The sequence below is a fragment of the Rhopalosiphum padi genome, chromosome 2 (genome assembly GCF_020882245.1).
Source record: "Rhopalosiphum padi isolate XX-2018 chromosome 2, ASM2088224v1, whole genome shotgun sequence".
Lineage (NCBI taxonomy): Eukaryota > Metazoa > Arthropoda > Insecta > Hemiptera > Aphididae > Rhopalosiphum > Rhopalosiphum padi.
In genome coordinates this window covers 38,087,186-38,159,274 of record NC_083598.1, presented here as the reverse complement: position 1 = coordinate 38,159,274, position 72,089 = coordinate 38,087,186, and the positions used below count along the sequence as shown (strand labels likewise).

General features: G+C 26.9%; 1 protein-coding gene across 1 annotated transcript; it reads right to left on the bottom strand.

The window, feature by feature from the left end:
• Positions 1–28,308: 28,308 nt before the first annotated feature.
• On the bottom strand, positions 28,309–40,759 carry LOC132920261 (uncharacterized). Its single transcript, XM_060982507.1, is given in 4 exon segments — positions 28,309–29,359; positions 29,361–29,627; positions 29,629–30,019; positions 40,510–40,759. Coding segments are annotated over 3 exon segments (1,131 nt in total). The 5' UTR covers positions 30,010–30,019; positions 40,510–40,759; the 3' UTR covers positions 28,309–28,876.
• Positions 40,760–72,089: the final 31,330 nt, after the last annotated feature.

Below are 72,089 nucleotides of genomic sequence, written 5' to 3'. Positions count from 1 at the left end.
CGTAAATAATATATATAATATAAACCAACCCCCCATTTTGTAGCGAAGTAAGTATAAAATGAAAATGCTTATAATTTGAAAGTGTAAACATATTCGGCATTGTTTTTGAGTAAATTTTTTCAAATATCCATAGGTATTTTGTACTAGCTAATTTATAATACCTATGTAACAAAATTAATAGAGAAAATATTCATTAATCAATTAAATATTATATGTAATGTAATTATCTATAAAAAAAAATATATAAAAATATAGATATAAGATAGTTATAAAGTCTTATCATTATTGTTTACTGCTTTACTAGTTTAAAATTCATGTATACATTAATATCCTAAACAATAATAAATATTTACTGTTATTTATTATAATTTGATCTGACATAATATAATGTTCAAAAAAAATTAATTTTACTCAATTGCTATTATTTTATTTCCAAACATATTTTTCAAGAATAACAACTTAATAATTTATTTATAATATTTTTAAAATTTCTAAGAAATTAAAAAGTGTTTAAGTTGAACTAACAATACAGGGTGTTACAGATGACTTTTGGAATAACTTTTGTTCTAATTAATAATTAATATATTCATTTTTTTTTTAAATAATCATTAAGAAACCCTTGCATTACATGTATAATCTAATTTTTTTATGTTTTTTTTTTTAATACTGAAAATAAAAAATTTTTATTTGATTTAAATTTTTTTAGACGAATTTAATTTGCCAATTTGTGAATCTGATTATAAGAACAATTTTGATGGTATAAAGATTTATCTAAGTCAAGTAGCTTATTTTTTATAATTTTTGTAAAATATTAATATTTTTTGATTAAATTAATTTTGAGCATAATAACTTTTTTTTAAATATGATTTTTGAGAATTTTCTGACATGAGTATATTGCTTAAATACAATATTAAAATGTTTTGTCATACGTTTAAGTAGCAAGTAGCAAGAAGCATACTTTTTTTTTGGTCAAGTCTATCTGTTATACCCTGTATAATTAGAATTTTAAAATCTAAAATATTTAACTTATCTACATTCAAAATCATTAAGAATTTAATTCAATTTATTCAATTTTAAGTAATCAAATATTGACAGTTCTGGTACTTATTTATTCAGTTTCTAAAGAAAACTGGGTATTTTTTACTATGTGAGTCTTCTTAGTAAGTACTTTTAAATAATAACTTTTACTGTAGATCAATTTCGCTTATTTGTAATCAATTTATAACCATTTTTAATTACAATTTCAGAGTTTTTAATTTAACTGGTTTTCTGAGAATTCAAATTGTAAAATATATACAAGTATAAGAACGACACGATTTTTCAAGTTTGTTGGTGCTACTCGACGACGCCGCTACCGCAACCTCATTTAAAATATAGTATTTTCTTAAAAGAACTGATGGATTGAAAACGGCAGCAGTGTTACAAATCAATTTTAAAAAAGTGTAATCGGTGTACACACGAAATTCTAATAACCGGGACCAGGATAACTTATACGCTATTATAACTGTATTCGCTATAGACAAATTATAAATTTAATTTTTAAATACTAAATTTATAATTTATATATTATATCATACATAAATAATATAATATAATAATAAATACTGAGAGAAATAATATTATATTTTTTTTTATATAATAATTTCGTATTTTTTCTGTGCCTACTTCTACTGTTTCCTTCATTGATAATAAAACAAGTACTATTTAAATAAATGAATACTTAAAATTTAAAATATATTTTTCCAATCTATTAAATCTTAGAAATTGTGTTAAAAATAAAAACTAAAACTTAACGATGGACCAGTATTTCTTAAATCTTTGGCATTTTTCTACTTGCATCTCTATCAGTATAAATATTGCTTAACGGTGTAGTAGACTGACATTTTGCGGGGTACTCTCGTTATACCGTTTTAATACTCCAAAACTACACTGTTGGCTTATTCAGTTATACATCTTTCACTTTTATATATACATCGCTTGTGTCCTGTTCAATTGTTTACTTAATACTGGTACAGTGTTTCTTATAAGTTGTATATTTGTATACAAGCTGCATTCATTATTTGGATACGGTCGACACCGCACGGTGTACAATAGAATAATATAATATATTATAATGCTTAATAATATAATATGTCAGTGGCAGCGGAAGTAGTGGGAATAAACAAAGAGAATAATGAATATAAATATTAAGTTTAAAAGTTTAAAACGACACATCATATTATTATTATACTATAATAATTACAATAATATTATTATCATTTTGGTTATAATTTATGGTTACCGTTATTTGTTTTCTTCGAAATTTGTCGTAGGTAAATTATAGCATGATATTGTATCCAATCGAATTACTGAACGAAATATGATTTTAATTTTAAAATTATACATTGGATTGGTGTGTAAGAATAGTGACAATATTCAAATTATCCTTTAAGAATTAATCATATAATCATATCTATTATTTCTCAAAACAATATTATCAGCCAATCCATTCGTTGACTGTTGAAATCGAAATAACAAAACATTTGTAAATGTGTACATCATAATACTATATAATATAAATATGTATATATATAATAAAATTAATAACAATATTCGTATGTGGGTATCTTAAATTAAAATGACAAACAATCGGTCAAACTTTTCTTGAAAATATTTCCGTTGACAAGAAAATAACATTCTGCCATTCTCTTTACTGAAACAGAACTTATAATTATATGAGTCTAATACAAAGACTATATTTAGACAAAGTTATATTCAACCAATCTGTAAAAGTCTAAGGATTATGCATGTTTCATAAACAAAGCATATATACCTACTGTATTTGCGTAAATTCACTTGTTAGTTGTACGCGACGACATAACGATTATTAGGTGTAATGATAAGTACTATAATATATTTCTAACTAAAGCTATAATCGGCGAGCAATCTCCAGTGTCGAACACTTTTACTTTCGTGTATTATAATATTTAAAAAGTGTAAAACTATTATTTTTACATATTACACAACTGACAATAATACTGTTTTAACTTAAACCACATTATTGTTATATATTTATATACATAGTATTGTATGAACATTGTTCGGTGAAGTTTCTGCAATGATTTTGACCTTAATTATAATTAGCGGACAATAATTTTAAAATTTATTTTGAAAAAATTAATTGAGTTCATAAAAAATGGATTTCAAATATGTATTTGAATACTAAAAAAATAAAAAAAATATTTCAAACATGATATTATCTTAATATTTTGAATAAATAGAATTATAGTTACTATAATAAAAATTATAGAAACACATAAACTTAAAGTATTATTTTATTAATGTACATTTTGTATCCATTTAATAATTTGTCATAAATGTTTTTTTTCTTTATTAGGATGATATTAACACATGATTTATTTTCTATCACTGACTCACGAGCAACAATATTAATTCCGCTGAACAGAAATTTACCATGCCATGCAAAAATAAAAATAAATATATAAATAATGCGCTAACTCGTCTTATTATAGATTTAAATATTCACACATTAACAAATGTGTATACCAAAATACCAAAGACATAACCACATAACTATTATTAAAAAATACAAATATTTTGAAACTCGATTTTTTTTTTTTTTGTTTCTCTATCAATTATATGATAATACAAAATACTAAGTATATAACATTTCTAAAACCTAGTGTCTTTGCTAAATAGTGAATAATTATTTATTATTTTTACCTATTCGATAAAAAGAAACAGTATAAACAAAAATATTAGTTTAACGTATCGAAGGTACTTTATATTTTATTATCGTCCTTATTAACTAACTTTGTCAACTAAAATTATTTAAAGTTTGTAATTTTTCTACGTATAGTAATTAGAAAATATTAGAATACAGTTAATTAAAACCATAATAAACGTTTACTATAAATTATATTAACACAAAATTAAGTTGTTGATTGAAAATGTGTATAAGATTCTAATCATTTCTAGAAAAAAAAAAAAAGAAAAAAATGATTGTAATAATACATACAGTGGATTTTCTATAAGATAACAATACTTTTGAAATTGTTTTAAATTGTATTCGGAATATTAAGTGGTTATTTCTACCATTTTGTTGGTAAAAAAAAAAAATAATCGTTTATCTAAAATAAATTGAACAACGAGTATCGCCCGAGCCTTTAAAAACTTAAGAAATTAGCTATTATTTTTTTATTAAACACTTTAAATTGTAAACGCACGGATTCAGTATATTATTATTCTTGTATTGTGTACTTATTGTTCGTGTAATACTATCATGTACGTTGCGAATATTACAATAGGGTTTAAAGTTTTACTCGTACGATACTTTTTTACTCGCCGAGACAAATGCTTAACGTGTATGTAATAAAAAAATGTATTATCCATTCTAACACGTAGAATATTATTTTGATTGTATAATTTCATGTATTTCTTATACTAAACATTATTTTGTAGATTGCAATAATTGTTTTATTAAGCTGTATACAAACAGTACTTAGATTCAGCACTTATGATTTGTGTGACATTGTGACACGTACCTTATATATATATATACACCATACTATAAGACTATATGAATAATGACTGTCCAGTGACCACTTATCATAACACTACCTTTGTTGTTCTGTATTTTAACCAAAATGAATAAGATCTATCTCATTTTATGCATTGAAAATACTGTAAAATTATATAATCCTTATAACCTAAATATGAATTATTAGTATTATAAAATTAACGATATAAAAGTATATATTTTTGTATGTTGTTTAATATATACCAGGTATATTTGTATCATTATATTTTATAATATATTCATATAATAAAGTATTATAATTATAGCAATATAGTAACTGAATAGTACAAGTATAATACAAGTGTTTGATTTGTGGCTATATTTTATAACATTAGTTGTTATATGGTTTAAAACAGTTTTAAAGAAAAATAATAACAATTTGATGTCACGCGATATTAGGCAGTAATTTGATGTGCTACAAACAGTACTAACATAAATGATGAGAATTTTCATGCGATACAAATGAACACAAAATATTGTTATGTAAAACGAATGGATCGAATGGAATATAATATCTAACAAGTCGTTTCAGGGTCAGTTACCCAGTTATTTGTATACGATTAAAATGATGTACGCCGATGTACCACCGCAACCGTGTAATTAACGCTAACTGTAGTACCTATATAAGTGGAAAACAGACGAGGGAGGAACGTGAGTTACTCTACTGGAATAATGATTTACACAGTATACCGCCGCAAATGTTCACATTGATTGACATGACATTTTGAAACATATCACGTCATGAACTATGCTCAAGGAAGCCCATTACTAGTTGGTGGTTAAATTGATTTTTAGACGTTTCATACAACTATTTTTTTGCATAAATTATCTTAAAATTCAGTAAATAATACAAAATATGAAATCATAACTGATATTTATTATTTTACATTCGATACGATATATTATTATAATCACGTATACCGTATACGTCTATTTCAGAATATACAAACCTTTCTATAAATTATCATGTACCCGAGCAATTATACAAACATGATAATAAATTACATTTTGAACGCCATTTATTCAAATGAGTATGTTCTGATCAACGTGTGATTTATTTCATTAATATTAATAATTATTTTTTCACGTTATAATATTCGATTTAAACATATGCAATTAATTTTGTGGGATTAGAAAAACAAAAACATAAATAATTATTTAACCTATAGATTTTCATCTTTTTTTCGCCGTGAACGTATACTATATGATCATATCGGTGGAATAGGTTTTACAAAAATTTACAGAAAATCACAGATGACCGTCTTATATCGAGTAACGATTGGAATTATTTAAATTTATGACGATACATCTGTAAAATATTCCAAATTCCTACAGCACAAGCCACGTGCGTTGCGCTCAGCAGTCATTTCTGTGTTTGTTTATCCAAATTAGTTACAATCATTTGAACAAATTTCCAAACGATGGTTAATAACATTTTAGATGGTATACTAAATTATTTTAAAATACCTAAGTAGTATTACAATAATGCAAACGTTTTTATTATATTATATTACGCATTGTATATAATATTATGTATAATATTTTTAAAAATAAGTTATTTTATTGGAATTAAAATAAGTTATAATATACAGGCAATAAAACGTGGTTAGACTATTTTTATTAATTTTGTAAAATGTATACATATACTACCTATAGGTTTTAGGTATCTATAAGATAGTAACTCGATGATGGAAGTTCGGAAAATGAAAAACTAATGTTTGGATGATTAACAATTATTTTTTTATCAATCGTTTTGTTATAATAAGCGCTAAATAATCATATTCTTGATTAAAAAATCAAAAATGATAAGTTTTTTATTCAACTATTGCTATACATTTAAAAGCGCACTTATTATTATTGTATCTATCGTTCGTCTTATTCTTCTTCTCTTTATTCACTTCAACAACGTACTTTGTACAGTCCAATTTCAAGGATGTTACAATTTGTAGCTCATAATATTATAGTTAGGTAAAGACGAAAATCTGTAAACTACAGTTATTACCTTTGTTGTTTCTTAGTAATTAAATACATTTATTATAGTATTCTACGTCATATTACATTATTAGCATTGCTTGTCGAAAAAATAAAATAAATTTGATTACCTAATAATATGATATACTAATTCATTTAATAAATTATTAAAATATATACAATTTCACATCGAACGTTTAGGATTTCATTTAAAAGTAACAACAATCGACAGACGATTATATTGATATGCAATAAAAAAAATTGTTAAAGCGTACAATTTATTATACAAATCAATATATTTTTATAACAGTGATTTGGCTGGAACAACCAACAAATTTAGATAATATTTTGTATGGATATTAATATGATTATATTATTATAGCTTTAGTATAATTATTAAACCATTAACTCAACCCAACATAACTTATCAGGGATCTTTATATGACATGTGTCTATTATATAACGATAACAGTTTTGGGTATTTTATTCTTTTTAATGAAAAAAAAAAAATACACAACCTTAAATTCCACGTTTATTAATACAGTGTCCTATTAAATTTGGGTCAGAGCTATCTAATATTACTTACAACGATTTTATTATTATTATTATTTAAAAAAGTTACAGGCTCCAAAGTTAAAGTTATTAGACAACACTTTTTTTTTAATTAGAATAAAGGTTTGAAACTATTTACAAATATTAAATTAAAATATAATTTACAATGTATTCTGGTTAAATTAGAGTTTGTTGATAATGTTACATTTAGTGATGAATTTGATGATTGATTTTCAGTACTGCCTTTATTAACTCTAATTATATATATTTACTACGTTAGAATTATTATAAAACAATTGATTAACGTAATGCTAATGCTTAGTGATGGTATCACGAAGAAAAAAAGTATTAAAAAATAATGAAAAATCTGTACAGGATACAGATATGGCGTTATAGTGTCGGGAACTCATCGTGGTTCGATTACCTAAACGTTAAAAATAGTTACATCGTGAGTACATTGTAAGTTGTGATACATTTAAAAATTAAAATCATGGAATACTATTGCATACGAAAGATAGAAAATGTTTAAAAAAAACGCCCACCATAATATTTTATCAGCATTTCTTCGACAGTTGTCGATGCAGTTTTTTTATGTACTTAGAAAAACTACACAGATAAAATTTAAAAATACTTCCTCGAACTACTTTTGCTAAACTTGATTTACATCGACTATGTTATGGGCCAAATTCAACTTTTTCACAATCATTTAAAAAAAAAAAAATATTTTTAAACATTATTATATTTGTAATTAGATAATAACATAATGATATTGAAATTATATAACTTATTAGTACTTAGTTTTTAAGTCTTAATAATAGACATTTTTTATTTAAAAATAAAGCTAATCAAACATTTACCAAAATTGTGTATTTGACCCAAAAGTTAAAATAATTTAAGTATATAGGCTGGCGTTTGATTCAACAAAATTGAATTAACCTACTACCTAATACAAATATGCATAATGTTATATTATTTTCCCCAAAAATACATATATTTTTTTTAATTCGCCTTCATTAAAAACTCATACAATTTATACGCAATTTAATCAAACAGCTGAAAACAGCTAATTTTATTTTTTTGTAAAAGTTGGTTATATTTTAGTTAAATTCAAATGCAATACGAGAGTACAATATTTACCTATTACGTTTGTATTTATAAAATACATTATTTCATGGTAACGACCTATAATAAATTACTGATGATTTAAATTTTCTAATTAGACTTATAGCTGATTATCATCATACTCGTACATCACGGTCCTGTAGGGTAAGATATATTTTTTAAATTAATAATTTAAAATACAGAGCCAACTGATATGTTCGCATTCTGCAGTAGTACTATATTCTACTGCACTCAACCACCCACAACGCCATCACTGTATAATATAGTATTATATAATATACCAGTTTTGCAATTTGTCTACTGTTAATAAGCTGTATGCATAATAAAATGGACCTGAGTTGGGTACAACAACTAGTTACGGTCACGTCTACCATTGAAAAGAGAAGCGTATCACGAAGACAGCCCGTGTGACGTGTGTCGTGCACAAAATAGTAACATATGTTGATTAAAATATATATTTTGGTTATGTACCTATACATAACCAAACCAATTCAAATACACCTCACAGCTACTTGTGATTTCAACAACATGTATTTTTCTATTTTTCACATTTGTATAAATTTTGAATTTTAGCTAGACAAGACAATTTTTTAAACGAACTTATTTTTCTTAACGATATAGAAACTTCTTAATGTGAATTTTACCGCCCAACCCAAATAATGAGTAATAAGCTTTATGTATTATAATATTTAGAAAAAGCCTCTATATGATAATAATATAATATTATAATATATTATACGTTAAATAGTATCTGCATATAGGAGCCCCTGCAGGCGTTTATTGCACTTGTATAATGTCTATAATCGCATATAATATTATTAATACAAACACGTTTCTTAATATTTTTCAATTATTAACTGTTTGTGATGAACACTATTATTATTTGTAAGACGATTTTTCAGCTATGGTATTAAATTTTATCAAAATTAAACTTTTAATGAAATACAAAAATGGTGTTCGTGTATTTTTATATTTTTAGAATGTATTAAGTTTAATTAACAAATAAACTTGTATTAAATATTAAATTGTCAAGTCTTGTCTATTATAATGTTAAAAATATTATGATTTATCAAATATAAAACTATTTGCAAATTTCTATGATTTTGATGAATTTTGTAAAAATGTAAAAATTATACTATATATTTTCTATGTTTTCTAATTTATATGAGATGAATACATTTATATGAAACCTTGAATTACGTTTTCAAGGCTCTTAACTTCTGAAAATTTTACCAACATAAATCAAAAATTAAAATCCGTCAGTAAGTAACCACTCTGATGTAAGCAGTTGTAGGTGTTGAGTATATCTACTATCTAGTATTACTCATCGAGTATACTATTATGAGCTGTAATAATGAATGTGTTACATTTGAATTCGATTATAAATCATTGTAGCTATACGATGAAAAACGATTCTAAGCGAAGACGGTTTAACTTTTTGGTAACTTATTAGGGCGTTATAGGTCTAATGCTTTAATGGTATATAGGCGCAAATATAGCTCATCCCCCCAAAACCAATGATGTTTTGTGATAATTTAAAAGCATTCTAATTCTAAAAGTATCCAGTATAGACCTGATCTACTATATATTATACAATTTTTGAAATATTTTAACACTTTTTAAGCTATTTACGTTTATGAGAAATTTTCGATTTTTTTTTTAATATCTGTTAATAAAAAAAATTTACTTGGTCAATTGATAATTTATTACATTATTTCTCATAAGTTTCTATAAAAAAAAAAAAAAAATTAAATAATAATAATAATAAAGATAAAAAATCACAGCTTTTTTGGGCATTTGAAGTTCAAATGTTGACAAAATTGATCAGTTATAAAAATGTGTACATTATTTTATAGTTAAAAATGTATATAATATTCAATTTTATAGCTAAAACTTCCAAATTATTCCAGCATTTCTTATAAGTAAATCATTAACCATAATAAAACAAAAGATCTAAAAATATAAAAAAAAAAATGTTTTTCATAAACATTTAAGTTAAAATTTGGACAAAATTTAACATTTAAACAAAAAATAGTAATTTTAGTTATATTGTCATAGTTAAGAAATATTATTTAGGTATGGAAACTTCAAATTTTTAACGTTTATTATTTTAATGACAATAAAAATATATCATAAAATATATTTGGTAATAGAAGATAAGTTTTCAGAATCGTTTTCCATATTCTTATCTTACCCACTGCTTTTGGTTCTTCCCAATTATTTAAAAAAAAAAAAAAAATTATAAACATTTTTACTTTTTTGACTTTCCAAAAGTACTAATTTTCTATAGTTACCTCTATTTGAGTTGATAATTGAAGAGTTTTTGTTACTAGAAAAATGCCTATACAAAAAAAAAAATTGATATAAACCACACACATCGTTGTAGAATCAATACATTTATCTCTCACTACAAACACTAAAATGTATCTGTATAATATTATTATGGAACATCATAAGTAAAAATGTAATGTTATATTGTTATGACATAGTGAAATTTAATATGACTATTATATTTTTATATAACACTATATACTACTATTGTCAGTATAGTCTATAACATTATACACTTGATTGTAGAAAATATTAAAATGTTCAATCAATTTTCAAAACTGTTCAGACAACTTAACATGCATTCAAGTAAGTTTAACAATTACACATTTTGTACAGAATATTATGGTTTTATGATACATGATTATATTAATTTTATAAATACTTTCTATTAGTATAAACAAATGTGTCACATAATAAATTACTGTTATAAAAATTAACATTTATTACCTTCAAAACAAGGCAATTTAATTAAGGAGGTTAGTGAATACTACTAGTGAATAAGAAGTTATATCTTATGAACATCGTAAGATCCAAAATTGGTGTAATCTAAAAACGTATATTAATGCAATATGCATTATTTTCACCAGATATAATCTAAACTTACTGAATGTAACTTAAAGTCATGAAATAAAAATAAGCATAATAACACAACTAAAAGTCTCTAAAACTGAAACGTAAATGGACAAAAAAAAAATACCATTAAAAGGACAATCATAATTCTTTTGAGAATTACAATTTTATTTTTCTTGAACTAATATTTTTTTTTTCATCAGATATTTAAATTTATTTTTATTTCACTTTGGACATTTCCTATTAAAATTATATTTTATTATTGATTAATATATTATTATATTATATAATAATATGTAGATAATTTAATTTGTTTTTATTTTGAATATAAAATATTCATTATGAAGAATTTAATGACCACTCTATTTTTATTATAATATTAATTTTATGAAGTTTTATTCAAAGTATTTTTAAATAATAGACATGCTTATTGAAGCTAAATTATCTTAAAATTAAAACATATTAATAAGAAATAAATCTATAACTTATTTGTACTTTGTAGTATTATGTTATAATTATATTGTGATAATTTATTAAATATTAATAATATTTAATTTTCCAGTGAAGTATTCAAATATTTAATTCAAATAAATAATAATTAAATCACTTAATATATCTTTATTTTATTTTATTTTATTTTAATTAAAATAAAAATATAAGCTAAACATTATTTAAATTTAAAATCTTAACAATATGAAATCAATTTATATCAAATTATCAAATCACATTTATTTTACTGACCATCCAAATTAATACTTATGTAAAATGTTCATCTAAAAACTTTAATTTTAAATGTTTCAAGTATACTTAGGAAATCTAATTGATTTTTACGTCATGGTAATTTTAAAATGGTAAAGTATTATAGGTACAATATTTGATAAGATTAAATTTATTAGTTGTTACCTATTATTTCATGTCATTATTATCCTGTACATTGTGACAACATTTAATAGTTTTCTTAATTTATTAGGTATTTACATTAATCATGATTTATAATAGGGTTGTAGTAAAACTGGTTATAAAAAAATTTCATTACAGTAAAAATATATTTTTGACTTATACTGGCCACATACTTATGGTGATGGCATAAGGTATTTGATTTTTGTCTTCGTTGCGAGATAAACGTTAAGGTTTGCCATAAAATATTAATATACGTTTGTATAACATTAACATCTTAAATCGTTTTATTTGAATGAACACGGGTTAATGTTAGTATTATTGTAAATGAAATATTATTTAATAAAAAAAAAATTATGTTAAATAATTAAAAATATTATAAAACGCTAATGACCCCGCATTAAAGTGGATTCATGAAACTTAATAAATACAAACAATATGGTTTAGTTTTAATACTATACTGTAATAACAGGGAAATATGTTCACCCATAATGGGACATCAAATTAAAAAAATTGTAAGAAACAGGAACTTCCTTTTTCAAAACATTTTTCCAAGTATAATACCAAATAATAAACAAGTAAAGTGTAATGGATACGACGTTATTAAGTTAAATTGTCTGCAACAATGAATATTATTTACACAGTACGAAGTACAAATCCTTCAGTGTAGTATACAGTTTCAACTAGGGATCAAAATGCCGGAAAAATTCGGGAAAATATCGGATAAAACGGGAGGTTTTTTCCCAGAGCTTAGGAAAATATGCAAAATTAAATAACATTAAAATAATATATTTCAGAAAAAAACAGAAGTTTTCGGAAAATTAAAAAATGTATTTTCGCTTAAAATAATTGAAGTATATATATATAAAAAAAAAAAAAAAAGAAACCTGTCATTGTCATTTGTCAATACCGCATTCGTACCATTGTTTTAACAATTTAAGTACTAACAATTAAATAAATTAATACAGATATTTCAATATTTGTTATAAAAAGTAAAAATAACGCTACTTATCAAAGGTTGTGTTGAGGACTGTGAAAAAGTGTATTTCTCAGAAAATAAATCACCCCTATTTTTAAATGTTATAACTGTTATATTTACATAATTAATACTTGTAAGTTGTAGTTAAATATACGAGTAGATAGTGTACAATTGACAATATTAGGAAAATCCAAAAATATATAACAAAATATCATATTTGGAAACGATAAAAGACGATAATATTATTATTTTTATTAATTATAATTATTTAAAATTAAAGTAAGTGTCCCTAAGATTCATTCACTTAACTGACTTTAAGAACGATAGTATATATAATAGTTGAATCGATGGTTGCAAAAACGACACGAGTTACATATTTTATGAAATTGAGATATTAGTAAAAATGTATACTAATCATGAGTTTCTATACGTTGAGTGTAAAAACACCTTTAGTTAAGTATACTTTTTTTATCTATAAAATTACAACCAAAATATCTGTTTGAGAATGAAAACGTCTGACTTGGGTCGTTTTTACACTCAATTACTCAACAATATCTTCTGATCCATAGACTCATAACTGATTTTATTTTTAAAACATACTTCCCTACCTATTTGTCTAAATACCCAATGTATATTATTAGCAATATTAAACTATCGAATTTCGAAAATAATGTAATAAAATCTGAATTTAGGTCGATTATTTTATAGATATATTTCAATTTACCAATAATTTAGTTGTTTGATGCATAGTGATACTTCAAATACATTTTAAGTAATTTCATTATGCAATTAATAATTAAAAAATATAGAATGAAATCATAATATTAATAGCTTTATTAAACATCATTTATTTTCTAAACCGTATTGAATATTTGAGTTACCAATAGACAATATTATAAAGGAAATATTGTTTTTTAATTTAATGATGTTATACTATTAAAATGTAATAATTTAATAGATGATTATAATGTTATACACTTATTATATTATAATGTAATAATAATGAACCTTTATCCCTAATAAAGTTATTTTATATGTGTTCAAACAATTTTTTGTTAATCATATTTTCATTGATTGGAAAAATGTCACGAGTCATAAAACTTTGAAAGTTAATAAATAATAATAAGCACAAATTCATTTTTTTTAAACAAAAATGATGTAGTTATAATTAGTATATGATATGTTTTAACAAGTATTCATTTTTAAACTAATTATTTTTTTTTTTTAAATTATTTAAATTATATAGTTTTTATAAATTATCTAAAAGTTTTAAATAATTGACTTATGACGTTTCTACAATCAACGTTTCAATTTATGTATTATGATTATCAACTGCCATTAGTTACCGAATTGTTTCCTTTACCATTTTACTTTTTAAATTTTTAAGCAAAAAACATTTTAATCCATTTTTCCATTTTTTCCGGAAATTTAAAACAAGACCCATTTTTCCGAAAAAAACTGAAAAAAAATATTTTTTTTTCGGAAATTTTGATTCCTAATTCAACTACTGCACTGTTAAACATTACATATTTGTGTTTTTTTTTTCAACTGAAACTTGGTTCTTACATAGTTAAAAATTGCGTAGTAAATAATGTATAATAATCATAGTCATTAATTCTTAGGATAAAACATAAGTGGTGTAGTACTAATATAAGCAATGTATCTCCAATTTAAATATACCCGTACTGTAAATAATTCTATGTATAATAAAGCAGGTATATACCTATTACATATTATTGTAATAATAATTGGATATTAACATTTTACTTGAATTCTGTTGACGTGCTGCCAATGCCAATATATGTCTGACCTTTATTTGCGACGACGACTAGTGCAGACTCAAATGTTATCATATTATGCATGGTCATCGCGCCAAAGCAATACTAATAATAATTAATTACGTAGGGAACACGGGATTATCGTACTGAAACATATTTTACTGCAATCACAACAGCTATTAAAATTATTAGTCGTAAGCCATATAATGTCGTACGAATACATAAATTGCATTCGTACGCAATTTCGTGAGAAACAAAACCTAAAGATCAACTTTACATTAATATTTTATATTATAATATTCAGTGAAATAGATCGAACTTAATTATTAATAGTAGAACAATTTTTAGACCTATTATAGCAATAGCCCATTTTTCTATCACCGAAAAAAAAGTTCTTACAATTTCCGTTCAAAATTCTGATTGAAAAAAAAAAGATCAACCAAGTTTTATTTTTTTTTATTTTAAATTTAAATAGGACTTAAGCTAAACTATAAACAATATAATCACGTCGAACCCAAATTTATACAGTTATGTTTTCTAGAGTTTATCATTCTTTTTAAAAATCTATAATATTGTGTGTTTTTTTTTCACATGTAGTATTTTAAGCTATTTAAAATGTATTTAAAATGTTTAAAATACATTTTAATTATTATTATAGCATTTACTGTAAATATTATTAAAATGTTATTTTTATTTTAAATTCCATATTTACATGACTAATCTTCGATGCCATACGAAATAACCCTTTCTGTGTTATTGTTATTATAATATTATTATCTTATTAAGTATTATTTTGACAAATTATAAAAAAGATTAAAGCGTGGATAACAATAGGCTACCGCTACTTTGAAAACAAATTTTGAAATTTCTACGTGACCATATACATAAACATCCATTCTAAGTATTCTAAGTAGGAATTACCCATCTGCGCTAAACAACAAAAATAATCCACATTGGGAACAGCTTATCTAGGAATAAAATTAAAAAAAAATACGTTTTTGTAGAAAACCCTTTCGGTTAATATACCTGCGTATATATTTTATAGTAATATTTGTTTTATAATTTAATATTTTGTGAAATATTTATTTTAACAATTTTAAAAATAAATAGTCTTTTTTTTTAAACATTTTTGCACTTCAAAATTATAAATTAAATAACACATTTTTTTTGTTTTTTGTTATTTTTGAGGGGTTGTACAAAACGACCATATTATGGGATATGGTACTGTATTGCAAACATTAAAAAAAATATGTAATACCCTTAATAAAATAAGGAAAATCTAAAAATCATAATATTATCAATTATATTATGATCATAGTTAATATAGTAAATTTTTAAATAAATTTAAATTATTGAAATTTATTTAAAAAATATAAATATATTTGTTATTGACTATTATTTGAAAAAAAATGTATATTATAACTAATCTATAAAATATATAAAAATAAATTATATAATATTTTAACTTGTAAAATTTAATTTCCTGATATATCAATTAGTTTTGTATAAATTAATTTAGTAATTCAGTCATTATTTCGAAGTATGTATTATATATTTATACGTAATACTTTTACATAATAATTGATAATATTATCAAACAATTATTACAATTATACAATTACAATTATATATAAAGTGTATAAAAAGGTAAATTTGGCAAAAATATGCTTTCAAATTTCAATAAATCATGACTTATTATATTGATATAAATTGGCTTTGGTTTCACAAATTACTAATATATTTACACTTACTTTAAAAAATTATATTTTTATTTCTTAGTAATGATGAATTGTAAGTTTACCCCGTGAACATACGAAATATACCACATATCATACTTATTCATAACCAAACAGTAATGAAAAAACGACAATGTCTATTATGCGTAAACAATTAAACTAAATCGTTCCCGAGGTTCAGAAAAATTAATTCTAATCAAAATACCCAATAGAACAATAAAATAGCTAGTGATTTTATTAAGATACATTATCGTTAGTTATTAAATACATTTTTGATTTAATATTTGTTTTTTTATACTCAATTGGCAAATGCCAGTGTCCTGTGTTTGAGAGGCCGTTTATTATTGTTTATGACACATAAATTCTGAATAAGTATATAATTTAATGTGTAAATGGACCGTCAACAGAATTAAAAGGACAAGAATAAATTATATTTTGTACTGTGTTCAATATAATTTATGACAGTTGTAAAACCATTACTATAAAATAAGCGGAACGATGATGTTTTATTTTATAGTGTGTATTGTACCTATATTATATAAATTCACAATTAATAATTTAAAATAATCCAATTATGTATATTTTTCAAATGTGAAAATTAAATAATACATATTGGAAATATGATTTGATATAAACTGTTGCGAAACGACAAACAAATATAAAAATGTAGGTTGTGGTGAAGTTTAAAACCGGGTAATAACAGTGATGTTTTAAATATAGTGGATTAAAATCCTTTTATTTATATTATTTTAACTATCTATTCTACCCTTACAGTCTTAACGAAAAATTGTCTTTAATAACAATACTATTTTTCAATCACAAATAGATTTTAAATAAGAAAAAAATGTTGAATATTTTACTCTGAGAATATCTTTTAGCAAGGCACAACTTGCATAGTAGCAACGACCGAGAATAATAATTTACTATACATTTTTAATTAAATATTTTAGATATTAGATTGTAGGTACTTATTTATTATTAATATTATTAGGTTAATGATAAATAATACTAAACTTATTATATTGAATTATATTTTAGAAAAATGATATATTTTATTCATGTTGAAATAATATTGATGAATATAATATATTATATTTCACGGTAATTATAACGAACAGGAGATAATAAAAATTGATAAAAATATTTTGTAACTTGAATTCACCAAAAATGATTACGTCTAAGCATTTATGATGGACCACTATTATGAATAATTATAACGGTCATAAATATTAGTAATGACGTATAAATCACTTTAATTTTGAAGAAAATATTATTATAATTATTTTAACATAATATTTTATTGTAAAGTGTGTTTTTTTTTTAAGTTAAAACACACACCAATGTCTCAAATAGCTTTTAATGAAAAATGTTCAGAATCTGTTGATTAAAAATATATTTCAATAATATAAATTAAAAATCACTAGGTAGTTAGGCATTGTTATGTTTTATATTTATTTTATTTTTATTTGTTTGGTCCATTTTATTACAAACAAACAACAATTACTAAAGTGTTTCATTTGTACATAATGTGTGTTTCATTTTTATTTATTAGCTATATTATATTACGTAAAATTACAAAAAACTTGCAATTACATTTATTAATTTATTAAGTATTAAGAACAGTTAAAAATACATTAAGCGGTATAAATATCATATTTTATACACTTTCCGTGGCACATTTATATTTAAGCTAAATATTACAAAATAACAAACATTGTTTGAAGCATATAAAGCTTTTAAATACGTTTTAAAGTCTTGGACTAAATTTTGAAAATTATTATGATTGCCTATATTTGCATTCCAATGCCATTTTGTATGGCTTAATATTATTATGATTTAACGTGTATTAAATCGTGATACCTACATTATATGAAATATTTTATATTCATCTACATATTTATTTAAATGAAAATTACATAGGTACCAAAACAATTTTTTAACACGTGTTATAATATGTTGTCATTTTTTAGATCTTAAAAATTCAAGTAGCATGTTGAATCAATATTTAAAAAAAATTTTTATCATAAGATAAATACTGCATAAAAAGAGTTATTGATTAACTAGTCCTTGGTCAAGAGAAAATGTCTGCTGTTTACCTTGTAATGCGAAATGAATTAAATTATTTTCAGCTGTGAATACGTATAGGTATGTATAAATTTACTCACAAATATGTTACTCGCGTTACATTTAAATAAACAATAATTATTTACTATGATTATATTAAGTGATTATTTGTATTTAACTGATTAGACTACAACAAATTGATTTTTGAATTTGAAAAGATGTAAAATATATTCACACCACCAACGTGACATTTAAATACGGTTTATTCATTATAGTGTTAAGTGGTAGATATAATATAGTAATTGTTAAAATGTTTTCTATCTTTGGTATGGTATATTAGTGACAGATTAATTTCGAACATAGGCAATATATGAGGAATTTGATGTTGATAATAATAATATAACAACTAACAAAACACTTTGTTATATTATCGAGTTTAATTTTACGTATATTGAATTACAATATTAGTATAATATTATGTTTTTATTTGATGATAACCTGGTAGCAATATATTTGGAGCTAACTAACAAGACCCATTCGGCACACAAATTTAAAAATATTAGGTAACCGAAGGATCATTATTATATATTTTGTTAACTCCGTGGTAATACAGAATATATATAACAGATGATACAATAAAAATAAATACCGTAATGCTAACAAAACAATATTATAATTTTAACTATGAACCACACAATATTATGAGTTTGTTTAATTAAAGAACAATACAAGAAACAACTTAATACGAATATGAGTCATTTTTATAGATTTTAAGCAGAGCGATCGATTTATTGGCTATAAACCAATGATATGTGTGTGTGTGTTTTTATTTTTGAAATAGTTGACTTATTGTTGAAAAAATGTATTACTTTTGTTCTATATATGTATTAAGGTTATAAAAATGTTATGCTTGTTAAAATATTTAACAATTTAAAACAATATTCCTCGTACCAAATTTATACCAATTTAAAAATATCAAATGTATATACGCTTATTTTTCTTTAAGCGTTTGAAATTCAAATTTTATAAGTTTCGTTGATTTTATGAAATTTCTTAAAATATTTTGTAATTAGAATTCATACATTTTTAATTTTAATAACAAAGGCTTAAAAGTGTATGAATTACAATAATATTCATTTTAGTACTTATATTTCCTTTCATTATAAAAACTATCAAAATTACTTATTCCTGACCTAAAGCAACCCATTCAAGAAACTCTTTCTTATACAAATTCTACCAATCATAGGTACCAATTATAGACAAAAAAAAAAAAATCAACATACTCATTTCTTTCAGCAACAATATAAATAAGTCATCAACTGCAATGGTAAATCGTGTATAAATAGATGTTGAACAATCCTTTGATAGAGTTTATCTATAATCTATTGTTCTATCTTCTATGAATAACAATAGAGATTGCTTTTCGAATTTAAAAAAAAAAACATATGATTACTATTTTGTATTTATTTCTCAAATGGTATCTAAATAAAAGGTTTATAGTAAGAAAAGTAATCGATATCATCATATCGTACGATCCAAATAGATGCAATGTTTTCAACAAACATTAACTCAACTTACCGTATTACCAATAGTAAAATAAATTACTTTGAGAACATTAAAAATACATCATAAAATATAGGATAATACCTTCTTCGTCCAAAATCGTTTTTTCATATGTAATAATTTATCATTGTTTCAAATTTAACACATCCATTACAGTAGCCAGTGACACTCAATTATAACGTTTACTCGACAACTATATTGTACAGCAAAGCGGTTACGTACTTTTCTCCTGTTTTATCTCGATTTTAACGGAGAAATGATTATCATTGTAATAAAGATATCAGTATTCTATATTTAATATTTTATAAGTTATGCAAGATCTAATATATTATTTATTAAATCAAAACTTTAATACATTTAATGTTGATTAGACATAATATAATACGATATATTTAGAATTATATAAAAGTTTTTAAACCGCAATTCGATAATTAAACTTGCTTACAACTTTCAACATCCATAGCCGATACAATTTTTTACACAATATTACTCTTAATTAATAGTATTATTGAAATTTTGTTTGAATGACTATATTTTGATTATAATTTCACCAAAGAAAAGTTTATTTCAATACGGTATCTGAACTTAAATTTTATTTTATAACTGGATATTAAAAAATGTTCGTATCAAAGGATGAACAAATGCCCGCAGTTTTATTAACTAAAGAGAGAATCAAATTAATGTATAGAAATGCAATTGACGATTACATAGAAAAACAGTTTTTCGTTTCAGTCGATAAATATACAAGTTACAAAAATGTAAAATCCGAAATACTGCAAATGAAATTTGTAAGCTTTAGATTAATTATAATATTACATTGGTCACGGACGTTACGGTTATAATTTCCACCAATGAAAAATACAATTACACAATATTATTAACTTTAATAGCGGTTAGTGTTTAAAATAAATACAATGGATTAAAATACTACGAATGGGACTTTTTACATATATTATATTATAATATAGTTTATAGTACCTAATATCTATTTCCTTTTAAATATACAGTAACATTTCACCATTGGCAACTTGGTTACAAATAAACACAATCCATAGTCTTTTGTAAGTCATTAATCTGCATATACTTATACTAGCTGTTACCTAGTAGCTATATTCTATACATTATAATATATTTTAAAGAATGCGAAAAACTCATCAAAAACTTCACGGGGGGGGGGGAGGTATGGATCCCCCATGGCCTTTACTTTGTAATAATAATTAGATATAAAATATTTTTAATATATTTTCATGTCCCCCCCCCCCCCACAATACAAAATTCTGAGAACGCCTCTGGAAAAACCTGAAAATAAATTGTTAGCATTCTTGTTCTAAGTTTAGCCATAATTTAGACAATATAGACTACCAATACCAATGGTATAGTTATTAATAATTATATTTAAAAACATAATTAGCTGTGATTTTGCAAATAATATTTTCAGAATAAATTATTTCCATATTCTAAGAATACATTTTTTTACTTCCATGATTTACTTAAATTAAAATTCATAGCTTAATAATGGTTAGGAGTATAATATAATAATTTAGTAACAATTGCACAATTCGTTTACTTGAGAGTATTCCAAAAGATACACTGAATAGCTAATAACAATATTGCATTTATACAAACAACTAAGAAGACCGTTATTACGTATACTACGTAATTAAGCTTATAAATATCAACTAAATGCTCACTCAAAACAGTAGACTATGATAATCCTTCATACTTAATTTATTTTTCAGCGTTAAAATGTAATTTTCATCGAAATACTGTATCATATAATGTAAGCTAGTTTTTATCTATTCATTATAATTATTATGTACACATAATAATGACCATTTTCTTTAAATATTTAAACAGTAATATTATGTGTTATGCGTCCACAAATGTCAAACCCATATATTGTGTTTTAAAATATTCGATTAGCGAGGACAGTATAGCATAGCAAGCACGTTTTAAAAAAAATATGCCACAGACGAAAAAAATAACAACATAAAACACTATTTACAGATCTAGTTAGGTATATTATTTTAGTATTTCCGCAAGCACTTAACTGACTAAACAATTACTGAATTACATGCATTTTCAAAATAAATATTAGTCTATTGTTGAATATAAAAAGAGAATGAAATTACATGGTACACATTACAATTTATTATATCATTAGAATAATTTAATTGTTTTGTTTATCATGAGTATATTTTAAAAATATCTATGCCTTGTATGACAATACACCAATAAGGTAAAAAAATGTAATCATATTAAATATCAATTTGATCATAAATTAGAGATTTTAATATTAAGAAACCCAGTGGCGTAGACAAGATTTTAAAATGGGGGGGGCCTAAAATACTAAAAAAAGATAATCAACAATTAATAATAACAGTTGATTTTTATATTAAGTTGATACAGCCGATGGGAGCATGACTCACTCCCCCCCACCATAGCTACACAACTGAAGAAACCTAAGGAACTTTAGGTTCATTAGCCTGGTACCTCATTGAGATGCAATTTTTGTAATAGCTTCAAGTAAGTATGATGGAAAAATTAAAACAAATTAAAAAAAAGGGATTTAATTATTTAAATACCATTTACTAAAAGCCAAAAATATCTCCAGTATTTAATCAGTAGTAATGTCACCTTAGATATTTTAACCAATTAATTAAAAATAATTTTGAATAAGGTTGACTAAAGACTGATGATATTGTAAATCATTTTGATTTATTGAGTTAATTTAAAGACTGGACAAAGTCTATTTTAACCAAATGAGAGACTAAAATTATTGTTATCGAAGGACAATATTTGACAATGCATATAATACAATCATGAAATAATTCCTTTAGTGATATACTCTATGAAACTTTTCCGTTGTTGGTTTAGTATCACGGTCGGAGTATTTGGTTATAGGGAAAAATCCACATCAAGCATTAGAATTGAAATTAATCTTAATAATCTAAAACACATAGTATGCAATAACGTCATAGTGACAATCAGAGTTGATAATTTTGTTGAAAAATTAATTAATTATTATAAAGGTGATCATTTTAGTTTACTCATTTTATTTTTAAAAATATGTTAATATTTATTTATTGTGATGCAACTTCAATAAAAACTATTTAATGATGTAATTCAAATCAATGTAGTTTAATGTGTTACCATAGACACACGTAGCGAAGAGGAATGTGCACAGACTAAAATAAGTTTTCTATGGAATAATAATATAATCAAACTATGTGAAAAAGAAATTGCAGTTGAAAACTGGAAAATCAAAGATTGAAATCAGAGTCTCATTCGTTAAAACCATTTCTTTGAAGAGCATCTAGGATTTAAGAATGTTAAATTTAATGAAAGAGGACCTATATATGATTTAGTGTTTCTAAAAAATGGTCATAGCTTCAATAATAAACATTTATTCGTACTAAGTCATGATAAAGTTTTATTAAGTAATATATGTTTTACAGACTTGTTATTATCTATATTAGTTGTTGCTGCGGTTAAAAGTAAGTACTATCATCAATTTTTATCCAACGTAATAAATAAAACTGCTAAATTTGTATTAAAAATAATTAGTAACAAACCATGTAAAGAGATCTACAGAAATATTATTTATTTGTTAGCTCTCCATTTCATAAATCAAACAAAATGATTGAAGATATTACGTTATTTACTATAGACGATACAGCAGCTACAATGTGTCCAAAATGTCTTGAATAATTGCCTTGATTTCAACAGTTTGATTGCAGTTAAAATAATTTATGTTTTAATCTGAAGGAACCATAATATTTTTCTGCCATTGATTGGCAGATTGACTTATAGCAAGAAATAGACATTTTTGTGTAGGTATATCTATGAATTGCGATCATGAAATAAAAGTAACACTAAAAACAAATAATCATATAATTATGAAATTATACCGCTATTAATCTAAGCTAATTAATATTCATATATATTAAATTTAATATTATACTAATTATTGTTGTAAAAACCATTTTAATGTTAAGTATTTAGTTAAAATATTTTTCCATATCTTATGACATAATCTAATTTAAACATTATTTCAGAAGTACATAAATTAAAATAGAATTATGCGGAAAAATTTACATGAACACTAAAAGATATACCAAAAAAAAAATTAAAATACACGGTGTAAATTTTGTATTAAAAGGTGTTAATTAAGAGGTTCTTTAGAAAAAAAATTTACGACAATCGTATGGTCATTATACTGTTTTTGGTCTCATATATTTTATATTTGAAAATGCTATAGTGATATAAAAGATCCAATTTCTAGGGAAAATAGAAACCGAAAAGTAAAATATGTAAAAATTCTTATTCATACAATTTGAAGATTTGAATTTATTTTTTTTTTTTTGTAGCCTTTTATAGTGTGAACATTATAATTAGTTAATAATAATTAGTATCCCAAAATTCTTCTCTATAATAACGACTTCCCCGTTAATTTTTCTCAATTTAAATGCATCAAAATAATATAATTTATCCTGAATTCCCCACAAAAAAAATGTTCGGTTAGTCTGTTACAAAATATTAGAAAACGATTTATGAAAATAAATTTTTATAGAAGTTATCGACTAATATTATTGGGAGACTATAATTGTATTATCAACAATGTGAATATTTCACACCCTAATCGGTACAATAATAAAATGTCGATTGTTGGTAATCATTATTGTGTGTATAATATAATATACAAATGTGTAAATAAACTATATACGGCTAGTGTCACAAGTGCACGACAACTACGCGTATTAATATGCTAACGATTCGCGGACCGTATTATAATAATAATAAATAATAATACGTTTAAGTGCAAACAAATAATGCAATTATAATGCTATTATAATATTATAATGCACAATATATACACATTATTATAATACACGTATGTGATGTTTAGCATGCTTCAACAATAACGTCTACAGACGATAATATTATAATGTTAGTGATGAACACGGGGATAATGATAATAATAATAACCGTCAGTCGCGACCGCGGTTTTCGAAAGGCACGTCGTTTATACCTGAGCACATTCTGGCTGAACACACATGCTTATTTTAAATTGTTCACGATGAACTTATATTATGTGGACGGTGACGTGAGCAAATTCAAAACCGCGCAAATGCGAACGCGATCTATGTGGAGACATCATAAAGGAAATCGATGCTCGCACCGTGTTCAATTTGGACGTAAATAAAATATGTGCCCGCAGCCGCAGCGATCTGGCCACTCTCGATCCTGCCTAGATAATATGTTTCTACAAAACCAAAATTCGTTTTTTATTTAGGAGACTTTTAAGTTTTGTTGTTAATTAATTTCACTACAAACTATCAATGATTGTGAACACCACTGCGTCCTATATTATTGTAGTTCGCGACCGGTCGAGCGCCGTTGCAACTGTCTGTCTTGCAAACAGAACGCGTCTCGCGACGAATACATCACCACAAACGAGAGCTCAAACTTCGCGTATTTGTACACATTACTATTATCATATTGTGTCATCCGTAACGCACATTTTTGTCACTGTAAAAGTTATGACTGACGACTTGCGGGCCATACCGCGCACGAGCCCTTTCGCGTCATATTGCATTTTTTATACGATAAAAATATATCGTAGTCATGACGATATTATGGTATGGTCACAAAGTCGGCCCGGTCACGGGACTCGTGTGTCGACAACCACACGGTTTGTTCAATATTCATACCACATCATCTACCTGGCGAACAGCACGAGTTCTCGTTGCAACAGTAGCCGTGAGCCACCTCGTTGCTTTACAGAAGCCTCTGAGATAGTTTTGCACTGGAATCTCAAAATTTTGTGATTGCGGCAGCGTGTTTAACACGATATCACTTTACTGCAGTTATTATCACATCGTCTACAAATTGTTTTATTAAAAATAAAATAAAAATAAAATGTATTCAATTATAAATATTGAACTTTTTAAAAAACTTTAAACTTAAAACATTAAGGTTGCAATGGAGTTTGGTTCACGTCCCAGTGCCAATCAAATTTGTTAAGTGATAATACGTCTTTTTTGTTTTCATATTTTTACGGGCTTACGGCATTCAATAGTGTTAGTAAATATTATAATAGTTTCTACTTTAATAATGATTAAGAGACTGGAAATCTTTAATTACTTTTGAAATAAGTACTTAAATACGTTGCATTGACAAAGTTACAGATGCATTTAAATCGAATGGAATACAATAATATTGATGTATAATAACTGATTTAAATTGAATAATTGTATAGCTACACCTTATAGTTTATTTGAAATACAATTATTCTAACGAAATTTTCTTTGAGGAAATAATATATAAAAAGGTTCATTAGTAACATATGACGACCACTTATAAACTACAAACAAGAATATTGTTAATGTAATTAAATATTGTCATTAAACAAGTAACGTTGTATGTAAAATAAATACATATACCCATATGTCCATACACAATTAAATTGTATTATACTAAATAATATTATAGTATATATAATAGAACTATGCCACTGAAAAAAGTAAACGATTTATTTTATTATAAAAAAATAAATACGAGACATTGTCTTGGTGGTGAAAACATAAAATTAATATGTATTTACAATACATATTAGTTGTACAGAGAAAACTTAAGTGACTACAATCTAATCAAAACGTTTTCGTAGCAAGGTTATAAAGTAGAGGCATATTCAATTTTAAAAAAGTTTACTATATACCTAGTAAATTTTAAAATTATACAATTAACTAATTTGGATATTTCAAAAAAATCTACACTTAAATATTATCTGATATAAATATTAAAATATCATATCAATTTGTATTTTTAGAAAATTATATTGCCACGATTTTTTTTTAATACGAAAAAACGTAAAACGTTAAATGTATACTAAAATGTTATAAATTAAAATATTGAACAATTTAAAAATTTCAATTTAATAATAAAGTATATTTTGTTAATATAACTCCATAAGAATGTATTGTTTTGATGATATAGGTATAGTGAACATATTATAATAATGCCTATGATGTTTAAAGGATAATTTTAAAAACATACTAATTTATGTCTTTACATAATAGAACCTAAGTTGATTTATAGATTTAATAATACAAACAAACGAAATCTATTATATCATAGTCCTAAACAACAAGCATTTTTACGTCACACACTAGATAGTATAGTACACTGTTATGTACACAAATCAGTATAACTACACACTTAAAGTTAAAATAAGGCGCGTTGCCCCAGGATATCTCTGAAATAGGTAGTTTAAATTCCCCAACTTTTCCACATAAATCTTTCTATAATTTATACTAAAATTTACTACTAATATTAACATTTGTACCCAACGCATACGTTTAAAATAAATGCACATTTTTTCTTTATTCTTTTTAGGTACATAAGCGTATTAAACAATTAACATCGCATATTTTTAATTACTTTATACGTACAGTTTTCATAAGAAGAAAACAAATAATCAAGCTAAATATGGTATAATATTTTTTTTTAAAGCTGACAGCAGAGTACATTTTGAATTATTTGTTACAAAACGAGTTTCACATACACCTATCACCACCATATTTACAATTGAAGAGAATATATTTATAGCTAAAAAAAATATTCTAACATGGTATTTTATTCTTTTACTTAGTAAAGTAAAATTGTAAATTTAGGTATAGATTATAGAATTTTCTTGGTTCTATTGACACTTTTTTCTAAAAATGTCCTCTTACTCGATGTCTAAATTTTTTTTAAATACTTATTTTTGCATGTTATTTTTAATGGCGTTGGTTCCCGATAATTGAAACTAATAAACTCAATATATTGTGGTGGAAGAAAGTATGTAAATTCGACTGAGCCGTTTTAAATTGTATTGCTTTATCGTGAATTGATTACATTGAGACTGTGATTATCATTATAAATTAAATTTATATTCAATTTAACTAAAGAATTTTTATTTTATTAGCAGCTCGACTATTATTATAGCTCACAGCTACATTAATTTAACTTTTTTAAATTTGTATGTTCAAAATATGATTATAGAAATTGAAGTATAATGTACACACAAAGTTTTTACAGGCTCGGAAGAGTGTATTAACACTAACACGGTGACACGAATGCAACATATAACGTATAGTTGTGTAGAAAAAAAATAAATCAATCTTAAAAAACTTGACTAAAGTATATTTTATAAAAGGAAATTAAAATAATGAACAAAAAAAAAAAAAATGAAACATTCAATTTACGCGATCAATACATTAAAATGGTAATAAATTTATACATAATTTAAAAAAAAAAAAAAAAAAACATCGAACAATATAATAATTTATATCAAATAGTATATTGTTCTACATAATTTTTATCATAAATCTAATGGTAACGATATAATATAATAAATTCTCGAATGTCTAAATTGCGGATGGGACGCATACTATATTATCCTACATGACAATATATATATATATATATTAATGATTCTAATACTAAAACTAATTTAATTACGATGCGTGAAATATAATATATTCTGATGTGATGACGGCGTCGTCGAATCGCCAATTGTCGAGGTTGACTAACACTAAGGAGGCGTCGTATAGGCAAACACAAACACACACACACACACGCGCGGGTACGCTTAGTGTGTCGTTATAATATTATGTCTTACGATATATTTTTTATTTTTTTTTTATTGATCTTTTTTTTCGGTGTTCCGCAAGCGGAAGGTTAGGACGTCCTAGACCTTGAGGATGACCAGGTCACCGTCTTCGGTACCGCTGGCCGACGACTTAGGCGATTCGGACTCGAACAGAGCGGTTCCCTGGGCAGAGAACGCGCCCGGGTATTCGAACGACGGGCTGCCCTTCGGGTAGTTGTAACCGTTGGACGGATACGCCAGAGGCTCGCTGGGTCGGTCGTACGAATAGCCGGCGGACGGGGCCGGGGCCGGGGCGGATACCACGCCGTAGTCGGTGGACGGCACGCCCACGGACTCGATGACCACGTTGTGTTGCTTGTGGCCGCAGTCGGCCGGGTGCTTGGCTTCCGGGACGATGGATATCTCGTTCTGGCGAGTCTCCACCAGTGTCTCCGTGCTGGGCTCAGGCGTGGTGGTGGTGGTGGTGGTGGTGGTGGTGCTGGTCACGTGCACGTGCTTGTCGCAGTTCTCGGCCGGTGCGGCGGACGGTGCTGGTGCGATGTACGGCCGGAGGAACTGCGGGTGGCGGCGTGGGCACGGCGAACCTGTGCACGGTCACGGGTTTCCGTTGTCCGACGAATATCTCGTTGTCGCTGATGGCCACCGGGACCTGGGGCTGGGCCGGGGCCACGAAACGGGGCACGAAGAACGTGGGCTGCGGCTGGAACGTGGGCTGCGGCTTGAACGTGGGCTGCGGCTGGAACTTGACTGTCGGGTACGGCGGCAGAAGTCCGGTGTCCACGACGTGTTGGTGTTCCGGGTGGTCGCACGTCGGTTTGGCCGGTTGCAAACACCGACACCGTGTTGATGGACTCGGCCGGGTAGTAATTGTTTTGCGGTACTGGTGGTATGTAAATCGGCGCGGACGTGGACGGTTTCTGTGTGGTGGTCGTGGTCGTGGTCGTGGTGGTCGGCACCGGCGGAAGGTACTGAGGGGCTTGGAGCACGGACGGCTTGACGTCCGACGCTTGGCCTTCCTGTGTGGGCGGACCCACCCGCTTGCCAAACATGTACGTGCCTTCCGGTACGTTTGGTCGGATCTGCTCGCCGGGCAAGTTGAACAGGTACCGGTAGAACGACAGCGAACAGGGCGTGCTGCTCGGCACTTGACCGTAAACTGTGCACACCGCCACCGCCAACAGTACCAACGACATTTGGCCTAATCTGCTCATGATGATTCACCTGGAAAACGTCGACAAACTCTGTGTTAGTGCGTTACATCTCGTATAAGTCGTTTAAATAACGAATAATCACGATTTAATGGAATACAAAGTCCAACAAATCTTATGTAGGACTCGTTTAAAATATGATCGTCGTACCTACTTAAATGTAAAATGCTGTTATCTATTTAAATTTTAGGTATAGATATACGTAGATACTCGATTCGCGACATTAATCACGACCGTTTTGTCGTGTTGGTAATAAAACGATCTAACCGATCGACTAGAAAAAATATTTAAATTATTAAATATTTTATGGTGGCGTGGGATTTAGTATTTTTTTTTTTTTAAGTGCAACACGCTCGTCCAGCTATAAAGGTATCGTGAAAAAGTGGCCCGAACGTGGTAATATTATATTAGCTTAAAAAAATAAAAGCTCAAAACCTTCGTCAGAACTATATAGTGACAGCGGAACCGTTTTACTCTGTGCGTGCCAACTCCCCCCGAGTGAGCGGGCACACACACACACACACACACACATACATATAATATTATGACCACCAATAATTCATCACGGATGTCCAACCGACACGACGAGTTTCGACGATTGCAAGTGCATCATACTAATAGTATAATGGACGACAAGCTGTGTACGCCAATACCGTGTTTTATAACCGAGGTGTTTTTTTTTTTTACTATATTACCTATATACCGCGGTCAGTGAGGCGTCGTGTCGTGACGCGAGAACAGCCGGACTTTTGGACCACGTCCAGTTAACGGATATACCATATATAAATATTATGCCAAATGGTGTTCACGGTTCTTCTTCTTATTATATTATAATATTATGTTTGTTTTGAGTTTCTACGAGTATGTGCACCGATGATAAATCCCGTATGTAAATTCGTAATCAAAACCGATAACTCATTGTGGCATATGCTTGCGCCAACTAGCTACCTACTTTGATTGAACATATATTACATCTAACTCGAGACACACGATGTTATGTAATAGACGAACGTTTTTTTTTTTTTTTTTTGTTTTCAACGGTGTGCAGTTATCGAAACCTCTATCGATTGTATCTGATACCGCTTTCGAGAATTTAAACACTTTAGTGAGCGCGTCATATTGCGCATGCGTGTATATATATTGTAATATCATATTACTGGGTGTTAGATTTATAGAACAGTGAAGAATATGATTGACCGTAGAGCTATGTAACGATTTTCGGTATAGTCTTAGATAATTTTATTACCTGACAGGTAAAAAGTAAACCCGGTCATCTCGGATGGCGGTGACTTTTTTTTTTATCGTCCCCGGATTTTGAAACGGGTTATTCGGGTTTTATTTTTGGCATAATATCGGGGAGAATAATATTGCATACGATCGTTTGATCAAAAAATGTGGAAACCAGTTGCAACAAATCCGAGGGAAGATTATTCATTTTTTTACTAAACTATTGATTTTTTTTTGTTTTTCACATTCCAAACACTCTGCCTATTTTTCGACTTTACGCAACGGTGTTGTGTAACTCTCTTGGAATTTGTCCGCATCCTTCCTTCGATGTGGTGATTTTGTCTACAGCGTGCAATTATCCAAGAACAACATTCGTCTGCACTTTGATTTGATAAGTACCCAGAAGTATTGACTCCGTCGGACCTTGGCCCAGTGATGATTTCACTGAATTTACGTCACTACGTTTTATAGTTGAAACTAGTTTTGTAGAACATGATGATCTTCCCAATTATTATGATTTTAAAATGAACACCGAAATATGTTAATTTGTTTTTCAATACTGTTCTGAACTAACAATCAGCATTTGACCCAAAACCGTCAATATAATTTATTAAACAGTATAATATATGTTGTTGAAAAATTACAAATTATTTTTAAGATTTCACGTATTTAAAACGACACAAAATTAATAACCACAATCGCATATTATGTTGTTTTCATCATACTTTTACGAACGTACAACAAAACAATTATGAGCTCAGTAGATCTAAATTTGTGTTGTTACTCCAGTCGTTTTAAATATTAGAGTGTATTGATATATTATTAAACTTAAAGTATTTTCTCAATTTTTGTTGGTTTTATTCGACATATCAATTTTAAATCGGAATATGAGTACATGTGAAAAAATACTTTTTCGCTCAGAACGCTATAACACAATTTCTGATTAATATGTCCTATTGTGTGTTGCATATTATTCGAAAATTATTGACAATTGATTTCAAACAAATATGTTACCATTAGCTGTCACAAAACTTATATACATTATTTAAAACACTACATTCAATCACGAGCGTAGTTTGAAAAGCGCACATTTTTAACAAAACGTATTTCAATACTTATAACTAATAAGTTTTAGTTTTTTCTCCCGACGGTTATTGCTTTATTGGTTGTATGCGTAAATGGATGGTTTTTTTTTTTTTTTTTTAGTTTCGAACTGAGAAATCCAGGTTAAGTATGGTTGAATGTGAACTCAGAGGGGTGTTTTTGATAAACGAAACTTCGGAATGACTGGGGCCACACCGATTTGAGAATATTTTATTGAAAATAATTGTATCACGCGTTTAACGTTTTCACAGCGAATAAAAACGTAACGATGTTAAAATATATAATAATTATATCATTATATCGTTAACCGTTTCGCGACTCATCCCGGTTGGAACTGCCAGCGCGCGTTTTCAAAACGGAAGTCGTGAACGCTTTGATAATATTTAACGTTATACCGGAAAACAAAAAAATGATTTTAAATAAATAGAAACAAAAAAATACGCACAATACACCACCAGCGTAAAAACGGAAAACGGTTAAGCCGCATTATAACAGCCATTTCGTCAACCGTTGTCGCGTGCCTTATTTAATCGCACATTCTGCAGATAAGTCGCTGCAATCATATTATGACGGTGTCAGTCACTAACCGCACAGTCTGTCGATGAATTTCCAGAGTCGCGCATATCTCGACGTTTGGACGGGACACGACAGACGGCGACGTAGCTGCAGCGAACCCGGCTAATTAATTTTTACGTCCGGACGACGTGACCAGATACCTGGTTCATTCGTCGGGGGACGATCTTTATTGGAGACGGACACGCGCGACGAGCGTTATACAACACACACACACGAACATAGCTGTAATTGGCGTTTCGACTAATCCGAAGAGAAAAACAAAATATTTTAACACGCGGTCATATTATTGCCGACGGCGAGCCGGGGCGGAGAGGCAATCGATCATTAATCGTTGCAGCTAGACGCGTCTCGCGCATACCTGTGCAATCGACGACCGCGACGGTGACGACGACAACAAGTGCTTGCTTAAAACGCGCGAACTCGTGTATAATGAGAAGTGACGCGGAAGTCGTCGAATCGATTAATATTAAAAAAAAAAAAAAAATGATAATAATAATTGCGTGCCGAATGTTTTTATTTTTCGACATCGGTACATTATATACGCCCAACACAAAATCACCTTTCGACCAGACGCCGCTCCCGTGACGCAACCCGCCTCTACTCGGTGGCCAAAACACCATTACGCGCGCGCGCAATATTATAACGACGGCCGAGTAGAAGTTAATAACGTTACGCGCTTTACTGTTAATAACCAATACACTGCCCATTAAACGCGCGTGTTACGACACACCCGTTCGCATATTATTATTACTATTATTATCGTACGATAAAATATATTATCATCAAAACAACGCGTCAACGACGTTACCGGACCAACGGACGGCGCGCGCTCCGGTCGACGCCGTTACGTAGTTTAGTCGTCAGATCGAATTCGCGTGTATCGCAATAATAATGTTATTGTCCTACAAGAGTTTCGAGACTCGCGTTAAGTGGCTCCGATCAAGTCATTTCAAGAAACGCATCGCGGCAATACAACGTCCTCAGAATCCTGTCCTTCCAGCCAGATCGAACGATGCTATATAGAATATCACGATAATAAGATAAAAATATATCATATCGTACACGATTTACTCGTACGCGGTTCACGCCATGCCCAATGATACAATCATAATATTATGCGATATCCCTACTCGTGGGAACATATTATTACATTGTGTGCGTATTACGCGTATCATTATTCGCGCGCGACTTATTTTCTCGGTTTTCTTTTTCAAACAACGTTTTGAGGTGCAAATTTTAAACTATTCACATTATTGTCACACAATAGATTTATGATATACCTATTATGTTGATAATATAGATTCACTTATAAAAAAATAAAAACAATCAACAAAAAAACACAAACGCTTTGAATACGAGTAGGTATAAGTATACTGTATTCACTGGTAAAAACAGGTAAAGACCACTATAATAAGAGTACTTGGTAGTAAGTACTTATATATTGTTTTGATTAGTTTTAAATTTAAATCTATCAGTTTTGAGTCCATAACACGTAATACTATGTACCATATTATTATGCATTATACACGTATAATATATTATGATATATTTTCTATTCAAAAACAAAAATCACGATATGTCATTTAAACCGTGTGATAATATTTTATGGATTTTTAACTTTATTAGTTTTTAAATTAAATTGTTTTGATATATTTTATATTTATTATATTATTATACGTATTAAAATACGCCTGCATATTTTTTTTTTGTGCAGGCCTTTGATAATAATAAATCAATTCGTTAACTTTTAAAAGATTTAGCTTACAGTGTAAGCCTTACACACTCATTACAAAAGCCAATTTTGAAGAAACTCTTTAAGTATTTAAAAATAATCTTTCAAAATGCCATGTCTCTAAACATCAAAAAACTGCAAAAGTTTTTAGGTCGACACCAGCAGTAACTGAAATGTAATGAATTTCGAAACTATAGCGTTATTTCTTTAATGCTAACAAATTTGTCCACAGTTTATTTATTTCCATAAAAATTAAAATCTACAAACCAGACAGAGAAATTATTATGAAAGTCAAAGTTTTATTTTTGAATGATGTCAAAGTCATAAATACGATAGTTGAGAAACATATATTACCTTATTATTGTTGCGCTATGATGTTATAGGCAAATCTATATTGGCGTTGATCATGTCCATCTGTTCGATCGTTTGCCATCGTACAAGTTTTTATTTACGATCATCAATAAAAAAAAAATCAACTCTTCACGATATAGTGGTCTTACCAATAAAGCAGTAGCGCAATAATAATTATGTATTCTATATACTGTTCCCAAATTGGTGAAGGCCCAATTATTATCTTAATGCGAAGCAAGTTTGTCATTTATTGCTTATTGATCATTTTAATTTATTTAATTTTATTCCAATCACATTGAATTGATACATATTAGCATCATAATTATATATTTTTTAAATACAATATATGTATTATTACACCAATATATTTCTATATATTTATTTATTTTCGTCTATAATTCAACTAGATATATTGTATTTCTAATCCATTGAAAATTATGAAATTTTCGAGTTTTTTATGTGTCACTTATCTGTAGCTAACTAAGTATCTAGTGAGCTAATTAATTAAATATGATTGTCTCCCATAATTCATTTTTACAAAATAGGGATATTTACTAGTAATAATAATGGCACTAATCTATGTAATCCCAAAAACTCCGGCGTTGTTTCCATTCCCCATTTTGATTTATAGTATAATTTAATATAATAACAGGTATTTCATATAACATATATTGGTGAATACATGTTACCAAAAAAACTAATCCATATAGTGATTTATGCAGTAAATAAAAAAAAATGTATAATTACGTGTATACTTGATAGGCACTGATTGTTATTTTGAAACTGATTAACTGTTAATCGATTGTTATTATAATACAACTAATCTATTCTTAATAATTTATAATTCATAGGGATTCTTGTTTACTTATCGTGAATGAACGTACAATTTCGGTAAATTATCTTTGAAAATATTATTCAAATTCAGTGATCTAAATAATGCGATGTCCTAAAAAAAGATACATTTTAAAATCTTTATGATAAAGTTAAATTAATAGGTACAGAATTGAAAAAAAATCTTATTCAAGCATATTTAAGGGTTTCAGTAAGAGAATATTATCTAATTAAAAAGGATTTAAAAAATGTGTAGTTTAAAAATAACCATTACCGGTATAATCAATCAAACGATAAGTGAGTGCCGATCAAAAGAAAATATTTAACACCATAATAGTGATGACGCAAAGAAAAGATTTTAATGAGTATTTTTTTTCTACTGTAATATTTTGGTCGGAGAAACGTATAGTGCATTATTCGTCAAATGTAGAAATTAAAAAAAAAAATCTTCAAAATTAATTACTGTTATCTAGGTTGTTATATAGGTACTCACATAACTCACATAAATATTATTTCGTCGAATTAAGTAAGTAAGTATTATTTTACTTGTTAATAATTTAATTTATAGAAACTATTTGTGGTAGTTTCAACTTTTATTTATTTATGTGATGTCCGTTGGTATGAAACATTTGTTTTCAAAACTCAATTTAATAGAAATATCTAATTACTTACTAGTAACTAGTATGTTATGTGATATGTTGTGTAAATGAGTACAAATATAAAAATAAAATATTATTAAAAATGAAGAATGCATTTAACATGAACATTAGATAGGTACGTATGCTGAGATTTGTCTATAAATTATTACTCCGAGTTAATGGTTATGACTTATAATTTATAGAGAATATTATTTATTTATTACTCCGGTACTTTAGCCTATGTTTCTACTTATATGTTTAGTTCAATAATATTATATTGAAACCTATGTAAATTAAAATAACTATTTATCGGTTTTTTTCTCCTGTAAATTGTCACATATTATGTAAGTTTAAAAAGAATACATCAATATACTATATTTAGTTTGCAATTCGTTTAATACATTAGTTTGATAAAATGATAAAATTCTTTTTTCGTGGTTGCCATTTTACATATTTTATGAACAGGGTAAGTTATGTTATTTTGTATTACAAACATATTTTATTACTAGCTATCAATGAAATATTAAACGTAAAACAAAAAAACGAATTTGGTAAGTAAAATAATAAATTCATATAAATGTTTAAATAATACTATGAATAGGAGAATGATAAATACAATAGGTATATGTTTTTGATGTCTTTTTTCATGCAGTAGCATGCTTAAGGATAGTAAACAGTAAGTGTATAAGTAGGGTAAAAAAAGCTTTTCTGATAAATGATAATACATTTATATATACATACATACGTATAATATACTGTTTTATTAATAATAAAACTGCTGTGGTTTTACGTTTTTATTCGTGTAAAGGAATGCGTTTCAAAAGTTTTGCATAGCCTCTTAAACGATTAAGTAAGACTTTAACACAGGTTGTACTTTATGATGGTAATTTTCGAAATATACATTATATGTCATGAAAAATAAAAATAAAAACGGGAAACCCTATCGTTAGTTATTATAATATGTAACCCTCTTTTTCATAGTCTTGTGCATAAATAATGACTTTTTTCTTCGCCAAAAGCCTACTTAAACGATAATGACATAGAAAGGAAAAAATACTCGTCAACATTGACAATGCTGATTTATATTCAATTCATAGACGATAAAACGGTCCAATTTATTAAAATAACCGATTTTTACAAAAAAAAAAAAAATAAAAATATTTTAGTATTGCGTAAACCACGATGAAATATTTTTGAATAATTTAACAACCGACCATAAAAAAAAAATTTAAATAAAAATGTTCGCAGATATTTTTTTGATACGCGCCTTCTATTTATACTAACTTTTATGATAACACTCAGATTTAATAAATTATGTTTTACCAGTTAATATTTCAAAGTATAGTAAATTGTAGTTTAAAATATGATTTCCGGTGTTTCAGATGTATTAAGTATATTTTTACAAATAAAAACAATTTCATGTATGTATTATGAGCCACTTATTTCCATTAAAGCATTAGCTGAGTAAATTTAAGCCAAACTAAAAAAAAAAACACTGATTTTTATTTTTATCCTTCCCTAGCTAATACTTTAATCCAAATATATAGAAATTGTACAACAAATATACCTTTGTATCATTATATAGATGATATATGCATAAAAAAGGTAGGAAACTATGCTACATTTTAAAATCGAAAAGAGTCAAAAGTTTTTTATTAATACCAGAAAACTGAGTCGGGGAGAAGATTTGTAGACGGCTCTTTAAAGTTAAATAAATAAAAAATAATGATAATAATTTTATATCATACTACCATGCAGTATACATACTTAGGAGTCGAGAAGATATATAAATCGGTGTAATATTTCCTGTAATTCATCAAAGTATTTTTACTACGAATTTTTAAGTCTTGGCAATTCACAACAACTTTTATATATTTCTACAATTTACTTGCAATAAATAATAATAATAATAATAAAAATTGATTTTTCTGATAGTCACTAACAGGTGAAGATAAAATAAAGATATAATATGATACGACGTGTATTCTACTAAGATTGAATTATTCGGAAGATATAATCAATCAAATCAGATAACCACAAAATTTTACACGGCATTAAATATTAAATAAGATTGTTCTAGTAATAAAATAGGATAAAAACATTTTCATTATCTATTCAACAACATATTAAGAAGAAAAAAATATTTTTGTTTTCATAATAAATTTAATCTAATTATAATATTATTACCCTTTTATTAGCCCGTTTCAAAGATCACTCTATTTTATTTTATGTATAACAAATAGATAAATAAATAATTCCAATTTTTGGGAATAAATGGATAAAAACTCGTTTTTAGAAGGATATATTTCTACCTGCCTTAATAAATAAAACCAGGAATATTTATTTCCGAGAAGCCAGCAATTTTAAAAACAATTTTTTTACGAGAATTTAAAAATACGAGAAAATATAGGTTTATGAAAATATTTATTTTAAAATATTTTTATAACGAGCAAAAATTGTACAGTTTTTCAAATACTGTGTGAGATGTATTAAAACAACGTCACGGGCTGTAACGACGATATTAAACGTTAACAACGGTTTAATAATATGAATCACCACTACCTGCAACTACACTAAATATATTTTTTTTGGTCAGTCAGGCGCATAGCAATAAAAAAAAAAAATAAGAACGTAGAGCATGCCACAGCCCTTTAATGTCTTCGATGACACAAGTAGGTTGTTATTTAAATAAGAAATATATCCAAACATTAATAATAAATAAATAAATAAAAGTGTCCGAGAATAGCATAAAACTATTTATTGTACCTAGAGTAATTGAATGTATACATTTATTGACGTATAAATAAATAGTAAATCAGATTTTAGTTTTTTATACAAATGTTTCTAGAGAACTGTCACACAGACATAACCAATAGAAGTGTTGCTATGGTTTTCTACCACGGTCCCACGAGATAAGAAGTTTTTTAAACTAATTTTCACATAGCTCAGTGTCGCAACCGATTTCTCCATTTTGTATATATATATATATAAATTGTTATAAATTCAACCAAAAATGAGAAATGTCTAACAAATATCGTAAAAACAAATGGTAGATAAATAAAAGAACAAATTGTAAAATAAACACGTGTTTCTCAAACTTTAAACTTTAAAAAATATGTAGATATAAAGATTAAAATATGTTTTAGATATATGCCTAAATTCTTAAATAAAATAATATAATATAATATCTAATACGTAACTATACAGCGAATTCAAAACATAACATAACCATAGTGAAATATAATTATTTAAAACTATCATTGATTGTATTTAAATAATTGCAAATACCTTACGGTTATGAATGAGATAAAATTATAGTAGGCAATATAAATTTCTTAAGTAATAACAGTTCACCATTATATATGATACTATTCACATGATTTTAAGATAAGACACTTTTAATTTTTTGGTTTAAGAATATATTTCTAATTTATTATCAACACAAATATAATTATAATTATAACTTGTTATAAATTATGCTTATAAGTTATAATTCGTGCGTAGAACACATGATTTAAAGTTTGTATGTGTGATATTTGATTATACTGAATGACTTCTTTACCATATAGTTTAAAATAATTTTATACTTATAATAACGCTTAACATAAAAATACATTTTATTAAACTTGTTAAATGTATAACTATTAACTCTACTTTTTAACCTTACCTATTTTTAATAAGAATTAATTGTAAACATAAGTAGTTCTAATAAAGTAATTTTTATTTAATTACATGTAAATTAATCAACACGATAGAACAATTTATAAAACGAACTTTTAAAGAATAAAATGATTCAAATAATTCAAATAATTAATATTAGTGCAATATACAAATCAGATTTCATTGATATAATTTTTTTTTTAAAGCTAACTATCATGAAAATATATACATATACGTATATAAGTATTTTATTTCTTAACTTAAAATTTGTTGAAACGTCTTATTGCATTGTGTATATTATAATATTCACCATACACAAATGTTATTCAAGTCATGTATTACAGTAGATATAAGTACGTATAATAACTATATCACGGTACTTACTTGTGGTTATTCTGGTATAGAGCAAATGTATGGATACACACTATCTTGTGACGAAAACGGTTTTCGGTAAAACCGATAAAAATCAATGTTCTGTCCAAAACAATGCCCGTAAATGACGATGTCGAAGTCGGACACAATGTACGATTTGTATATGGAATGGAGAGCGTATGTAGATGTATTTTCACTCAAGTCTTGTGACAAAAACGCATGTGTTGAATCGGTCGGTGGCCGCAGACCCAGGTATTTATACAGGCATTAAGAGGAGTAAGCTACGTAGGTGTAAAAGTGGTCAATGACATGTATGGAGGGAGCCGCGGATGATCGGTTATAAATTTCCTACCACTGCTCGATGGCAATACGTATAGGTATACACACTGTACAATGTGTTATATAAATTCCTATGAGTTTTTTTTAAACAATTTTTTACCAATAGTTTTTATTATTATTTATTTATTTATTTTATTTTATTTTATTTTTTTTGAGAACCAGCGGCCTTGGTTACATTATGATAACATGACCTAGTCATCGGAGTTTGTGCGTGTGTCTGTGTGTCTGTGTGTGTGTTTGCATGCTGTATGTGTGATTCATTCCCGGGAAGACACGAGAATGATTTTACATAGTTTTCGAAAGGTCGGGGACACAAAACTCTCGGCCATCATCATATCGGCGCCACTGCAGGTCGATTGTTAACATAGCTTGTGTGAATACCTTAAAACTATAAATAATTTCCACACAGATTCTTGTACGTATTTGTATCGGTATCCACATTCCATCATATACGATGTAGATAAAATATAATGATATAACACTATTCGATATACCAAATTATATACATATTCGTTTTTATGTCACACAAAAAGTCAAAACACATTTTATCGAATGCACATACCATTCGTTGTGAAAGACTAACTATTGCAGTTTAGTCTATTCCTACTATAATAGGTTTTAGCTTTTGATTATTAGAAATTGATAATTTAAATTATAAAAAATGAAAGTATCATTTTTTTCTATGTTTTACGATCTACTCGTATTTATTTTTCCATATCGCCAACATATCAACATATTACACAATCTATCTGGACATAATCTTAACTGTGTAATATCACTGTGTGGTAATAATGTTCATGCGATTTGGAGTAGATATTTATAAAAAATGAACACGGATATTGTATTGAGAAGATACAATTTAATTTAAATATGGACGTTGTTTACAGATTTCAGCTACTAATATAAATCACTAGCTGATTGTATAATATCTTAGTATATTATTTATTATAATTATACGTATTGCAGAAATACATCAAAAGATAAATAATAATATTTAATTTAAAGAGAATATTCATGGTTTTTAATACTTAGCTTTTCTGTTTTCTTCGTTATTAATGGTATTTTGTATTTGTATGCAATAATTTTTAGACCCTAAAATATTTAACTCTTATTTACGAAGGTCATATAGTTTAAAAATTTATGATATTCTTATGATCTTTTTGACTTATAAACTTAACCCCGATCTCGTTTATTAGACAATACAACAAGGTAATCTCTTGAGTGCCACAGGCCACACATCTCAACAATCCCAGTAAATCACAGCTCTGCACAATAACATCAATTTAATAAAATATATAATTATATAGGTTGGGTTCTTAACTACACACATATCAGATAGGAAAGCGAACAAATCTACATTCTAATAAAATAAAATAAAATTATGTTGGTTAGGTAAGCAATTTGTTCTAAGTTAAATATGTATAGATCACTCTAAAGAAAATTGTTGCAAGTGTCAAGTTAGATGCAACGATATAAGATTTAAAACTTATGATTTATGTTTACTAGTTAAAATTTTTCGAAATACACGAATGAACCATTGAAACGATTATTTATTGCGTTAACAAAGCAATAAAATGCCATTTACCCATGACATTCATTTTTATACCTTTTGTTATTATTATAAATAAATGCTAACATTATTTTACATTTTAAAAACCAATTAATAAAATAATTTTGTAACTCTTTAACACGCACGGGTCACTATAAAAAGAGTGTAATTTAAAATAAATCTATGAGCGAATATTTCTTCTAAATCCTTGATCATTGTTTTTTTTGCCCAGGCATATTGAAAGGTTAATTTTTAGTACTTTTTATTGTGCAATAATATTTCAATATATTAGACAATCTGAGTATTGATAATTTCTTCAGTAAATTTGAAAAGAAAAATTAACGATGGTTTATAAGTAAACTAAGTATAAACTTGTGTGAGTCCAGTTAAATTTATATTTTAATACTGAGCTAAAAAAGTAATATATACATAGATATAAATTGCCCATTATTTTTAATATTTTAATAAGTAGGTACAAGATGGAATTTATTTGCAAAATATTTTATTTAAATATTTATACGACAAAGAGTTTCTGGCGATCTTCGTAATTTAAATATTCAATGCTTTTATATTTTATACCTACGTGCATAAATTGTGACAATCGGAAAGTTGATCGCATAATAACATTATGTAATAGTAACATTTTTCAAGTATATGATCATTTGTGAATTTAAAAACAAATGATTTGTTAAAAACGGGATTTAAAAAATAAAAATTACTTTTGATGATCCACACATTTATTGTTGTTTCATATGTAATTGAATAATAATTTTAAATTTAAATTTAAATTTATTTTCGAAGTTATGATATATACAAATTTCTAGGCACGTAAATGTAAATTTTACGGTATATTTTTCAAACATTTAATTTTTCAGTTTTCAACTTCCATCGAAGGATTATTTTTTGAACGTAATTTTTTTATGATATAAACTGTGTACTATATAAATGCAATTGTGTTCGGAAATCAGTTTTCCATTTTTGCTCATGTTACATTTCAATTGTAATAATAATAACTCATTTACAAAGATTATATATTTACTTCAACAATTTTAGTTCAAGAATATTCATAAAAGTAGATCTATAAAATAGAGTGGGGTAAAATAATTATTTTTATATAAAATAAAGTTATAAGACATTTTTTATAGTTATATTTTTTTATACCACTGTTATTTTAAGAATATATTTTTTTAAATATCAAAGGAAAAAAGCGAGAAAATATTTAGTTAGTCTGCTGTTCTGATCATCGTGGACCAAAAATGATTCAAAATGTAGAGTGTTAAATATAGTCAATATTTATATTGCAGTCATAATAATATTTTATTTTCCTCTTAATATTACAAGGGGTTGAATTATTTTCGTATTTATTATGATATTATGAATTATAATAGTATATTATTAAATATTTTATATCATATCATATTATTGTTATTAACTTTTAAATCAATATTTCCTTACCGTTGAAAAATGTGAATAAATCGAGGTCTACATATAAAATAGCTTAAAATTAATCTAAGTAAATATTTAAAAAAATGTCATTATGTATGGTAAAGTATAATAAAAACATAATACACATAAGCTCATATAAACTTTTAATACGTAAAATATATAAGTTTCAAGCCCTATGAATAATATTTTTGAATGATAATAAAATAATTAAAAATGTTTCCCTTTGTTCAAATTTACTATAAATTTTAATTAATACACTTATTCTTATAAATAAAAAATCATGCCAATGAAACTTTTATATTTTTAAATTTTTATGAAATAACTAGAATCGTTATTAAGTTATCAAGCTTTGTAAGTAATCAAACCTAAATTTTTATCATAATTTATTGAAAAATGAAACTGATAATTTAAAATTCTTATAAATAGCTTAAAATTAGTCTAAACATTTTTAAATGTCATCAAATATAAAATTATAATTAAAAAATCAACGGATCATTTCAAGTTTTTACAGTTAATATTTTTTTAAATCGTTACAAAATAATTAAATGCTTTTGAGGGTAAATTATTTTTATACATTTGAATATCAAATATTGTCAAAATGAGAACATGAATTGCTCATGAAAAATAATTGTGAGTTTACCTTAACTTTTTATAACTTCCAGTAGTTCTGATAAATGATGTACCTATAACATCTTCACATCATAGACGATAGTTCAAAATATTAAGAATTTTAAAATACAAAATAGTTTACAAATTTTTGTGATTTTTATAGATTTTTTAAAAATGTAAAATATAAATACTTATAAAAAAAAATTGACTATAATATCTATTTTCGATAATTTTTATTTGTTGTAAGAATTACTTACAAGAAACCTTGTATTGAATATTCAAGGTTTTTTTCATCAACTTATAACAAATTTCTTATATTACAAAAATCGAAAAACAAAGTTGTAAATTTAAAATGCCTATAAATAGTACAAAAGGTCCAAAATATTTTAAAAATTATATCACGGCTATTAAATGATAATAATATAAATATTTTGCAAAAAAACAAGGTTTGTGTAAAAATTCCCATTTTTCTATAATTGTTCTCCAGGTGATATTTTCAGGGATACTAAAAATGTTTATGTTTAACCTCCCAAAATTTCAACTAGATCCAATTTTCTACCAGAAACTTCCCTGTAAGTTGAAGATCAAAGCATTTTTTTAATAGCAGGTATTTAACTTTTATACAAATACAAAAAAAATGAATCATTCTAATGATAATACAATTATTGCTCCGTTCAGAATCTAATATATTTCTAAGTACATTTTTTCCTTAAGCACCTTCGTACAACATATTACATAGCATAAACTTTAAGTTATTTAGCTGAGGGTGGTCTTAGATCTAATTAGGTATCTAAAGTTTAAATTTTAAATTAGTAATTCCCTAGAACTTTCACAACCTATTCTTATTTATGTAATCTTATCAGTTTTTACTTTTTTCACTGTTATAATAAGAATTTGGAAGATAAATTAAATTTACTAGATAAATATAACATACAGTTAAGCTAGCAGGTTTTCTGTTTTTAATACATTTTAGGACAAATATTATTAATTTAACAACCATTTAAATAAATTTTATTCATATACGTTGCACATTATATATATCAAGTTAATTATAAATATTAGTTTGAGTAACTTTACACAATAATGACAATAATAAGTTTTCTTGGATTGTCACTCATTAATTCCAGCTATGATATGTAGGTCATCCAAATGTTATGACCCATCTTCCCAATCATAACATATTATAATAATACACACAGGTTTAAAAATGTAAATCATGTAGGTCGAACAATCGGGGGTGGGCAGACGGGCAAAAATATTACTGTGTAAAGTATAGTGTTCGGCCTTGCAGTCGGCGCGGGGAATACCCATACTTGGGAACCGGTCGCGCGTGTAATTTCCTTCGTAATTTGTTTAAAAGAAAAGAGAAGTGCAAAAAAATAAACGTGTTTTGGATTATGTCCAGTCATTCTTATGCATTTAGGTGATGTTGTGCTAAAAATATCGAACAAAGTCAGAATACCATCATCCTCTCAAGCCCAACGATATTTATGTAATACGCATAACAAGAATGTAAATTTCTATTATGATAATACGACTTCAGGTTAAATATTAAAAACAAAATATTAACAGTTAAAACGAATTTCATCTGAGTAATTTTACACTGGAATCCATCATTATAATCATTTCGTACGTAGTATTTCGAACGAAAATGAAAAATATAATAATAATTTATGTAAAAAATATACTTCTCTCATTAATTGTATCATGAAAAAAAAACATAATAAAATCTTATTCATACAATTCTATGGCGTGAAAATTGAAGACAATCAATTTTTTAAGTAAAAAAATGTGCGATATACGGCTGTTTTGAACTATTAGTTGTATAAAAACATAATTCACGACGAGGAACGTAAATTATCGCCGTTCAACGTCATTCTTGCGTTCATTAAAAGTATGTGAATGTGAAGAATTTGTGTTAATTTACCATCACTGACAGTACAAACTTAAAACGTATATAATTAAGATATAAACGTTAAAAAATAGAAAAAATATAAGATCATAATTGATTATGCTTCAATGATTATTCTTCGTATAGTCTGATTCATTTAAATGATGCATATTTTACAGAGTCCATTATAAAGAAATATTTGATTCATTAACTTGATTTTCTTGTTTAATTTGTAGTTAGTAATTCGAATTTGCTACCGCGGAGTGTTTATTTCCACATGTTTAGCCTTGACCGTAAAATATATTAATTTTTTTTTATAATTCACATCCAAATATAGTTCCATATTTTGATATAAGTAATGCGAAATGTTTCTGTTTACGTAAAATAATGGTAATGTATTTTGATTAAACTTTAAAGTGCAAGGTTCGTATACTAAGATGAAAGAAAATAATTTCCGATAGAACAAATCGGTTCGAAACATATTTTAAATATAAATTATACCAAAACATGCGTATTTTAAAATATACAGTAGGACCAGTAGGCACTTATCTATATACTGCTTAACAAATAAATGTTTTCGACTTAATGTTATACTCTATTATTTATATTTAAGATAACCGGTTATCGCCGGTATACCGATATCATAATTACTGAAAACGCATAATATGAATGTACCTAATATAAATCTTACTGCGTAGGAATATCAAAATCATATTGTTTTTATATTTATACATAAATTGACAAATGCCATTTATAATTTTATATTTATTTTTATATGAAACCTTCGTGTGGGCGCCTGTCGTCTACGTTTTAGGCGATGAAAGGTTGATCTGTTGTTTAAATAGTAGAATTATGCATTGCTATCGCGTTTTATTTAGTCGAATTGAAAACATTTTAATACTAAGTTTGTCGTTTGATTGGAGATAGCTTATTAATTCCGTGTAAATAATAGTAAATTGGTTTATACGAATCAGAAAGCATAATATACAATTATTCTTAATATTTTTGAATTATATGCTTGTATTTTATAAATGCGTTTCAGCACAATTGCCGCAAGCGTGTTTCTATAGTCATAACAGTTATATGGAACACTAAATGTGTTCATTAAGGAGTAGAGAGTAGTTTTCCTCAGAGAGATTTCCCGATTAATTGGGGGATAGATATAATTCATTTCAAGTTGCTGATAACTTTGTTGGAGATTTGAAGTTCTTTGAGTGAAATAACTTCCTGATATTTTATCTTTGTTGACCAAGATAATCTATCAGAGTTAAGTTTTAATGTAGTACTAGCGTGAATAATACGCTGTAGTCCCTTTTGTGGGATTTAGAATAATTTTCCATTTTTTTTTTTTGCCCAACTAAGTATTTTGTTTAAACAAGTTTGTATATGTTTTGTTACAATATTGACATAAATAAAGTTTGAATTAACTATACTATAGTTAGCATAAAGAGATATTTCTGTATTAGCTGTGGTTGAAACATATGAGATACATAAATTAAGGAGTAAAGATGAGATTTTCGGACCTTGAAATACTCCTACAATAATATATAGGCAAATACGTATATTGTTCTATACTTCTATAGCAACCATTTTATGTCAATTAAAAAAAAAAAAATGACGAATTATATAATAATACAAATATGTTTTTAATTTAAATAAAACGATAAAAATAATGTTGTTAAATTATTGTAATATCAATCAATACGTTATTATTATCATACATAGGTATAGGTACAATTGTGTTGTAATTAATTAGATAAAATATTTTATTAAAAATAAGACACTTCTAAGTTGTCAGTTTTATATGTGTAAAAGATTAAATGCGTTTTAAATTTTACTTTTGAGAAAAATAATAACACATTGTTTTTTTTTTTTTTTGTGATCATTATTAATTACAGTACATACTACAAACTTTTCAAATTTCAATCAACCTTGTAGAATAATATATCAATTCAATTTGTTTTTACACAAAAATCATACTGAAAATTCAATTAACAATTTACCAGTATATTATAATGTACGTGGTATAATACTTACAACTATCTTGCACTGTCGCAAAATATCAGTCGGCTTCTGTAGTTTTCCAAATTTTTTTCACAGCAGGGAGTACGTTTATATTCTGCTTATTGTTTTATTTTTTGTTATTGAAGTTGATTTAGATTAATTTAAGATTTATTATGTTAGTTATATGCTATCATCAACAACAATAATAAGTGACCTCTCGGGACCGGTTTGACGTCAAAAACATATTATTTTACAGTTTTCGATAAGATCGAATTATTACCCAACATTTTCAGGATTAAGGTAAAATGCGTTTGTCCAAATGTCATGTAAGTCGTTTGATATAGGAAATTGTATGTTGGTATTTATATAAATTAACAGGTGAATTTATCACGGCCATTTTTTTTTTTTTTACTTTTATTTTGATCATATTATAAGACCTTTAAAAGTATTTATCATTATTCTAATTATTATTGTGATATATTAAACTTGCAGTTCTAGCATACTGCATACAAGGTTTAATTGTATTATATTTTGTTTAACTAGTTTTTCGCCAATTTCGATCGGAATATTTAGCGTTATACATGACCTTACCTTCGTGTATTATTTTCATTTTTTTTTTCTCTATTTAATACGCAACCAAACGTGTCCGTGCCTCGTGAGCCTTTTTTTTGTACATTGTATTTACTACGATTTAACTAATCATACATTTATTAAACATATGGAATCATTTAATTCTACACACCAATAAATATTACTGGGTATTTGTTATAATCTCAAGGTGTATAATAAAATAATAAAATATAAAAATTACAAAAAGGAATTAGTTGGTAGGTATCTGGCGAAGTGGTATAATACAGTACCTAATCAAAAGCATCGTTTTATTAGAGATTTGTGAAGGTTTAAATGTTTTCTAATGATAATAAACGCTTGAAAAATATTTCAATTTTATAACTCAAAGTCATTGAAATCGACAATAAAAACATAATTAATATAATACAATATAATAACTACCTACAAGTAATTTGAGAACATTTAAACACACTAACGAATATAATAAATAGTGTGTAATATAATATTAAATTATATTAATTATTATCATATATAATATATAAAATTAGTCATATAATATTATATAGTATTAATAAACAAATGAAAATCTTACTCTATTACAAGCAGAATAATTTATTTGTTCTGTAGCGTCGAAAATAATAAAATAAAATACTAATAAAATACGATTGTAGCCACCATCATTGGCAGCATTTAGGGGTGATATATAATAATATTGTGGTGCAATTTCTTCTTCTAGATATTATTTAGAGTGACACAACTTTAGCCGCTTTTTCGTATTAATATAAGGTGAAAAAAGAAGATTAATGATTCTAAATTGTACATTGCAATGTAATTTTGTTTTATTTAAGCCAGTTTCATCGACTTGTACTCAATTTTAAGAATATTTTAAATGTTTTAAGAATAATATATTCATAAAAAAGTACTTAAACAACTTAACCCAGCACTGCATTTTAAATAAAAGAACATCTAAATGCTTTATTAGTTGAGAAATATCAAGTTGTAAAGTACACTGACCCGTTGAGGTGTTGTGTACAAACTTATATCATAATCTGATGAAGTTACTGGTGATGTCTTTGGTGTGCCACTAACAACATTTATGCACTACAATAACAACGAGTAATAATGGAGTAGTGACAATGGAAGACTGATAAAAATATTAAATAACAATGGTGTGCAAATACTTTAATGATATAAAACTTTAGGCATTATTATGATCTCAGGTACCAAAGTACCTAATGGGTAAAATGGGTGATAAACTGAGAGGTATATATATAGCATTATACGTTTTTGAAAATAACATTATTTCAAAATCTCAAGAGAAAATAACATCATATTTGTTATAAAAAAATTATAAAACACCTAAGAAATAAAATTAAAAAGTAATTTATATCATAACCTTTTTCTTTTTATAATAATATATTTATCGAAAAATGTTATTAATCCGTTGATATATAATTAAAATAACACTAGTATAATCATTATTCTGCGTCATAAACTTATAAATGATACGTTTAATGTAAACTCTGAACTTTGCCACCTCTGATGGTATTAATTACTATCTTAACTATAATATCATAGTCTCTCCCGATGGTAAACTCTCCCGAGTCAACATTATAGTAACCTGTAGGAAATATGTAAGCTCTCCCGGGTCAACATTTTCAAACTGAAATATACATTAAAATTCAAAATTGCAATACATTAAACAGAGCAAGTAAAAACTGTAATACAAAAAATAATGAAAAAACTATAGGTATCTCAAAAAATATTGGATTAGAAATAGATACCATACGTTTTTTAAATACTGTTTGTTTCTATTATAAAAAAAAAAAAAATTAAATTTAAACATTTTTATTTTATTATACATTTTGTATTTATTTATATCTTAGATTTATTTTATGAATTTAAATTTTTTATTGTATTTTGACTATAATATTATAGCTCATAGCAGCTAAAGGCATTAATTTATATTATTATTATTAAATGATTGTCTATTTTTAAATAACACTTAAATTTATATTAGATGTATTTTATCATTTGTATTAAATTAAATAAGTAGTAGGTACTGAAGACCCGGGAGATTTTACATGTTTCCGTAAGGTAGTACAGGAGTGTAGATCCGGGAGAGTTTAAATGTTACCGTCAGGTAGTACTGGAGTAGACCCGTGAGTGTTTACCACCGGGAAAGTTTACCATCGGGACAGTTTACAATGGTCCCTTCTTTGCATCTTGAAATTTAGTATTTATAATTTAAAATGCTTAAATAAAATATGCGTACTATAATTTATTTGCTTGGCAGCGTATACAATAATAAAATAAAATACTTAATACGTGCAGCCACCATCATTGATAGCATTTAGGGTTGGCCGCATACGGCTCGCGTCATAGACTTTTGCGGCTCGCATCTTATCGTAACATTTTTATAAAAAAAATTTTTTAATATGAATTTATGTATATTTATATATGAATGATAGAATTTTTTTTTTTTTTACATTTTGGCTCTTCCATATTTATAAATATATTTGGTGGCTCGCTAGTCTCTTCTCGCTAGCCACCCCTGGTATAAATGGTAGTGCAATTTCCCCTTCTAGATATCAGAAGTAATGAAAATTTTAATTATGTAATTAATCACAATATTATGTTTTATTTATTTTTTGGTTATCACGACAATTGTTATGTGTTGGAGATAAAATATACAAAACTGTTTTGTTAAAATAGAGAAACATGATCATTACAGTAAAAACAGCATGACCTACCTGTGTGTTAAACAATTATTATTAAGAAGTGTGGCTGTTTAAAATGCATTTAACTGGGTTAAAAAAATGAACTGTTTTTATTTTCATGCCGCATTGCCACCTGTATCGTGGTCTGCGCACGTCTACGATGCATTGATGCATACCTACAATTATATTACTTTCATGTGCGTTTTATTTGTTGGATGTATTTTATTTTCGAACGTTCTCCGCATTATACCTATTTATGATAATGTATTAACCTCCGGATAAATATTTGCATTCCTGCGTTATTTTTTTTTTCTGGATATTTAAAATTGTTACCACCAGCTACCAGTGACAACTTCAATAATAATATTATATTGGAACAGGAATCGAATGATAAGATATACGCACAACCGTCTCCGTCGCATCTATACGCGGATGACCTTTGCTGGGTGACCGCTATTACGGCGACGATGCCTCGTTGTTACAAGTTATTATTATTTTTATTATTATACCATCGTCGGCGTCTCAGGTATGCGCCACCTGTTACGTCACGGCGTTATTAGTTTTTATTACACAACGATATTTTTATTCACGGCGGTGGCGATTTTTTTTCACCATATTATTTTACCAATGCGGGATTTGTTTCGTATACGCAGTTGAGTCGTTTTACTCGGAACGATTATAATATACGACCGAACGCCTACAAAATAACAATAATAATCTACGTTTTTCCATTTTTGAGCGGTCTCAAGTTTCGTGTCACGCCGCTGATTGCTGCATCGTGTCAAACAGAAGCCGCCGCCGACACGTTCCCGTCGCTTGCCACGCTGCACTCGAACGAATTTCACCGAGAAAATCAAATATTTTTTTTCAAAAACTACTCATTTTCCATAATATGCTGCTCGCTATAATATATAGTGCATGCTCTAAAAGTAAAATAATAAATGATACTGATACAGAGTTATATCTTCATAAATATTTATCTGAATTGGGTATTTTTAATCTAATTTGAAAAACGTATATCCATATTATTCACTATCCATTGTATTATACGCGTATTTGTTATATGCCAAGTACTTTCTACTATCAACCTTGCAGATGTTTTTAAATTGACTACAACAACAAGCGCGTCATCTAATTTAGTTGAGTCAGTGTTATAACAGTTGGAGACTATTAAAAATAATCAATAAATCAATATTTATTTTATTATATAAACTATTGGTTTCATTAACAGGAAATAAAAATAAAAATATTTTCTCCTTAGTCCTTACAGAGTATGTAGAACTCATTTGTTTATGCAGATAAATAAATTAAGCTAAAATAATATGCAGAATTGTATTATTTTTTTTTGCTTGTATTTCGACTAGGTTTTTATTTATGTTTGGCAATTTATTAGTTCAACCTAAATGTCACATCTTTACTCTGTAGTTTATATTATTTAAGAACTTACTTGTAATTTTTCAACAGAACATCAGTTGAAAATAGTCAAAAATTATTGTTAACAATTATTTGACAATAACAGATTTAAAATGAACAACAAACAAACAGGTATTTCCTTAAATTGTAACAATGGTTTTTTCAAGCGTTTTTTTTTTCGTATTTAAGCATTTTAAAATCCAAAGTTCTCCAATAATTACATCCGACTCCCAATAAATTATGGTAAAACATAATAATGCGTTTCAATATTTAATAGACATTGTGAGTTATGGATAAACAATAATACCTATTAAATTTTTGGCAATGCGGACACACGCAAAAGACGCAAATTGCAAAAGTTTACAAAAAAATAAAACTGCAGTAATTACTACAATATACGTAAATATTATATACATAGAAGTGTATACGCGTTTAAATAAATATAATATTGAAATTTTTTTTTTTTTTCATGTGTGAAATATGTTCTATTAGGTAGGCGCCAAAAAAACGGCATGGAGTCGGCTGTGCAGTCCACGTGCTCTTTATAACAATATTACTACATTATAATTATTGTTGCTGGGTTTTGTAACTTGAAACGACCAGCGCGTATTTTTATAACATAATATATTATAATAATGTGTCGTCCGCCCGGTGGCTACCGTTTCGCCATAATTTACATAATGTATAGGTATTCAAAAGCAGGGGGGGCGTGGGTGTATATCCCCTCATTGGACGTGCTTTTTGACTCAAAGCAGCATGGCATCTTATAGTAATAATAATAATAATAATAATGTACACCTGGGCCGTTAGAACAACAACATTACGTTACGGTTTTATAATACTATATATTATGATGCAATCGATACATTTTCATTTGATCCCCCACCGGTCATTTACAGGAAGCTTATAATAATATCATATCTATACTAAATATACACGGCTAAACTATATAAATTATCATCTTTTCATTTTATTCGAAAGTGTATTCACAATCGTTGAATTTTTCATGTTCAAATAACTATACAAAAATAAAACAAAAAATCATTGTTTGCACTCATCAGGTACTCGTGTGTGATTTGTGATCTTTCTGTATAACTAATATTTTCTTTATTATTTAAACTTAAATCTATTATGATTTGGCCAGAGTTATTCTAATTCCTTTAATTTTTTTCAGCTGCATAACATTGTTCCGGTCAAATTTTAGATTTTCATAAATTAATAGAGATAATGCAGTAGTATTTGCAGTATTTATCTGTATTTCTCTATGTCAACTAGCGATAAAAAAATATATTATACTGTTTCTTTGTGGTATTGTTTATTTGCTGCAATCTGTAAAACGAAACTTTACCCGAAATTAAAATATCAAACATGAAATTCGGCATTATATATTACTAGGTCATAGACAAATTGGCATTGGTGCTCTAGTATCTCGTCTTGTGAGTTAATTCAACCTAGATGGAAAATCCTACTATAGCACTTGACATAAGATGATTCAAAGTACTAACTAAACCTTACTGATACTCTAAAAAAAAATTTTTTGGATTTTGAACAAAATCGATCAATCAAGTAGTATTCGCTGAAGTTTTTGACGGAATTGATTGAGTAGTTTTCGAATCTATATAAGCTAAAAGTGTAAGTACTTTTGATATACATTTTAATTAGATATAATAAATAAATATAAATTAAAATTCTCCTTTTTTTAAAAAAGAAAATTCCATAATAACGTCTGTAACCAATGGAAACCCTGTATAATAATTATAAACAAAAAACATATTTGATTTTCGTAAGTTAAAACGAAATTCATGCATATAAATGTAAAAAAAATATGATACTAAATTTGTATTTTTTTTTTTAATTATTTAAACTATTATTTTCTGAAAAAATTTCAATAAAATAAAATTGTTCACTTTATTAAATTTGTGTATCTTCGTAATTCATCACAATTTTTTTTTCATATTTAACCTAAATTTGAATCGGCTCTACTAATATATGTTATAGATATTATTAATTTTAGATTAATTGTAACTTTATAAAGTATCACTCGAGTTCTATGATGGTAATGTTTATCAAGTATCAACAGTATAAATAATTTTTGTTATCCTAAATAAAATATTAATTTAGGTTCAGATAGTGTTATTTTATACTTCTATATTCTATAAATGCGCTAATCCCGTTTATCTCCCTTAGAAAATAAACAGTGAAAATCCAAAAGCATTATAATTACTTTTCTTGGATGCTAAAGGAGCAAATGTTGAAACGTGCCATATCAATTTAATAGCAGCGATAAAGTTGTGTTATATATAAAATTGTATATAAAACCGTTAAATATACAGCAATAAAACATATAGGTAGGCACTTTAATACTTTATCGTATGAAAAGGGAAATCTGATCACTCAATTAATGTAAATTGTTTTCTTTGGATATTTATCAATTTGAACGGCAAGTTGAGTATTTTTTAACTGCCAAAATGAATATAATTTATTGCACCCGATTATATAATATTATACTTGAGAGTCGAGAGATAATAATCCCCGTGTTTGTTTTATTCTGACACGCTATAAAAATGATTTTCCGGTTATAAATTGCTCGCAAATAGCTAAGCTACTAAATGACAACACAGACTGGTGCGTGTATTTAAAGTTCATGGTTTTCTCGATAAATTAAAATATTTATTCTCCACTGTTTTGTCGAAACCGTGACACATACACTGTTTGCGTGCACTGTCTCCTATACACCCGATGGTTGTTGCACAATATTATGTTCATATGTCCATATTATGTTCATATGACAGTTATTTTCACTTTTGGCCTACTCATCAATCAGCTAACCTTTGAGTAGGTAGTCTGGTAATGTGTTCGTTATTTCGTGATGTTTAGAAATATATGGTTTTCAGGAGGAAAAATAATAATATTACTATTAAATTCAAATTGGCGTGAGTTTATTACTTTGCTTGCTGATATTACGATATTTATGCTGTTTGAGAGTATGATAAGTAGATCAATAAATATTATGATAATATACATGTAAAAATCAATTAATGGCCATTGATGCTATTTTTTAAAGATTAATAAACAAAAGAAAATTGTACAAAAAAATAATAATATTGAAAAGAACCTGCACAGTTTTACATTTTTAACATAAAAGTTGTATTTACACTTTTTATGTCAATTTAATAATATACTAAGTATACAAACTTTAATTTTAATCATTTTTTTCATAAATATTATGTTAACCTGTACGAAAGGTATAATTATAACTTTCAATAAAAAAGAAATTGTAAGCCACGAGGCTTTAAGTTACCCATAATAATTCATTAGTTTAATAAACAAAAATACACTCACATTAAAAAATAAATTAATAATGTCATTAGAATATTTGAAAATATTAACCATGAATCCATATAATAAACATAATATAAGCATTTTGAAGTATGTTAAAAATATGATAACATTATTATTATTACTTACAACATTTTATACCTAGTTGCATTCCTATAAATTATACATAATATATCAAAAATTTCTATGATATTTATATAATTAATAATATTATTTTATCATAAACTTTATATATATTATATAAAATGAAACGTTATTAATTATTGTCTCCATTCCGTTAAAAAATGTGTACGAATAATAATTTATAATATTATAAAACATATTAGGTGTGATACTATATAACCGAAAACCCAATTATTTATTTATGTAACCTTATCAATATAATTATAACAGTAAAGCACAAAATATTATAAATAATGACTAATGAGTTATAATACAATATATTTTGTCAATATATTATGGTAAATTCAAACTTAAAATATAGACAGATATTAGTTTAAACTTATTGATTTGAATAATTAACAATCTAATAAGTTTATTAAATTTGTTTATCTAGCAGTTTGATAATTTAAAACCAAATTTATAATATATAATTGTACGCACATCTTATCCTTGAATTTTTAATAAAATATTATCTAGTCGAATAGTTCGTCTGTATTCCAAATAAAACGTAATATCTTGTATCGATACATTCTTATAATGGACTTATTTTTATGTTTATATGTGCATTTAAGTCTTTCACAATATTTCTTTATTAATATAAGTATACCTGTGTATATAAGGTTTTGTTGTAATTCAATTAATTAAATCTTCCACTTCTCATGTTGCTGAATATTTAACGATTATTCTACTTAAATGTCTTAACCGTTATTCTATTGCTAATTCTATGTTTTATCATATTATCGGTTGCTCATTTTATTATTAGATTCATAAATAATTATAAACATAATTATGTATATGTAAACAAGGAAGTAGAAAGCATGTACTGTACGCAGTAATAGAGTGTACTTTTCTCTACTTGTTTTCTCTGAAACAAAATTGATGTATAACCGTACTGGTATGCATAGTTTTATAATTATTTACCATTTATGTAATGAAACGTCTTTAATTTGATGCATAGGTACGTCTTAAAGAATCAATACGTCATCAAGTTCGACGTTAGATGCATTAACGCAAATGGCGTAACCCGGGGTCAAGGAGGGTTCCCAGTTCTGTACTTCCCTTGACCCATGTCATGTTTTGAATTTTGTTTATACTTATTGTAATTACAAACAAGTTGACAATATGAAAATCGACGCGTAAACTACGCGTGTAGTAATTATATTTCGTCGCGCTCGTCATGAAAACCACCAATAAAACTTGCTACTGTATTTGGACGTATGCATGTTATTATTATTATTATTATTATTATTACATAAACACAGTTTAGTTGATAATACTATGCACGATTGCACGATCGTAGTAAAGTAAATTATGCTTCTTAATTTAATGAAAATGAATTTGAAATATAATACTATATATAGATGAAATTTATGATTTTATTCAGACAACTCTATAATTCTCAAATAAACAACGGTCTAGTGCAATTTATTGTTTTATTCCAGACAACTATAATAATAATTCTCAAAGAAAACGAAATATTAAAATTGGCCGTTATTATTATTGAAATATTAATACCACGAGTAGTATCCAAACACACCTCTGTCCGGCGGCTATTTTTCCTGGTATCGTTGCAGGACTATAGTCCGTGGATTTGCGTGTAATGTAAATAGCAAGATACATGCTTTGCCTTGTCGACGATTTATGGACAATTTACCAGTCTATATATGCATAAAGCACTGAACTAACGCGTACAAAAAAATTACGGAGCTCAAAAATTACATGATAAAAATATAAACGTCATTATAATACACTACGAGTTGTATACATAAATAAAAATAAACATGAGTATGTAAAGATACATTCGTATGTATGCAATAAATAAGTGTTAGGTATAAAGCTTAAATTATATGTTATAAATTTATAATGTTTTCTCATTTAATATTTATCGTACTGTTTTACCGCAATGATTTATTAACATAATGATAGTGTATAGGTAGTTATTGGAACTACAATCCCGATATTTAACAATGTATGCAAAAGCAGATACTTCTTTTACTATTTAACCAATGTAAATAAACATGCCATATTTTTATTTCACAACATCAAATTTGTTTTTTTTTTAATACATTTTGAAAAGATTAAAAATAGTATTGAAATGCATAAATAAAAAACTCCCTTGTTTAAACTCTTTAAGAAAATTCGATACATTTAAGTATAATATTTTTTTTTAAATACGATTTATAAATATGTGTGTGTGTTTCAAGTAGATTATTCTATATACGATTTTAAATACTCAGAAATTGGTAAAAATACTTTACTATATTGAATTAATAATAAAAGGCAAAATTTTCCAATCTAATTAACAATGATTATATTTCTATAGATTTAATAATAGCACCTAGATACATTTTAAGAATCAATTCAATTTGCTTCTGAATATTATCAATATACCATTAACCATTATATAACTATACAATCATTCTTGGAAATGAAGATACTCACACATTTATTATAATATGCATATGTTGACGTGAAATGAAAAACGATCGTGAAGCATGCAAAGAAGACCTATTTATTACAAGTTTTAGCGTAAAAGTAACACATCATAATGTAAAAAATATTCTTAATAGTCACAGACAGGTTATTAAAACTCGCAACAAGTATTTAATATGTTGCTCCGAGTAAGTTTTATTTTATAACACAGATATTAAAAACTAGTTTATCAAACAATATTTGTATAGTGTGTAATATAATATCAAGAGATTTTAAATCAATTATAATAATTATTAGATAAATATTAATATTACATTATTGTAGACTATTATAAATTATTATTAATATTTCATTAATATTTCATATGATTAATTTGTTTACATTTATGTCAATCACTAACTATTTTTAGTATCCATAAAAGTTCCTTCCATCCGTTTACCGAAATATATTAAATATTAATTAACTTGCCGATTAAAGGCGAAATCATCTCCATCTGCATAATAAATGCTCAACTCAACCAATTGTCTAACTAATCGAAAATATCATTATAAGGATGTATTTAAATTAAATTCCATACATCATTTTCACAAATTTAATATGATAATATTTAAATTGAAACCTTAACATGTACATTTTCAAATTATTCTTATTGATATACGCTGTAGGATAGGTAAATTATAATTAATATTTTAGAAGAATTTATTATTGCTAAATAAAATTTCTTTTTGAAAAATTCCATTTGAGAAATGTAGTGTTAATAAATTAAATTCCACTAACATCACTACACCGACCCTTTTCGTTTATTGTTTAGAAACATACAGTTTCGTAATTACAATATACATTCATGCTTTCAATTTGTTTTAAATCAAACAAGTATTAATTTTATAATATTATATACCGACATTATACTTTTTAAACGTATTATTTTTATATATTTTAAATCCTTCATGAAATTTTATATTAAGTAAATAAATATTAATTTATATAATTTAGGTTAATGTTTACCACTCATTAAAAAACCATTAATTCCCTCCTGTTTATTATAATTATAAGCTGTACATTATAATAAACAATTTTATTACGCTTTACACATTTTCAATGTATTTATATCATTAATTATATCCATTTAACATTACAATAAACTATGTTTTAAAACTACTGTAGAATGATAAATTATATTTCATTCTTGAAGCGACACAGGTATTTTGTGTCAATAAATATTATTATTTAACACCGTATAAATAAATACAACAAGGTGAACATAAGTGATCAATAATATGATGACCATCATATTTAAATTGATATGTATAATTAAATAGGTACTATACAATTATACATCGAAAACAGATATTAATGACACTAACCGACAGCAACTTGTGCGATCTGCTGTAGGTACAGCAACCTGTACCAAATTTATTTTTAAAGTATTTTTATACTAAAAACTAATATTATTAATAAGTAGGTATTTTTATTTATTTTAAATAGAAAAAATATGTAATGCAAAATTATTATCTTGCATTATATTAAAAATACTTAATTATTCATATATTATGATAATAATTCAAATAAAATGCGTATGTTTCTTCGGTGGAAGGGGTAACTAAGTAACTTTGGTCGGTATTCTCCTCGTCGAGTTCTTCTTCCATTTTGGATGAGTAGTTCATAAAATGTCTTTAAATCAGGTATGTAATGTGTAGGTAGTATAAACTATATAAACTGTAAACTGTAAAGCAATGCGCTCAAAATCATTTGATAGTTTGAGTTAAAATTATAAATATATAACATATTATTCAACTTTATAAATGTTTAGTTGATTAAATTCTTTAGCAGAATGGAATTATATTATATTAATAATTAATATATTATATTTTTTGATATTAAAATATTTATGATTTCTACACGATGACAACCAGTAATGGAAAATGTCAACTGTTAAAAAAAGTCACGTTTTGCGAATACAATAAAAACTAACCTTGTAAATATTTCATTACAAGTTATAGCCTTTAAACATAGTTAGACGTAACTGTAAAATTTATAAAAATATTACTAATATAATATTTTATAATATTTTGATTCTTGTATAACACACTGTGTATTAAAATTAATCTTATTAAGTAATAAGTATACAAATTGTTTAAGCATTTATTTTAATTGTTGTATACCTACACTATATAATATTATTCATTCAAAAGTAATTTGATAGTTTATTTCCATAATAAATCAGATTCAGTTTAAAAATCGTTGTTGTTAAAATAAAAAATATAGTGTAATAATATTATTTCAATTTCTCTGCTCGGAATAATTTATAATCATACAACAAAAAATTGGCATATAAGTAATATATAATTTATATAATGACGTGACACTCAAATTCACTTCTAAAATATAATAAATATTCTAAAAAAAACCGGGGAAGTCACTATGCTCTTTAGTAGATTTCGAAAGTAGGTACCTATATTTCGTTATTGAATAGTAGGTCGCTGTAAGGATGCGTTGAATTTGAATTCAATATTATTGTAAACAAAAATTATTTTGAGCGTTGGTATTAGAAATTCTTAAGGATATCTTTAAATGTGATTACATTACTATAGATAATTTAATTTTTCTAGTATTTATAGTAATACTATAGATTGAACTATTTTTTCAAAATATCGCGTTTATTATTATAATATTATGTCGTTATTAATTAACTTACTCATAAGTTAACACCGATGTTCCATAGAACTCTGTGAATAATATTTTTTGAATTCCAATTAAATAGGTAACTAAAAGCATTCAACAATTACTTTTGTCTGACAAAAATATTGTCATAATCATATAAATAGAAAAATAACTAAAAATGATGAACATTTCTAGGGTTTATGAATAGAACCAAAGTAGCTAGCGTACTTGGTAAAATTTAAATGTCTACAATAAAATAAATAATTTTTTAATTACAATAAAAAACAATATCGATTTTATTGAAAATTGAAATTGCGTAAATATATTGCTGTTTTTTCGTAATTTTTTTTTTATTTGGTTACTTTGAAATGTCCTGAAATAGTGGAATATTATAGCATTTATTTCAATCCAACATACGTTTTAATCTCCCTACTATCTAGTATCTGACGCGGCTACGGCGGTTGTAATAGTTGGACTCAGGTCCGCGGTGAGCTGTTCAGGGTGTATATGGTATTGATGGTACGGAATAGACGGCTGGAACACGATTGAGCACGATTGACCTTTTTCACAACACGATTGAGCACGGTTACGATAAAACAATAGGAACCCCAAAAAATCCCAAAAACAACACGATTGAGCATGAAAATAGGCGCGACGTTGCCACTTGATACCGTAGAATATTATTATTAAAAAATAAAATACATTTTAATAAAAAATAGTTGCAAAGTTTCACTCATATACATATAAAAAAAAAAGTAAAAATTCAAATTTCTTTCCCTAAATTAAGTATTTCCGACTTTTAATAAGTATTTAAGTAGATTGTCAGCATTTTTAGATTTAGAATACTCCTGATAAGCCTTTATAGTGAAGTTAATTTTTTGGTTTTCGAATACTAAGTCGTAACCGATATTTTCACGTATTTTATTAAAACCACCGTTTATTCCTACAAAGTACCTATACCTATTAATTCATTTATAATATAATATAATATACCTAGTAATTCATTTATAATATAATATAATCGAAACTATAAAAACTATAAAAATATAATAAATACATTAAATCACACGATCAATAAAAAAGTGAAAATCTGACAACGTTGTACACAATATTTATATTTTTTATCGTGTTCAATCGGGTATCACCGGAATAGACACAACACCTGAGGTAGGTACGGAAATGTGTTGACGCGGTTTATTGACAGTACACTAATAAACAATTAATAAATATAATAGAAGCACACATTGGCGCGGCTTACAATGGTCTAAGTGAAATATATATTATATATATATATAAAAAAACCCAATGAATTTACAATTCGTTAGGAAACCGTGTTGACGTCGGTTGAATGGTGATAATCGATACGACGGATCGCGGTAATAATGGATATAATACCGTGGTTAACGTTTTGAGATGCGGTGCGGTGTTGACGTACAAAACGAAACGGCGGTTGTTGTCAGTACGACAGTTCGTGCCAAAAAGACCGATTCCCGGCGGCCGGTAGTCGTCCGAACCGGCTTGTCTTCGCGTCCCGCACTGCGCCTTTGCGGCGTCGTACTAGAGTTGACCGTGTCGCGTCATCGTTGCCCGTATGGCGGTTGATAACATGTAGATTGCTGTGGTGCCTGTATTGTGTACCGGTGTCGTGCCATCGTGAGGGGTAGGTCTGCTTGCACCACCGCTTGCGACGAATCGCGGTAGACTCGCGTTCCTATTTCCCCGTTATGTCCAGATAGGTGACGTGGCCGGAGTAAATACGGGTTGTCGACTATCATCTCCGACAGCACATCCAGCGACAGACCAGGCTCGAATTTTACTCTTTTGGGCGCAGGTTGGTCAACCTCCATCTCCATCTCCAGTGACGTTGGTCGAGACGGAGGTCCGCTGGCGGCTTCCAGGTTCGAGGTCGCCGGCTTCGGGTGCTTCACTAGCCGCGGTTCTGGCTCGCGGCAAGCCCCTTAGCCTTCCTCTTCTCTTTCAGCTGCTGGAACTTACGCTTGTTCCGCGTCAGCTGCGCCTCCGTCTTCAACCTCACCTCCGGCGTGGGGGCTTCCCGTGACGTTCCGGGTACCCTTGTCGGCTCGCTCGGCGGGGGCGGCTGCAGTAGACCGGTTGTTGGTTGACTCAACGTCCGCTGGATGTCGGCCGTCCTTTCCTCCCATCATCGGTAGTAGATGGCTACTCTCACCGGGTCCTGGAGGATTTGGTTAGTGGACATCTTCGCCACTTGTGCGGCCGTTTGCGGGGCGTCGTTGTCCCCGGTCACCAAGCCGAATTGAACAATCAGGTCCGTTACCTTTTGCCATTTTTCGGCATTGCCCTGTCCATTCATTTTATCTTTACGATGTTTTGACACTTTTTGAGATGATGATTCCTCTGCGCCCTGCGGGGAGCCAATCAAAAAATAAAACAGAAGCAATAACAAGAACAAATTTTCTACCAACAACTACAGTTTCTGAAAGTTGATGATAGAAGCTTTTTATTGTTTCTAAGGTAACAAAAAATTAATTATTTTTTTAAAATATACTTTATTGTTAAATCAATAATTCATAACGATTACACCGCTCACAGTCCAAAACATAAATTAAAATGTTTAGTAGTAATTATAATACTACGATTGAAATTCTAATTTATTTTTATATAAATGTTTACAGTGGTAAAATTAAAAATTAATAACCAACACACTGTAAAATAACATAATAGTAAAAAAGACACCGCACATTTGAATACACATTTTATTTTATAGCTTCATATTAAATTTACTAATTAACGTTTAATCTGGTAAACGTTATTAATATATCGTAAAGGGTTATAATAATAACAATAAAACATAAAATATTTATTTTAAGTAAATTGTGTTCAATATCTTATACACAGCTACATTTAAGTATATCATATAAATTATAAATACACTTATATATACCTAGATTTTAAATTTTAACATTGTCCAAACGTCAATTTTTATTAAATTTTAATACAATTATTTTATGTTTTTATTTCTAGTTTAATAACATTTGTATTTAAATTATTCTGAATAAATTGAATAGTTTGTTATTGATTTTTCGATTGTAAAAAATAAATTCATAACATAGCTGTAGATTGTTCATAACTATATGTTTTCCACGTGTATAAAATATAATATTATAATTCTATGTAAGTACTCATTGTAATTCATACTTGTGTATAGTTATTTTTTCAGTAACAATTAAAAAAGTTTGGCTTTAATGTGTGATAAGTTGATGAAATAGTAGTTTTATTTTTATTCTTTCATAAATAATATTTATATAACCGTCAAATAGCGCTATTTTTTTATTGCGTGTATCTTATCACTGGAAATTTATTGGATTTCAAGGAACAAACTAGTCATATTTTGATTATCACTGTATGTGTACAAGTAGGTACAATAGTATAGTTAGTGTCTTAGTGGTACTTAAGCATTACAGCGTACTGCATCATAATTATGAATAAAGTAGCAATGTAATTATGAGAAATTTAAAATGGAAGTGAACAATTATTTCAACAATAATTTTAGAATGAAATAATTAATTCAAACCTTATTAGTTATTACTAATAAAAATAATATAATAACAGAATAATTCCTCAAAATTATATTAAAATTACTTATAAAAAACAACCATTAAAGTTAACTTAGTATATTCTGGTTAGAAAATCTGATAATCGGAACAGTTTTTATGCGGATAGTGTAAACAAATAATCAAATGTCCGATTACATTTTAATATCAGTACCGATGAGTGTATACATCAATACAACACTATTCAATGATTGATAAAAAAAGTTGCTACTGATAACATTTTTTCAACATGAATTATATTTAATTAAAAGGTATCACTTGAAAAAATGTTTATCTTAGTATGAATTTATATGCATGAAGCATGATTTTAAATCAACTTGTTTCCTAGATAAATATTATAATATAAAATATTCAATTTTCATTTACATTTCAATTTTTATCTCAAGCATTGATTATATAATATAAATAAATATACAATTTTAATAGAACTTCTAAAATCTTGGTTTTATCTGTTTGATAATTTAGAAAATGTAGTTATTATTATAAAAACTATAAATAAAAATATTCTTTTCAATAGATTGCTTCGTAAAGATTTAACTAATTAGGGTAACTTAAATAAATCTAATTTTTAAACTTAGGACGGAATTCGGCAGTTTGCGGGTTACCTTTAATTTTTTTTTAAATCTCGTGGACCCCCCCCCCATTTGTAATAAAAATATGTATTAAATGTTTAAAAATAAACCCATACTATGTTAATTTGTTCGTGGGCCTCAAATAAAGACAAAAAAGGCTACGAGTTGAATTCCTATGGTCTAGCTCTTCCTCGTCGAAAGCCGACAAACGGAAACTGTTGAACATTTTGAAATGCATTATTCATGTTACAACAAAAAGAAAACAAGAAATTCAAAGTTTCTCCATCAGTCACTAGTACAGGATCGAATAATCAACAAATAAGAACTAGAATTTATAAAACAAAACATAAAATAAATTATTATAAAAAGACAACTTATTGTAATACACTAACACTAATGTCATGTATAACAATGAATAATACTAGTTATTTAAAAATTACTATTATTACCTACATAAAACATAACATAAAATACATAAGTAAGAAATTGTCTACCCAGATTCAAGATTTATCCTAGTTAAAAAAATAATAATAAAGGTAAATATTTTTTTCTACCTCTATTCGTTTAAAATTGTTATAGTTATTTACACGATAGACGACGCCTTTCATCTAGCACTAGATAATAAGTTTACTAGTTTCAAAGATTAGGTTAGTGGGTATAAAAAAACAATTTTGGTCCTAATCATTAATTTTTTTTTTTTTAATGGTTCTCTGCAACAACGCAATTGATCTAGACCACGTGAATACGCAGAAAAGTATACACGCACACGCAAATAAGTAATAATATGTACTATCAATCACCATTACCAGCCGTTTGTTAAATTGGAAAATATTCGAATACTCGTAAATAACATTTTAGAATGAAATATTTTTATATTGTGTTTCTATTATGAATTAACATATTTATAAATTTAAAGGTAAATATTTAATAAAACTAAAGAAGTGACTTAAATATTTTGTACATGAGATCTAATCATAGTAAATTGTAACTTAATTCGTAAAATCTGATTAACATATTGTACAATTAATATGTTTAATCATTAATCAATGCACCTGTTTCATAAATGAACTGGATGTTGATACATTATATTATCTTGGAATTATAGCATGAGCCATGAATTTCGATTGTCTATAAATCCCTATTATTTATAAGTTGCATAGTACATATTAGCAGAGATAGGAAAACAGCCCACAACACTCAAATACAAGCCGCCAATCGTGAATGTACGAAATAAGTTAAAGACAATTATCAAGATGTGAACTTTTTCTCGCTACTACGGGTTTAACATAATTTATTGAAAACATAACAATACTAGTTTGGTTTTACTTTCGACAAAAAGTTTTTTTTTGGAAACCACATATCATAACTCTTAACAACAATAATGTATACAAAAAGCATTAATGTGATTAAAATACTATGTCATTTTGAATGAGGTGCTGAAGTACAATTTCATTGAATACATATTATAAATCGTAACTCGACTATGGTTTAATTTGTTATGGAAACTATAATTTAAAAATTTAAAAATGTTGGATACAGTACACAATACAAAAGTGAGATTTATAATTGGAGACATAAAAAATAACCTGATAGTCAGTTTTAAACTTGCAATCTTTAATGTGAGGACCATTTCTACACTTTTGAAAAATTAATTTTATAATTATTCACTGCATTATATAGTCAGTATTATATCAGCTTTGGGAAATTCAACTACTCACCTCAATCTAAACAAAAATTACTTGTCAACTGTACACCGCAAAGTAAATGCAAAACTAAGGATACCATTAGGCGTGAGATTAACTCAAATATTGTATCTAATTAAATATGATGGCTACGTGAAAATAACCAAAGACTTCCTTGAAGATAACAAGATTATAAAATTGATAAGAATACACTCGAAAAAGTAAACACTAAATCTTATTCGTAAAAATATATTTAATTAATGAATACTTGTAGCTAGATCAATACTGATACATCTAAAATCGAAATTTGAAATTGTGTAGATAGGACGTATACAGTTGCAAAACAAAACATAACTAATTAGTTCCAAATTAAATAGTTATAGACAGTTATAGTTACATTTATACTACTGGATGAAGCTAAAATGTCTTAAAAGAACCCAATAAGTTCATAGGTTGACGAAACATAAATAAACATAATATGCTTTAACTTACTTAGTGCCATATTTGATTTAGAACCACAAATACTAATAGAGACTTTGACTTTAAAAACTAACAATCCTTTATCAAAATGTAATAATTATAAACTTAGATACGATATATTTGAACTCCGGGACAATGCAACATAAAGGGGAAACGAAGTGGTAGATCAGATATAGCAACCAAAAATGCAATAAACAACACTAAAAGTGAAATACTTTCCTTTTCAACACTTGTGGACGTATAAATAACTATAAATAAGTATTGCAACAATGGAACAAATTTAGAGGAATAAATCACTTTATTGAACCCTGGCCAAAATACATATATTTAAATAAAAAAGAAGAGTTAATTTTCAACTGATTATGATTAATCAAACTTAATTCTCACATTATGGAAAATACAAAACTACTTAATTTTCAACATACAAACAACTCTACCAAGCACATCATCGTCCACCGAAGTTAGAAGTGAATTCAACATCATGGACCATCTACATTCTGAAATATTGGTCCACTATCAGATAACAATATATAATATAACTATCACACAATTTCGTGTCTCAAAAAAGATATTAAATGTTTAACTCAATATAATGTAAACACAATATAAATCTTTATATTAAAATTAAACTAATAACCTTTGTAGTTGATGCTATAAACAATACAATTAAAAAAATAGCTTAAACTGTGACAAAAAAATATAAATGATTTCAGTTTTTGATTTTTCATATTTATTTAATATAAAATGCCATAAAACAATAATTTTTGAAATAAAACGTTTATACAAAACAAAAAAAAACTTACAAATTATGTATAATATGAATTATGAATGTAGATAACTTGGCCCGATATAGACTCGACATATTATTATGTATTCGTGTGATAATTTATATTTTTGGCCATGTGTGAATAATGAATGTCGTGTGTAGGCCATCCCCTTTATAACTATATCCTAAATCTAAACCAATTTAAATAATGCCGTTTTTTTGCTAACCATTTCAAACGCATTGTAAACTGTGAACGAAATAATTTTTTCGACCGGTACTTAGTAATAATAACAAAAAAGAAAGATCATTAGTACAAACTACAAGATATAATAGTAATGCAGTAATTATTACTTTCACATTGCAATAAATATAATAACCATAACCCATTATCGTATATAAAGTATTGAGATTAAAAATCCACTACAAATTCGATCACTCGCAAAATAAATTTGAATGAATAATATGAAAATATCGAGATATGCGTAAATGTAATAGTGCAAGAATATACTATTAAAGTGTTATACCAACTAGTGTGTTCCATATTGACAATACACTCCACAACAACATCATCATCAGAACGCATAGTGCATACCTAATATTATCATTAAACGCAATTTCTCAAAAAATATAAGTATATTTAACTCAAAATAATCAAAATCCTTGGGTTATTTATTCGGTTATCTATTCCTCCGGTCGTATAATTTTATTATAGTTATGCATTAATAACTAAACCGAAATATCAATGAATATTATCATCGTTGTAGTAATTTTACTAGATCGGACGGCTGTAAGACAAACTGCAGTGTATATAAAAAAAAAGGTTACCCGAAATGCACACTTACATTTTATCAGCGAGTATTTAATGCTATTATAATAATATTAAAGTATTCATCCCGGATCAGTTTCCCTGCACTGAAGATCTTCACACACACTCGTCACCAGAATGAGCGTAAAAAACCAACACAGATGCGTGTAAGATTGAAAACGTGCACAAAACTTGCCGTATTAATTGCATTAGTTTTAGACAACATATTATTGTAATATTTTATTCATCTTCGATATTCGTATATTTTATATTGTATAGGTAATATAATTAATATTTTTTTAATATTTTCGATTAACTAATAAAAATATCTTTGATATATTAAAATCTTCTATTTTCGATATTTTTATTGTTTAACTTAAATTATATTATTATTCTTGTTATATTTTATTCTATTGTTTTACATAATTTCTACTAATTTCTATAATAATAATAATTATTATTATAATCATTTAAAAGGATGAATCAAAAAAAGTATTATATTATATACTATTATAGACTATTTATTTTATATTAAATTTGACATAATTTTTCCATACTCACACTATATTCTCATGATTAATATTACGTGTATAATTATATAGCACAAACGCATTTTTTGGGAAACGAAGACGCCACGGAATTCCGGCGTGGCGGCGCCCTCGCGTTCGACGACAGCGGAGGCTGTGTGCCATACATAATATATGTCTCTCTCTCTCTATATATATATATATATATTGTATTATATTATAATAATATATGTTATGATATTGTATAATATAGAAAAAAAACGAAAACAGGGTCACGTGTTATTTGTTGTCGTGCGCAAAACCTGCTGCTCGTCTGCAAAAGGTGTCGTCGCCGCCGCCGGTTGGGTGGTTATAATATTATTATTGTCGCGTACGTATAGAACATACGAAATACATATTATATTATGTTATGCGTGTGGGTACGGTATCGTATGTATTATGTGCAGTCTTATGAACGCATGTAATAATAATAATAATAATAGTCGTATCGTCCCGGCGAAGTTTTGAAATCCGTCGACACACGGTGCTTTTCGCCAGGTCGACTACGACGCGCGCGGACTGAAAATGTTTAGAAAAAACAACGCCGAAACGAGTTATCGCACCGATTACACGACGACGACGACGACGACGACTATGACAGTGATCAATACGTACGTGCACGTTTCGGTATTTGTTCATAATATCGTTATCGCGGGCTGGCTCTTACGCCGCCGTAAAGCCGTTTGGCTGCCAAACACTATGCATAGGTACCTACCGCATTAAATTATTTCGTTCTGCGTCTATAGCCACGCGTTGTATAGGAAACGATGTTACTGTAAGACATTAGGTTTATACCTATACACGTGTACGTGTACCCGGCGAGAGCCATTAATATTATTATCGTAATATCGTGAACTGTTCATATCGAATTTCTTCGTTTAAACCGCACGTGTTTCAGAAATCATTCTTCTATTTTTTTTCCTTCGGGTTTTACTAAATAAATTTGTATTTAACGAAACAGTAAAAACGTAGATTTGTAAGCAGAAGCACCGTTTTATTACCACACGGTAATAAACTTTCGTTCGAAATGTCATCGTTCTACACGATAATCCGGTCCGATGACAATCGTATAGTTTTTATATAGAGGTATAGACAGTGCTATTAATTATTTGATGTCAAGAACTCAACACCAGAAGTATCCATTAAGTGTTTAATGTGAGCTGTATATCAGTTCATTTTTTCATTACTTTTTAAATAGTTAGATAATTACAATAATTTCGAGTTTCATTAATTTGAGATTTGTTTATTTGCTTGGTTAAAAATAACTAATAAAACCAAACGGTAAATAATAAATTCACGAAACTGTACAGTCAGTATGTATGAAATATTCATGGTTTTTATTTTAATGGTGCAGTATGCAATGTAATCTATAACAATTATGATTTTTCAATACCTATATTCATTTATTATATTATACTTTAAACAAATATATTTTCCAAATTAAAATACAAAACAATATTATGAAACCAAAACAGCTTTCAAATATTATAATAATATGTAATATAATGATTGTATTAATAATATTTTTAGAGTCGATTAATACTATAACTTAAATAATATAATATACTCACCTAAAAATGTAATCATTAATATTTTAGACTGATAGACCAATTAAATTAATAAAATATATAGGTCAACTTATACAAATAATAACATTTTTTTTTTAAATTTAGATAATAATATTATAGAAGCTATAAATCAAGCATAATATTAAAGAAATAAAGAATATGGGATAACAGAAAATAATAATATTAACGATAATCAGTGCTTCGGTGAGGTTAGTAATATATAAGATAGTAACACGGTACTCGAATATCCAGTGTTACCTAAATACACTTCACACATATCAAAACTTAAAATATACTATTATAAAATAAATGTGTGACATGTGTCCTCATTTATGTTGTTAATACACCTACGCATAGATGGGTGAGGACATATTGTCTAAAATATTACATCGATATACCAAATGGCGAATGCTATTATATTTTT